This window comes from Plecotus auritus (assembly GCF_963455305.1).
Source record: "Plecotus auritus genome assembly, chromosome: 2".
Taxonomy (NCBI): domain Eukaryota; kingdom Metazoa; phylum Chordata; class Mammalia; order Chiroptera; family Vespertilionidae; genus Plecotus; species Plecotus auritus.
In genome coordinates, this window is record NC_137771.1 from 66,720,460 (window position 1) to 66,771,397 (window position 50,938).

The 50,938-nt window shown below is 39.2% G+C and overlaps 1 protein-coding gene across 1 annotated transcript; it reads left to right on the plus strand.

Moving 5' to 3' along the window:
- Positions 1–2,854: 2,854 nt before the first annotated feature.
- On the plus strand, positions 2,855–30,269 carry LOC308241083 (calcium-activated chloride channel regulator 1-like; the record flags this gene model as incomplete). Its single annotated transcript, XM_080654642.1, is given in 15 exon segments — positions 2,855–3,013; positions 3,838–3,882; positions 3,886–3,978; positions 4,181–4,328; positions 4,668–4,776; positions 10,228–10,408; positions 16,297–16,513; positions 16,516–16,523; positions 17,319–17,543; positions 20,247–20,424; positions 25,340–25,451; positions 25,453–25,577; positions 29,934–29,957; positions 29,960–30,034; positions 30,037–30,269. Coding segments are annotated over 15 exon segments (1,932 nt in total).
- Positions 30,270–50,938: the final 20,669 nt, after the last annotated feature.

Here is a 50,938-nt window from a genome sequence, read left to right on the forward strand (position 1 = left end):
GATGTTTCTATCTCTCCCTCTCCCTTCCTCTCTGAAATCAATCAATAAATATATTTTTAAAAATAAAATAAATATGTTTAAAAGAGAATGATTTATTGAAAGGTTTTCTGTCCTCAAAATTATCAAAAAATAAATAGCAATTAAATTCTGAAAGACCTGTATTGTACTTAACTCTAAGTTTTCATGGCTAAATAGCCAAAAGAAGATGTCATTATTCAACCTAAAATTGAAACAAGATTTTAAGAAATTATATTGATTCATAAAAAATGATAATAGAAATCCACATTCTCTTGGATCTTCTGCCGACAACTAGTCTAAAATAGAAACAAAATAAACTTCTTACACAATAATTTTCAAAGGTGACACTGATTCACTTTCTAAGAAGTAGTATGGCCTGGCCGGGTGGCTCAGTTGGTTGGAGTATCATTCTGCACACCAAAAGGTTGCGGGTTTGATTCCCAGTCAGGGCACATACCTAGGTTGCAGGTTTGATCACCAGTTAGATCATATGTGAGAGGCAATCAATTGATATTTCACTCTCACATAGATGTTTCTCAATGTCTATGTTTCTCTCTTTCTCTCTCTCTCCCATCTTCTCTCTCTAAAATCAATTTAAAAAAACACACACAACATGATATCCTTGGGTGAGGATTTTTTTTTTTTAAAGTAAAGGTAATATATGTCACATATACTTAAATACATAGATTCTGAAACTGGATGACATGAGTTCAAATCCTAAATTGCCCCTTCCTGAAAGTGTGATTGAGAGCAAATTAATTATCTTTTTTTCCTCAGCTTCCCGAAGAATGGTCTTTTTCTAAAACCTTTGCTAATTCCCTCCATCATATATAATCTATTCCTCAACTTTTGTCTCCTTAGCACTGTATTTGTAACTCTCTTATAGAACTTTTCTTACTTTACCTTGTATTTCACTCTTTTTTAGTCTAATGTAATTCATGCAATGAGTCTGCAGGTTCTTGGGAGGCAGTGTTTGTGTTTTACTCATTTCTACTCTTCAAAGAGCAGAGCACTAGACCTGGCACATAGAAGCACTTGTATATTATTTCATATGAATTAAAAGGGATAAGGAAAAACAAGGATAAACATCACCCGAGGGCCCACTATGTACCAGGCCCTATGTAAGTGCTTCCACACATTTATTTCATTTAACCTCCACAACATTCCACCCAGATAGGTATTACTGTTTATATTTTACAGTTGAGGGAATTCAGGTTGAAAGAATTTAAACTCAGAAAAAATAATCTCTTCCTTCAAGATGTTTACAATCTAGTAGGAAGTTGTAGTGTATTAGTGATAATAAATGTACTACAAGTAGTATGTAACAAGTGGTTCAAATGAATTCAAAAGAAGGAAAGATTAATTCTAACATGGAGATTTGGGAAGATTATTATGAGTGAGCCACAACTCAACTGGACTGGCAAGAGGAGGACACTGTCAAAGAGATTATAGTTTCACTTCCTTCTCTAGTCTTTTTCAGGCAGGCTCAGACTCCTCATTCCCCAGTCAAATGCTGAAAGACTATATTTAAAGTTTTACCAAAGAAACCAATGAAAATGTAGGATATAACAGGAAAATTTTTACAATAAGCTTTGTATTCATAATACATGATGTTTAATGATGATTGATAACATTTAGTGAGTGCTTACTAGGTGCCAGGAGTCTTGTAACAAGTGCTTTCCATAGATTATTTTATTTAAACATCCACAATTATTCCAATACTAGAGGCCCGTTGCATGATATTCGTGCAAGAATAAGCCCCTGGCTTCACTCCCAGCCATCCAGCACCCAGAAAGTCCCCGCTCCCCACCCCAGCCGCCCGGGAGCCGGCAAGTCCCCACTCCCCGGCCACCCGGAGCCTGCAAGTCCTCGCTCTGTCTGGAGCACCACTCCAGTAGCTCCCTCCGCGGCCCCGCTTCCCCTCATAGCAGGCTTCATACCTCTTTGCGCCTGCATATGCAAATTAACCTCCATCTTTGTTGGGTTAATTTGCATACTCACTCTGATTGGCTGTGGGCGTAGCGGAGTGATGGTTAATTTGCATGTTTCTCTTTTATTAGGTAAGATTACAAAGGAAAAACTAGACCTAAAAAGATCCACAAACTCTTAGTAAGAATCACATAACTCTTAAATGATCAAAGCAAGGGTCAGGTTTCCATTCATCTGACTCCAAAGCCAGTTACAACTCTATTTCAATCTAAGAACAATCCAAAAAAAATTTTAATTGCAGCATATTTTTCCAAGTTATGCAAGGACTTAAAACTTTCAATGCTATTTGAAAAATGACATACACAAGTAGTCATCACAGAAGGTAACAAAAACATTTTCCCTTGAACCACAGCTGTCCCTGAACACTGTGCTTATATTACTTCCATCTAAAGAAATAATTTAAACCATATAATTCACTGCCACACTAACTCCATTTCTTTTATTCATTTTCTTATTTTGTTTTGTTTTTTAAACGGGCCTTTTCCATCTGCTCTTTCCTGGTGCTTTCATTTTAATTCTTCATTCTTCCATAGAGTGCTTTCTGTAAAAAGATCAAGGAGGAAGAGAGGAGAACTGGCCACTGCAATGAGGATGATGATTACATAAAAAGTCTAAAAGAATTGCTCAATTCAATGAGTACTTAACAGCTTAGTAATCTTAGAAAGTATGACTAATGTGTTATGCATACTCCCCATTGAGTAAGATAAGGAAGTTCATCAAAATATTTTAGTAGTTTATCGTATTATATCTATGCAAATATTTTGATCTAGATTTAAATTCCCAAGTTAAGCAGATATATAAATACTCTCCTTACATTTTGAAAAGGTCTATTGTAACATGAGCAAAAATGGTGCTCAGTCTAACCGTTATTCTGTTCCTAGTTTTACATCTCTTGCCTGGAGTGAGAAGTTCAATGGCAAGTTTGAATAATAATGGATATGATGGCATCATCATTGCAATTAACCCCAGTGTACCAGAAGATGAAAAACTCATTCAAAACATAAAGGTAAGAAAATAAATTTTATTACCCACTTATTTTTATTTCAATAAGTATTTTCAACTCATGTTGGTTGTCTAGTCACATACATGCACTCACACAGAGTTATAACTTTCCAAAATTGCTTTGACAGTATATATCAATTATAGAGTATGTCAAAAATAATATATGCTTAATTTAAATATGATTTATCATATATTACCAATATTAGTCATTACCTAATAAATTATTTTAAAAGCCGAACTACTAGTAGTTTTTTCAACTCATTTGACTAAAAGAAAGACCTTAGAGCTAGTGAAAAATTCTTTTCAAATTTCATCTTTATTAAGCTACTTTTATAATATTTCAATAACTAACTCTTAAGCCCTAGGGGTTAAGTATCTTATACATTTTTCAATTGTTTATACTTTTTCAACTATGAAATACTCAAAACTCTTTTGTATTTAATTTTAAAGAAAATATTACTTTTTAAATTTTACTTACTTCCTCATTTTGTTAGTATAGTTTTTTAAAATTTTATATATAGCACTTTAATATATACGATCTTCTTTGGTCCTTCCAATATCCATATGAGATGGGCAAGAACAGAAATCCATATACACTTCAATATGGATCTGTATTAAGGTAAAAAATAGAGTTGGTTTTTAAGTGTATGAAAATGAGGAGTTCACAGACTAGAGAGATATGGTAAAAATTCACCCTATTTTTCAATTAGTCTTTGCCAAAATATTTTTGGAAAGGGAGCTTGGATTTGCTATTTCTTTTATGTATATACACTTTTATGCTCATTTCATTGTGAAACTGTTACCACAAGATATCTTAAATTTTGTCAGGAAATGGTAACTGAAGCTTCTACTTACCTATTTCATGCAACCAAATGAAGAATTTATTTCAGGAATGTAAGCATGTTAATTCCAGTGACCTGGAAGTCAAAATCAGAATACTTAATGTCAAAACAAGAATCACATGAACAGGTAAGGTATTTTATCTAGCTCCTAAACTGTTTCTTTCCTCTTCCTGTGCTTTTTAAAATTTAATACTAATAATACCTTAGCAATTACTAATCACTACTTTTAGTAATTAAATTAATACTATTACTTCTTTTAATTTGGATGAAGAATTCCTTGTTTATATTGCTATTGAGATCTGCTTTGGTTTGTTTGTTCTAATTTTAAGGCAGATGTTATAGTTGCTAATCCTTACCTAAAATACGGAGATGACCCCTATACACTTCAATACGGACAATGTGGAGAAAAAGGACAATACATACATTTTACTCCAAACTTTTTATTGACTAATAATTTGCATATCTATGGATCCCCAGATAAAGATATCCATTTTATACTTCTATTATTATTTCCACAAATATAACACTATGATTAAAGGTATTTTTAAGAGAGACAAATATGTATTAATACCTTTGTTTGGAAATATACTAGTTATTTACAACCTAATAATACTTATTTTTCAACATGTGTATAATAATATTAGTCATTTATTGATAATAACCCATTTTAACTTTTTTGGTTTAATGAAAGTTGTCCATTTCTAGAGTTCCTTGACCCAATTAGGTTGGGGATAAGGAGAAGGAAGACTTAAAACATAAGAAGTTGAATTAAAACATTGTAAAAATAAATTTGTAAGTGCAAATATTCTCTCATAGGCAGAGTATTTGTCCATGAGTGGGCCCATCTCCGATGGGGAGTATTTGATGAGTACAATATGGATCAGCCATTCTATATTTCCAGCAAGAAAACTATTGAAGCAACAAGGTATTTTTGATTGAGGAAATCTGTTTTTAAAATTTCACCTATAACTTTTTATTTTTATACTCAGCAAAGAAAGGTTATCTCCAGTGGCTGAATGTTCATACAGTCAATTGCAATATCCAACCTACCCCACTATGTATAGGTCCAACTACTGGGAATTCGACCCTGGAATCAAGATCGACCAGGAATTGGGAATAATTTTAATATTCATGGGTTTGTCCTAAAATATGTTATTGTCAGAGGAGAAAGAAAAAATCTGTAGCCTACACCTTAAGATATCTAAGAATTGGAGTTCAAGTTCCTACCCAATCTTTTATTCCATTTGATTCATAACTCTTCAAGATGAATCTATTCCATTAAAATCAAGTGAACTCCTAGAGCTTCATGTTAAAGATAGATTATTTTTCATTTAATCTTGAGCTTAAAGAAAAATAGGTACTTCTCAAGAGGATAAGTAAATTGGTTTTTAAGAAATATAATTCTGGGTAGATTTAGACAGGTCCTATTTATAAATAGATGAGATATTTAAATTAAAAATATCAAGCACATGGAGTATTTAAAGAATATCTAAGAACAATTAAATCAGTGTAATAGAGAATAAGTCTTTGGGATAAAAAACATATTGGAGGAAAGAACTGTGATAAAAAAAAAAAAAAATGTCTCTCCCCATCTTCTTTGTGTTGTTTGCTTTACCTCTACTGAGTTGCTTAGAGTCTCATATGGACTGGGCTCTCAATCCAGGACACTCGTTCCTCTGACTTCATCCCATACAGCTTCTCCTAGCACCACCTGCCTTATCCAAACAACATTGTTCAGCCTTCAAGACTCAGTTTAAATGTGTCATTCCTCTCCATTTGGGGTTAGATATCCTGGAGAGTATTCCCAAAGGAATATGTATGAGCTTCTCTCACACTGGGCAGGAATTTTATTTTCCCCAATTGACTTTAAGATCCTTGAGGGCTGATTATTTTTTTTGATCTCCTGGCTTTGACCTGGCATAAAGTAAGTAAAAGCAAAACAAATAATGTATCAAACAACAAATTTTTAATAAATCAATGAAAAATGAAAGAGTTCATCAGGCATAGAAAGAGACATGTTATTAAAAAGAAGTAGCTAAAATAACATTTACTGAGCTCCTACTGTGTGCCAGGCACTGTTTGAGGTAGTATAAGTTTCACTTTCAGCCTTACTTTAGAGCTAACCCTCCTGGAAAATATGACTCACCATCTCCTTTAATCCTTTCAATACAAATAAATGTACTAAAGTGCATTAATGATAAGAAGTGTTTTTTTATTTTTAAAATATGTTTTTATTGATTTCAGAGAGGAAGGGAGAGGGAGAGAAACATCAATGATGAGAGAGAATCATTGACTGGCTGCTTCATGCACATCCCCTACTGGGGATCAAGCCCGCAACCCGGGCATGTGCCCCAATAGGGAATCAAACCATGACCTCCTGGTTCATAGGTCGATGCTCAACCACTGAGCCATGCTGGCTGGGCAATGTTATGAAGTTTAATATCAACAAAGAATGGAAGTAAATTCTGAAGATAAATAGAAACTTTTTAGAATATTTTATACATACCACACCCCTTTCCCTGCCAGGTAGCTGACAATAATCATGAAGACCAAATGATTGAATGCACAAGCATTTCCATGCAAGGCTTTTTATTTCTTCCTTCAATCTAGCTCAGTATTTTTCAAATTGTAAACTGAAAAATGCTTAAACCACACGTGATTTTGGATGTATGGTATGCATGCATATAAATATATATATATATATATATATATATATATATATATATATATATATATTTCCTATCTAATAAAGGAGTAATATGCAAATTGACTGTCACTCCAATACATAAGATGGCTGCCCCCATGTGGCCAAAGATGGCTGCCCCCATGTACACACAAGATGGCCACCACAAGATGGCTGGCAGGGGAGAGCAGTTGTGGGCAGTTGGGGGAGACCAGGCCAGCAAGGGAGGACAGTTGGGGAAAACCAGGCCTGCAGGGGAGGTCAGTTGGGAGGGACCAGGCCTGCAGGGGAGAGCAGTTGTGGGGAGACCAGGCCTGCAGTGGAAGGCAGTGGGGGGGGGGGACCAGGCCTGCAGGGGAGGGCAGTTGGGGGGGACCATACTGGCAAGGGAGGGCAGTTAGGGGTGACCAAGCCAGCAGAGGAGGGCAGTTGGGGGAACCAGGTGTGCAGAGGAGGGCAGTTGTGGGCGGTCAGGCCAGCAGGGAGGGCAGTTAGGGGTGATTGGGCCAGCAGAGGAGGGCAGTTAGGGGAGACCAGGCCAGCAGGGGAGGGCAGTAGTGGGGGGACCAGGCCTTCAGGGGAGGACAGTTGCAGGGGACCCAGGCCTGTAGGGGATGGCAGTTGGGGACAACCAGACTGGCAAGGGAGGGCAGTTAGGGGTGACCAGGCCAGCAGGGGAGGGCAGTTAGGGGTGACCAGGCCAGCAGGGGAGGGCAATTAGGGGCAATCAGGCTCGCAAAGGAGCAGTTAGGTGTTGATCAGGCTGGCAGTGGAGTGGTTAGGGGGTGATTAGGCTGGCAGGCAGAAGCGGTTAAGGGCAATCAGGCAGAGGCAGGAGAGCGGTTGGGAACCAGCAGTCCTGGATAATGAGAGGGATGTCCAACCTCCCTCAAGGGGTCCCAGATTGGAGAGGCTGTGTGTGTATATATATATATACACACACACACACACACACATATATATATATTATATATATATATTATATATAATATATCATATATAATATACACACACACACACACATTAGAGGCCCGGTGCACAAAATTCGTGTGTGTGTGTGTGTGTGTGTCCCTCAGCGCAGTGTGTGTGTGTGTGTGTGTGTGTGTGTGTGTGTGTCCCTCAGCCCAGCCTACACCCTCTCCAATCTGGGACCCCTCGAGGGATGTCTGACTGCCCATTTATGCCCAATATTGGTGAGATCAGGCCTAAGTGGGCAGTCAGACATCCCTCTCACAATCCAGGACTGCTGGCTCCCAACTGCTCGTCTGCCTGCCTGCCTGATTGCCCCTAACTGCTTCTGCCTGCCAGCCTGATCACCCCCTAACCACTCCCCTACCAGCCTGATCGACGCCTAACTGCTCCCCTGCCAACCAAATTACCCCTAACTGCCCTCCCCTGCCGGCCTGGTTGCCCCTAACTGTCCTCCCCTGCGGGCCTGGTCACCCCCAAATGCCCTCCCCTGCCGGCCTGGTTGCCTCTAACTGTACTCCTCTGCAGGCCAGGTTGCCCCCAAATGCCCTCCCCTGCTGGCCCGATCACCCATAATTTCCCTCCCCTGCCAGCCTGGTCTCTCCTAACTGGCCTCCCTTTCCAGCCTGGTTGCCCCTAAATGCCCTCTACTGCCAGCCCGATCAGCTCTAACTGCCCTCCCCTGCAGTCCTGGTTGCCCCTAAATGCCCTACCCTGCCGGCCCGGTCCCCCCCACAACTGCCCTCCTCTGCCAGCCTGGTCCCCCAAAACTGCCCTCCCCTGTAGGCCCTGTCCCTCCCAACTGCCCTCTCCTGCAGGCCTGGTCCCCCCAACTGCCCTCCCCTGCAGGCCTGGGTCCCCCCCCCCAACCGCCCTCCCCTGCAGGCCTGGTCCCCCCCAAATGCCCTCCCCTGCAGGCCTGGTCCCCCCCAACTGCCCTCCCTTGCAGGCCTGGTCACTCCCAACCTCCCTCCCCTGCTGGCCTGATAGCCCACAACTGCCCTCCCAAGCCAGGTGGCCATCTTATTTCCACATTGGATGGCCATCTTTGACCACATGGGGGCGGCCATCTTGTGTGTTGGAGTGATGGTTAATTTGCATAGTACCTCTTTATTATATAGGATATATACTAGAGGCCCGGTGCATGAAATTCGTGCACTGGGGTGTGTGTCCCTCATCCCAGCCTGCACCCTCTCCAATCTGGGACCCCTGGAAGGATGTCCGACTGCCCATTTAGGCCTACCAGGATCGGGCCTAAACGGGCAGTCAGACATCCCTCTCACAATCCAGGACTGCTGGCTCCCAACTGCTCACTTGCCTGCCTGCCTGATTGCCCCTAACTGCTTCTGCCTGCCAGCCTGATCACCCCCTAACCACTCCCCTGACAGCCTGACTGATGCCTAACTGCTTCCCTGCCAGCCTGTTTGCCCTTAACTTCCCTCCCCTGCAGGCCTGGTCCCCCGCAACTGCCCTTTCCTGAAGGCCTGGTTGCCCCCAACTTCCCTCCTCTGCCGGCCTGGTCACCCCTAACTGCCTTCCCTGCAGGCATGATCGCCCCCAACTGCCCTCCCTTACAGGCCTGGTCCCTCCCAACTGCCCTCCCCTGCTGGCCTGATCACCCACAACTGCCCTCCCTTTCAGGCCTGGTCCCTCCCAACTGTCCTCCCCTGCTGGCCATCTTGTGGTGGCCATCTTGTGTCCACATGGGGGAAGCCATCTTTGACCACATGGGGTCAGCCATCTTGTGTGTTGGAGTGATGGTCAATTTGCATATTACTTTTATTAGATAGGATAGAGGCCAGGTGCACGGGTGGGGGCCAGCTGGTTTGCCCTGAAGGGTGTCCCAGATCAGGGTGGGGGTTCACTTGGGGCATGGGGCAGCCTGGGCGAGAATCCTGTGGTGGTTTGCAGACTGGCCATGCCCCCCCAGTGACCCAAGTAGAGGCCCTGGTATCTTGGATTTATTTATCTTCTATAATTGAAATTTTGTAGCCTTGAGCAGAGCCAAACCTCCTGCTTGCTCCATGGCCACAGCCATTTTTGTTGGGATTTATTTATCTTCTATAATTGAAACTTTGTAGCCTTGAGTGGAGGCCTAGGCTGGCCAGGGTGTGCGGAAAGCTTGGCTTCCTCCATTACCGGGGAAACCCAAGCCTCCTGCTCACTCCGTGGCTGCAGCCTTCTTGGTTGGGTTAATCTGCATACTTGCTACTGATTGGCTGGTGGGCGTGGCTTGTGGGTGTAGCGGAGTGATGCTTAATTTGCATATTACTCTTTTATTAGATAGGATGTGTGTGTGTGTGTGTGTGCGTGTGTGTGTGTGTGTGTTTGTATGTATGTACCATCCATACAAATCGAAGAAGGTTTTAAACATAATGTTGATTCTTCCCTCCCAACTAGGAAGCATCTCCTCTGTATCTCTTAACTAATCTAATCTTCACAACATCCCTCTGAGTTGGGAATTATCATCTTTAGCTTAACATAACAAGAAAAATAGATTTATTGATCACAGTAATAAACAATTAATGCTAATAAATATGAACTGACATCATTATTCTTGTTGAAATTTATGGTAAATATGGGTAGGACAGTGAGCCCACTTCTGTCAAAATATTTGGTACATGACCTATAGCAATTATTAAGGGAAAAATTTTAGGACATTAGTCTTTATTCATGATTTGTCTGGTCCTCATATGTAAATGTAATCTAATTCTTTCATCATAGATGTTCAACTCAGATTACTGGAATTAATGTGGTTTTCAATAAATGCCAAGGAGACAGTTGTATAACAAAGCCTTGTGAACGTGACTCACGGACAGGGCTGTATGAAGCAAAATGTACATTCATCCCAGAAAAATCCCAGACTGCAAGAGAATCCATAATGTTTATGCAACATCTTGATTCTGTAAGTACATTCTCTTTCAAGTATCACAAAAGAATTCTTTGAGAAAAACTAATTGGAGAAGCTGGATTTTCTACCATGAAATTATGTACACCAATAAAAATGAGGAAAATTACTCAGTTAACAGCCATTTTCTCCAGCCTGTGTCAGGTGTGTCTGGAAAATATCCCACCCTTTCTTGTTAACCTGTTTCTTTTCTTCAGACGTGGAACTACACCCTTCTCATTGGTGTCACATACTTTCTTATAACATCCCTTCCTTCATTTGATTCTGTAGGCTTGTGTCTAAAACTACAACCTTACTTTTAATTATCTCTTCTAAGTGTTAGTCATACTACTTTTCCAAAGTAATTTATTCTGTAGTTTAGAAAGTAGTAACACTCTAGACTTCCCATTATCTTCATATTAAAGCATACCAACCTATTGCAAATGATATTGTGAAAATATATATGGCTCTGTCTCTACAGAACAGACTTTAAAAAGTTCATAATTACATATCTGACCAATTGAAAATTAACAACAGTAATTCAAGTTCCAAAGCGAATGCTGAACTGAAATATCTGGTTTAAATATATAAAGCTCAGTGCAAAAGAAAAGGTGTCTCAGAATCAGATAAATTTGATATAAAAACAGGGTCTGTCATTTTCAAGCTGTATCACTATGAGCAAACTGCTAAATCTGAGATTTAGTAATCTCACCTTTTAAATGGTAATTACTAGTATAAGACTCGCTTCACAGTGTCATTGTTAGGTTTACAAGAGCTAATATAAGTAAAGTATTATCACAGTGCTTAACACAAGGTAAGTAAAAAAATAAATTTTTACTTTTTTAATTTATAAAATATTTGGATAATAGTCAATTGTCTCTTTCTGTGAATAAATACAACATAAATTAATGTAAACATTACAGTTACCAAATAAAAGTTTCTAAAAATGTAAAAAATATTTTTAAATATGAAATAGATGAAATTTATCAAAAACAAGTCAAAGTAAAGTATACTACCCCTATATAGTAAGACTAACTTATTTAAAAAGAAGCAAATTTTCATATACCAAATCAATAGCAACAAATACTTTCATAGGTGAAGGTTTTAAAGGTCTGTTGTTTCCAATGAAGTTTAAAATCATTGTGAAGTATAGGGTAATAATAATGAAGGACTTGAGTAAAATATAGACTTGACATTTTCTTCTAAAACCCTTAAGTAAACCCAGTTATATATTAAAGTAAAAATTGTTTTCAGCCTAATGAAACCCCTCCTGGAAATATTTGAAATATGAGTTAAGAAAATTCAATTTAACCTGCTGAATCTGGATCAGCAAAGGCTAGCCAAAGAATTCTGCATCCAAATAGACATTAGATCATCTATACTAATAAAAGGGTAATATGCTAATTAGACCAGACGTCATTCTGGACGTCCTTCCTGACAAAGCCAGGGCCGGGTTCCTGCGGCCAGCCTGGGGAGAGCCGGCCAGGGTCCCCGGTGCCTGCGGCCAGCCAGAGAGAGGGAAGCCCGGTTCCTGGGTGCCTGCCAGCAGCCGGAGGAGGGAAGCCCGGGTCCCAGGTGCCGGAGGAAAGCCAGTGCCGGCAGCCAGGGGAAGGAAGGCCTACTCTTGCATGAATTTTCATGCATCAGGCCTCTAATCTATACTAATAAAAGTGTAATATGCTAATTAGACCAGACAGCCAAACGACCTTCCAGATGTCATTTCGGATGTCCTTCCGGACAAAGCCGTGGTGGCGGAGGCCAAGGCAGAGGCGGTTATGGGCGATCAGGCAGGCAAGCAGAGGCAGTTAGGGGTGATCAGGCTGGCAGGGGAACAGTTAGGGAGCGATTAGGCTGGCAGAGGAGCAGTTAGGGGGCAATCAGGACAGCAGACAGAGGTGATTAGGGGCAATCAGGCTGGCAGGCAGAGGTGGTTAGGGGTGATCAGGCCAGCAGGGGAGCAGTTAGGGGTGATCAGGCAGGCAGGCAGAGGCAGTTAGGGGCAATCATGCAGACAGGGGAGCAGTTAGGGGCATCAGGCCAGCAGGCAGAGGTGGCTAGGGGTGATCAGGCAGGTAAGTAGAGGTGGTTAGGAGCGATCAGACAGGCAGGCAGAGGGGTTAGGGGCGATCAGGCAAGAGAGTGGTTAGGAGCCAGCAGTCCCGGATTGAGAGAGGGATGTCCAACTGCCGGGATCAGGCCTAAACCAGCAGACGGACATCCCCCGAGGGGTCCTGGATTGGAGAGGGTGCAGGCTGGGCTGAGGGACTCCCCCCTCCCGGGTCCCATGCATGAATTTCGTGCACCAGGCCTCTAGTGTTACATAAAAGGATAATTGGAATATATACTGTCTGTACCAAACTATAAATCCCAAAAGTATTTGACTATTAGGAGATAACTCATGCTGCCTACCTGGGAGATAAATAATAATGAAGAAGATCCTATAGCTAAAATAGAGAAGGCAACTAATTACATAAGATGTGACTCAGAAATAAGTACTGCACTTAAACCATACATCTTATCCAGAATAACACTAACTTCTAATTATCATAAATTTATTGCATATTATCTATACCTATAGAATAAGATCAGACTCAGGAGAGATATGATCTGAAATATTAACTGTTCAATTTCAACATTTTCTTCCCTTGAACTTCACTATTCTCACTTTATGTCCAGCACTTTGTTAGGAGCCAGAAATCCTATCTAATAAAGAGGGAATATGCTAATTAACCATCACTCCATCACAAAGATGGCTGCATCCACAGCTGAGGCCAACTTCCCATAAGGAGCCTTAACAAGCAATCAGCAGGGACCTGAGGCTACGCCAGGGGTGGGCAAACTTTTTGACTTGAGGGCCACAATGGGTTCTTAAACTAGACCGGAGGGCCGGAACAAAAGCATGGAGGGAGTGTTTGTGTGAACTAATATAAATTCAAAGTAAAGGAGCGGAGGGGAGAGCAAGAGAACCGGATAGAACAGCCGGATCCGGCCCGCGGGCCGTAGTTTGCCCAAGGCTGGGCTACGCCCTCTCCCAGCCCCGTGGGGCTTGACAGGGAACCTCAGGCTGTGTCCCCCACCTGGCAGGGCTTGACAGGGGACCTCAAGGTGCGCTTCCCGTCCTGGTGCTGGGCTAGGGGACCTCAGACTGCTCCCCCGGCCCCAGTGCCAGGCTGGGGGACCTCAGGCCATGCCCCCCACCAGGTGGGGCTTGACAGGGGACTTCAGGCCGTGCCCCCCACCCTGGCACCAGGCTGGGGGACCTCAGGCCGCACCCCCCGCCCCAGCCCCGAGCCAGGGGACCTGAGGCTGCGCCCCTCTGCCTGGCAGGGCTTGACAGGGGACCTCAAGGTGCACCCCCAGTGTTGGGTTGGGGGAACTCAGGCCATGCCCCCCACCCAGGGGGAACCTGAGGCTGCACCCCCCTGCCGATGGGGCTTGACAGGGGACCTGAGGCTGTTCCCCCCTCCCAGTGCCGGGCCAGGGGACCTGAGGCTGTGCCCCCCCTGCCTGGCGGGGCTTGACGGGGGACCTCAGGCCATGCCCCTCACCCAGCGGGGCTTGACAGGGGATCTCAGGCCATGTCCCACACCTGGCGGGGCTTGATGGGGGACCTCAAGGCACGCCCCCCCCACCTTGGTCTGGGCTGGGGGACCTCAGGCCACGCCCCCCATCCTGGTGTCGAGCCAGGGGACCTGAGGCTACGTTCCCTGCCCGGCGGGGCTTGACAAGGGTGGGACTAGCCAGGTCTGGATCTATCCCAATGAGGGGGGCGGGCCGGCCGGGTCTGGGTCTCACGCGATTTTGAGGCGCATGTGGGTGGGCTGAGACTTGACTCTGGGTCCCACGGTGTGCCTCAGACTCTGACAGGAGGAAGGTTTTCATATACATTTTACTAATTTTCTTTCATCTCTGACACTTCTATTATAGAGAAAGGGCAAATAGCAATATTAAATTATTTCCTCTAATTAATCCCCTTTTAATGTGCATGAATTTTGTGCACTGGGCCACTAGTATAGAAATAATTAAAGATAACTGTTTTTAAGGAATTCAGTTTAGTAAGAGAGGAAGAGATAAAATAAAAGTATGCATGAATGCAAAGTAGAAAGAGATATAAACCAAGTGCTATGAGAATAAAGCAAACATCTCCAGCTGCAGTTGAGAAAAAGATATGAGTTTTTAGCTGGGATTTTTTTTTAAAAAGGAGTATGAATTTGTCAAAGCAGAAAATAGGTTTTCAAAAGCAAAAAAAGAAAAATACAGGGATGCCATGCATTACTATACATGCATTACTGCCCAAATGGCTTACTTCATGGTCACTAAAGATTTTAATATTTATTAAAACAATTTTCAAGTACATTGTAGTAAAAGAATTTTAGAGAGGAGCACCTTTTTCTAATTTACATAAAATGCCCTTCCCTTTTTCCATCTGGGTTAGCAGAAACCCTTATGGAAGTTTCTCTCACATTCTAAGGACAAGAAAAAGTTCAGGGTGATACATGCAAAGGATACATGGTGAATAAGAAGCAGGAAATGAAATGAAATAAAAAACTAGGACCAAAACTAAGGGGTTCAGATTTTAATGTACTCAGCTTAATTCTTTCAGGAAGACAATCCTACCAATTGTGAATGAAATGGAGTGAGATAATAGTGGAAGTAGGGAGACCAATTCGAAAGCCATGTCAATAAGTAGATAAGAGACCTGGATGCCCTGAAAAAAAGGCAGTGACAGTGGCAGAGGAAAAAGAGACCACACTGGATAGGCATTTCATATCAGAAAGACTTGATTATGAATCACTGCTTTGTTTGAAAACTGTATTTTTCCTCCATCCAATATAACCCTTTCTGGAAAATGTAAATCAGAACATATCAGCAGGAAAACAAACTGCTAAAACTTAAAGAAAAGGTATCCAAATTTAATAATTTAATTCTAAGTGTGAGCTTACGTTTGAAGACTTAATAGTGGGAGGACATTTTAAAAAATGAATGACACTTTAAAAAGTATTACTTAAAAGCTGTGAATTCCTTTCTCAATGCTGTGCTAGTTTATGAGAGCATTTTTCCAAGTTACTAAGTTTTTTAAACTTGTAGGATTTTCATAGATTCTATAGTAATGAGACATTTGGCAGACTTACTAGATAAAACACCATTTGCAACTGAAAGAGAAACAGCTGTATTTCCTCATTTTTTTCCCTACGTTTTCATTACTTTTATAGGAGTACTAGAGGCCTGATGCATGAAATTCGTGCAAGAGTGGGCCTTCGCAGGCACGGGCAGCTGCCCGGATCCCTCCCTCGCAGCCACTGGTGGCTGCCTCGATCCCATGGCTGCAGCCCTGGCTTAGTTTAGAAGGATGTCTGGTCTAATTAGCATATTATGCTTTTATTATTATAGATTATTTTATTCATGTCAGCATTCACCAGAGACAATAACAAACCCTTTTGTTAGAGTGTCTGTTCTCAAGTTTCATGATCAACTATAAAGAGATAAAAAATACTTAGGCAATTAAAGAATGCCATTGTTATCCCACTTTTAGGGTGCAGCTAGAAATTACTGGAAACCCTGTTCCTTTTTCCATTAAATTTAATTCAAGGCTTGAGTCCCCACCAAGAGTCTAGAAGGGAAAGTAAGAAGTTAGCTTAAGCAGTTGTACCAGCCACCACCACACCACACTGCTATACTGTACCTACATCTTAAAGAATAACTAAAAAACTTTCCAGTGCATATTAATGGCTTTACCTTGCATCCTCTCAAGTCTGCAAAATTGATGTCAGAATGTTAGATCATAAAATTACTTTTAATTGTCATGAGATAAACTCTAGAGAATATGTATATGGCAGCCAACTGCATCGTGGGAAAGATAATGCCTTACCAGTTACTATAATATCTTCTAATTGATTTTTTTCCAGGTGACTGAATTTTGTACAGCAAAAACACACAATACAGAAGCTCCAAACCTACAAAACAAAACGTGCGATCACAAAAGCACATGGGCTATAATCAGCGAATCTGAAGATTTTCAGAATGCATTTCCTATGACAGGAACGAATCCATCACCTCATCCTGCATTTTCTTTACTCAAGTCCAAACACCAAGTAGTCTGTTTAGTACTCGATAAATCTGGAAGCTGGATTCAGTAAGACATTTATTTGTTAGCTACCTTAAATTAAGATTTAAACTAATAGAAATATAACTAAATCTTAGATTTAGCTAATTAAAATATGTTTATTATTCTAATAAATTTTAGCATAGTAATTTACATGGACAAGTGCTAAGAGATATATTAAAAGAAATTGTTATATTAAAGTTACTGAGTTATGGATAATGTTTATTTTTAATTTTTAGTTCTAACAAACTAGAAATAATGTAACTAAAAAGAAAAAAATCATCCATAATTACACCATTGAGCCTATGTCATTCCAATCTTTTTTCTGTTTGTGTATTTGTTTTACATCTTCAAAATGTGATTACATTTTATATGTTTTATAATATAAATTTTTTACTTACTATACCTTAAACACTCCCCCCAGGGAAAAATGATTCCATGACATAAATTTTAATGGCTGTATCATATGCACATATTGTTATTTAAATAACTTATTGTTGAACATTATGGAGATTTTCAAATTATTACTAAAATTCATGTGGCAATAAACATTTTTGCAGGCATTTTAAAAATATTTCCTTAGCAGAAATTCCTGAATACAAAACTATTAAATAAAAAGTATATATTTGAAGGCTTTTCTTAATAGAACATGCTTGATTCTTAAATTTTTTCTTTAATATGACTTCTTTCTAATAAAATGAAAGAATTAAATTCTAAAATGCAGTAATCAATTATTATCATGATCTTTGACCCCTAAACTTTCTTTCACCAATATGTCAAGATTTGAGGAGACTCGGGAATTGTTCAGACATCTTTTTCTTATAGGAAAACCGTCTCTTTCTAATGAATCAAGCAGCAGAACTATACTTGATTCAAATTATTGAAATGGGATCATTGGTTGGGATGGTCACATTTGACAGTTCTGCTACAATCCAAAATTATCTTACAAAAATGACTGATGAGAATGCTTACCAACACATCACTGCAAATCTGCCTCAAGTAGTTAATGGTGGAACTTCAATTTGCAATGGACTCAAAGAAGGATTCCAGGTAAATTTTAAAAAATGTTTTTCTAGCCCAAATGGTGTTGAGTGACAAACCATGAACCCAGCGGTCATGGTTGGATTCTGGGGAAGGGGGTGGGGGGTTGTAGTCTCTATCCCCAGTAGGGGGCATGAGGAAGGCAGGCAATTGATTATTCTCTGTCATCATTGATGTTTCTCTCTCTCTCTCTCTCTCTCTCTCTCTCCCTTCCTCTCTGAAATCAATTTAAAAAAACATATTTATAAAAAAAATGCTTTTCTAAACATCATTTGTCATTTACCATGGCTTTTATTTTTGTCCGACCATCTTTGTACAAGAGTCAAGAACTCATTTAAAGATTTTTTTAAAAGACTCTCCTAAGTCTTTTGTTTAAAGCTGGAGCCTCTCTGAGTTGCATTGGGAGTAGGTAAGTAAGGAAGGAAAATCTAGTGTGTACATGATCACCATGATTTTATTGAGGAGCTCTCCATTTCTTTCTCACTCCCATCTCCCACACTCAGAATTTCTATGAGTAGAAAATAATGCTGTTAAGGGAATTGTGAAAGAAAAAAAATAGTAATATTTCTGTATTATGGGATAAAGAAAACCCAGTTCTTCAAATTAAATGGATATCTGACAATCACAAATATAGAGGTAGTTACTAAGCAGTATAGTACCAAACTCAAGACACACAGGTGGAAGTTTAATGAAATAAAATTGTGAAATCAAAAATTGGAGTGACTTTTGAGCCTCTGGTACTCATTTGCATTTCTTCCAATCTAAAGTTAGTCTATATTTAAGCCTAATTATTGTCAGTCTTTAAGTCACAAAAATAATAAAATGCTTTCTTTCACTGATCTTTTCACTGCCTCAGCTAAAATTGTTACCTTTATCCAAACCACTAATTAATACCACTTCTTAGCTTTCTTCATGATGTCTATTTGTTGTAAAGCATATTAATTTAAGAAGGCACTCAGGCTCTGGATTCAGACAAACCTGAAATTCTGGCTCTACTATTTATTAGCTAAATAACCTTGAAGTTACCCAACTCAGAAACTCTGTTTTCTCAACCAAGGAAATGTGGAAAATAATAGTACCTATCTCATTTAATTGTGAGAATTATGTAAGATAGATAAGTGCTCAAGAAAGAATTGCTATTATTATAATAACCATAATTATTATTACAAATAAACTGCCTATTCATTTCTAAAATATGACAGTACTATATATGAAATGCATCATAATGTTTGCACATATTGGTTCACACATATTTTTCTTAATATATTTTGATATATATATTTTGACCACAGAGTCTATTGCTGAATAGATCTGTCAAATCACATTCAAAGCTATAAATACCTTTTAATCACTTACATAATGAAACCATATCAACATATAAGCATTTTACTTACATAATCATTACAGTAATAATTAAAATTTATAGTGCATATAATACATTATTAACTATTAGAGGCCTGGTGAACGAAATTAGTGCATTGGGTGGGGGGTCTCTCAGCCTGGCCTGTGCCCTCTCACAGTCCAGGAGCTCTTGCTTCTTACTGCCCGCACTTTGCTTGCTGCTCCTTAGCACTGCTACAGAGACGGGAGAGGCTCCCGCCATCACTGCCGCGCTCACCAGCTGTAAGCCCAGCTTCTGGCTGAGCAGCACTCTCCCATGGGAACGCACTGACCACCAGGGGGCAGCTCCTATATTGAGCATCTGCCCCCTGGTGGTCAGTGCACATCATAGTGACCGGTCATTCTAGTTGTTCCGCCAAAAAAGCTTAGGCTTTTATTATATAGATATTAAATGCTTTACATACATGATCTGATTTTACCTCATCATTACTTTTTTAGTCGGTTACCATTATTATGCCCATTTTGTATCTAAGGAAACTAAGGTTCAGGGTAATTAAATATCTTTTTCAAGATCATATAGTCAGTAATTGGCAAATCTAAGATTCAAAACCTAATCTTCCTTACTCCAAAGTCCAAAAAGTTAATCACTACACAGAACTATTAATAGAACTCTATTATGTATCAGAGAGAAAGAGGCAGAGAGTAAGATTAACACTAGCTATTCTATTTAGCAAACGGCCAAGCTGGAGTTTACTCTCAATGTGTCTGACTAAAGATCTTAGCCAATATGCTTGGTAGAAGTCAGTAAACGATCCAAAAAAAGCAATATTTGATATATTTATGAACTTCCTTCTCCATGGAAAGTCAATGTTTTTTCCAGGAAAAAAATGAGACTCTTCAATGATCAACTAACATGCTTAAAAGGCACACGTCATATCATTGAACCTTGCTCACCTGCCTTTAGTCATGAATTTGCAAGTGCTATCTAGTCTAGTCAGCAGCCTTCTAAAACTGCCTGGGTCATATACCTCTAACCCAAAAATCTCCTGGGATAATAACAGCTAACATTCACTGAGTACTTACTATGTGTTAAGCATTGTTCTAAGTGTTTTATTATTCCTCTTTTCTGTAATTTGACTATAATGGAAAGGAATAGAACTATTAATACCTTATCTCTGAAAGTAAACAAGATCATTGTACTCTTTTTCCATGCCAACTCAGCCTGTAGTGGCAATGCAAAACAATTTTCTTTGGCTGACTCTGACGCAAAGGCCTGAAGACTTTTCTAAAACTAAATAACAAGTTTATTCTTAGTTTGAATGTATCTAGATATTATATTCTGTAATTAATAGTTTGGTTTTTCACTATCAGGCAATTATCCAAAGTAACCAGAGCACTTCTGGTTCTGAAATCATATTACTAACAGATGGGGAAGATGATGAAATAAGCTCATGCTTCGAAGAGGTGAAGCAAAGTGGGGCAATCATCCACACCATTGCTCTGGGAACTTCTGCTGCCGAAGAACTGGAGACCTTGTCAAATATGACTGGTAAACCTTTAGAACACAGTTTGAATAGAAAATACAATACATTTTCAGTCTCTCCCATTCCAGGGGCTCTTTCTCCTTAAACTACAAAACTGCTCAAAAATTTCCTATTCTAAAAATTAATCTTTGTTGCTTTCTTGTCCTTGATCTTCAAATTAATAGCTTTCCTTTTCACCCCCTCACTTCTCTCCATTTCTACCTATACTGAATTCTTCTAATATTAGTCAACATTTGCTGTTATTACTCATTTCTTACAATTTTTTTACCCATCCAAATTGAAACTTTTTTCTAAATGGTTTCTAAGGACTTACTCAATTGCAATTCCAAAATTCTTCCTCAGTATCTGTCCTGCTCAATCCTTGTTATCAGAGAAATGTGTGAATGGTTTTTCTGTTGTTAGTACGAGCGGGGATCTTGGAGTACTGCTGGAATAAGCATTTCTGGAGGCCCCCACAGGAGGATGAAATATGATAGAAAGCTTTATTTTCATGGAATTATGTCTCTCAGTTTTCAAAGTCCCATTTCCCTAAGTCCAGTCCTGGAAGAGGTGCAGCTGGGGATTCAGCAGTGCTAGAAGCAAAGCCAATGTCCACAGTTTCTGTTCCATGGTGGAGGTAGGTCCAGTACAGCATTAGGCTGTGGGCCATGTGGGTGAATGCAGGGGAGCCAGGAGAACACATCCCATGCAACAAGAGTCCCAAGAGTACGAGTGAGCAAGAGAGCAAAACAAAAGAGCAAACTCTTTTGTTTAGATTAAGTATCTCAAATCTTCCTTCGCTTGCAATGGTCACCCCTACTTTGGCCAATGACCTGTTCCCAGGTGTGACTGACAGGAAAGTATCTTCCCTATGTCCCCCAGACTTCACTGGGCATGAGTCTATTCTTCACCCTATTCAGTCTCTTCTGCCAGTGAGATGGATGGCTTCCCCGAAAAGTGTTAAACTCCAGCTACCTGGCAAAGCTGCACAAATGAATGCCTATAATATTTGGCCTTCCCTTTCCTCCTTTCCAATTAATTAATAACTGGGTTAAGTTACAACAATACCATTCCTACAGATAGCCCTGTTTCATAGAGGAAGAAATGGAAACTAGAGAGTCCAAGGTTAAGTTAGAGTCCTGATTATTAATTCTTGCCCTCTGCAACCCATTCTTTTCCAACTCCTCACACCTAAGTAATCTCTCTCTTAACTCCTGTATTATTTATTTATTATTAGTTATTCTTTGATTCTAAACTGACATTCTCTAATTTTTTTGGTATATCTTAGACATAACTAGAAAATAAGCTGCTGGTTTAAAAAAAATGTCTTGTGGAGGGAAGAGGACATAGAGAAGATAAATGGTGTTGGAAAAAATAAATTAAAATAAAGTAAAAATAAATAAAATGCAAAGGGAAAAACTATCTTAAATTTCATTCTTACAATATTATTTCATGATTAGATCAGCTTTATTAATGTGGCAGGAACTGTGTCTAATGATTGATATAAAAACAATAATATTTGGCCCCAAAAAATGGCAGCAGAGTGGGAGGATGCTGCACGGACATGCTCCCAGGAACAAGCTAGAATTACAACTGAAATACAGAAACACTTCCTGAATAATCAACGGAAAACTCACAGGAGCGAACCCTGATACCCAAGGACTAAAGATGGAGACTGTATAGAAACTGGTAGGAGGGTGGAGGCACGAAGGGGCTGGCCGGGCACCCATAGATGGCAACTGAAGTCCCCGAGAGATATCTCAGCAGTGGGGGGAAGGTGGGTGCCACTGAGAATTCTGGAATCTAATCCCAAAGCTGGGCTCCCCAGCAGAGAGCACCACATATGAGGAGAGGACCCACATAACATCTAGCTGTGAAAAGCAGTGGGATGCTGTCTGCCAGGGAATGGCAGCTAAGAGTTCGGGTACCCTCTTGAAGAGCCAACACACAAAAATTTCCTGTGGAACCACCCACCTTGTGCTCTGGCAGAGGGAGGGTGAAGTGGACTGGAGCTGTGAGAGCAGAATCCAGGATTATGGATTTGGAGGACAGACTCAGAATGCAGACACCCCATGTTTCCTGGGCTGAGTCATTCCCTAACACAGGGGAGGTCATCTTTCCCACACAGTCATCTGCCTTGCCTGGGGGGAAGACAGTTGACACACTCTATTGAAAAACACCTTGCCCTGAGACCACTTAAGAGATTAAAAGTAAGAGTTAGCCTCCAGGCAGAAGCAACTGACCCACCCTATTGAAAAAACTCTCCTTACACTTGAGGACAATTGCCTGGGGGCAATTCAAGTTGGAATCTTATTAATCTGTAGACAGAGGAAGTCTCTGGAGGCTTTGAGTCTTTGCCTGATCCAAATAGTCAGAAACAGCCTTTAACAATGTCCTGCACTAGAGACTGAGAGGTGTAGAGGATCTACCTAATACAGAGTCACAAACCCAAATAGACAACCAAAATGAGGAAACAAAGAAACAACTCCCAAATGAAAGAACTAGAGAATTCTCCAGAAGAAGAGATAAATGAAGCAAAGATAAGAAATTTATCTGAGAAAAATCAATGGAAAGGAGAAACCAAGATGGCAGCATAGGTAAACACCTAAACTGCTGCCTCGCACCACAATTTCAAAATTACAATTAAAAGACAAAAGGGACATCATCCAGAACCACAGGAAGACTGACTGAGTGGAAATTCTACAACTAGAAGGAAAGAGAAAAGCGCACTGAGACTCAGAGGAGCTGCAGAAGGCAGAGGTACGGTGGCACACACGCGGAGAGGGCTGGCAACTGAGTACGCAGCTGGCTTTCTCAATCTGCAGGGAGACAAAAGCTCCCGACAGCTCTGAACTCCAGTTCTGGGCAAGACTTTGGGGACCCAGACTCATACAGGGAGAAACTGGACTATAAGGAAAGAGAAAAGCACACTGAGACTCAGAGGAACTACGGAAGGCAGAGGTACAGAGGCGCACACGCGGAGAGGGCGGGCAACTGAGTATGCAGCTGGCTTTCTCAAGCGGGAAGGAGACAAAAGCTCCCGATTGCTCTGAACTCCAGTCCCGGGTGAGACTCTGGGGACCCAGACTCATTGAGGGAGAAATTGGACTGTCTGGCAGTGGGCAGAACTCGAGGGCAGCTTTCTCTCAGAGGTGCTTGCAGTGATTACCACGGGACACTGAGACCCAGGGGCCTATTAGGGCAGGGCTGATGCGAAACCAATGCTATCTGCTCTGCCCTAAGACTCTGCCCCATCCAAGCTGAGCACAGAGGCTTTTGCAAGTCTTGTCTCATAAGGGTGTCTCCAGCACAGAAGTTCTCCCAGCGTAGACACAGCTGATCCTTACAGCCAATTGGCCTAGAGGTCAATTCCTCCCAATGATACCAACAACAATCAAGGCTTAACTACAACAAGACTATACACACAGCCCACAAAGCGGTGCACCAAGAATGTCCACCTCAGTTAACTGGGGAGGCTGAGCCACTGGGCCCTATAGGACACCTAGCACACAAAGCCATTCTATCAACTCAGGGAAGCAGCCAAAATGCAGAGACAAAAAAACAGGTCACAAATGAAAGAAATGGAGGAAAGCAAATGACTGGATATAGAGTTCAAAACCACAGTTATAAGGTTTTTCAAGAATTTTCTAGCAAAGGCCGATAAATTTAGCGAGACCCTCGAGGATATGAAAAAGGACCAATTAGAAATTAAGCATACACTGACTGACATAAAGAATAATATACAGAGATCCAACAGCAGACTAGAGGATCTCAAGAATCAAGTCAAAGATTTGAATTACAAAAAAGCAAAAAACATCCAACCGGAAAAGCAAAAAGCAAAAAGAGTCCAAAAATATGAAGATAGTGTAAGGAGCCTCTAGGACAACTTCAAGCGTACCAACATCCGAATTATGGGGGTGCCAGAAGAAGAGAGAGAGCAAGATACTGAAAACCTATTTGAAGAAATAATGACAGAAAACTTCCCCCAACTGGTGAAAGAAATAGACTTACAAGTCCAGGAAGCACAGAGAACCCCAAACAAAAGGAATCCAAAGAGGACCACACCAAGATACATCATAATTAAAATGCCAAGAGCAAAAAACAAAGAATATTAAAAGCAGCAAGAGAAAAACAGTTAGTTACCTACAAGGGAGCACCCATATGATTGTCAGCTGATTTCTCAACAGAAACTATGCAGGCCAGATGGGAGTGGCAAGAAATATTCAAAGTGATGAATAGCAAGAACCTACAACCAAGATTACTGTACCCAGCAAAGCTCTCATTCAGAATTGAAGGTCAGATAAAGAGCTTCACAGATAAGAAAAAGCTAAAGGAGTTCATCACCACCAAACCAGTATTATATGAAATGCTGAAAGGTATTCTTTAAGAAGAGGAAGAAGAAGAAAAAGGTAAAGATAAAAATTATGAACAACAAATACATATCTATCAACAAGTGAATCTAAAAATCAAGTGAATAAAAAAAAATCTGATGAAGAGAAGAAACTGGTGAATATAATAGAATCAGGGCCATAGAAAGGGAGTGGACTGACAATTCTCGGGGAAAGGGGTGTGGGGGGTGCGGGAAAAGACTGGACAAAAATCGTACACCGATGGATGAGGACAGTGGGAGGGGGTGGGTAAGGGCAGAGTGTGGGGTGGGAACCGGGTGGAGGGGAGTTATGGGAGAAAAAAGAGGAACAATTGTAATAATCTGAACAATAAAGATTATTAAATTTAAAAAAAAAGATAGTACTAACATTGCATAATGCCTCCTCACCAATTTTAACATGACACCAATAAAACAAGTTTTTTTCACCAAAAGGTATTCCATTTTCAGTGTCTGCTATCAATCAATATTAACCCTCTACAGCTGCAAGATGAGATGACAAGATAAAAATAGATATAGCAATATTGCAAGTCACAAAATTACTGTTTTGTTAGGTACAATTATACTGAACCCACCCAGACTTGATGACAAAGATGACACGGAGGAAGCTGAAGTAGAAGACTTCAGCAGACTAACCTCAGGAGGGTCGATTACTATCAGCAGTTCCTCCTGCTGGAGATCACACTCAGGTGTTCCCACCCAGTAAAATTACAGACCTCGAGGCTAAGTTTAAAGAAGACCATATTCATCTTTCATGGACTGCCCCTGGCAATGTCCTCAATAAAGAAAAAGGTAAGTTTGATATTATTTTAAAACATACTGAGAGAAATCCCATTGGCTTTCATTTGCTAAGAATTTTCTAATGTCTTATTTATAAATAACGTGTATAGTGTCTACTATGGGCCATTAATTACCTATTTTTTCAGATGCAAACACTGAAGCTCTAAGAGATAGTTAACTGCCCCAAATTGTCAGATTCTACTGGGCCAAACTGCCTTTTACAATATGAACCATCTTAGAAATTACTTTGAGAAGATTAATAGCTTTCTGTTGCATTCTTTTGTCCCTAACAAGGAAAACGTTTTCTACGTATTTCTGTACTTGTACAATTTTATTCATTCATTGACTTTCTTTGAATTTTCAAACATAGTAGGGTCCTATAAAATAATCCCTACTCAGCATTCAGTTGAGTATAGAAGACAATTTATGTAAGAAAATAGACAATTTTGTAGAATGTGATAAGTGATAATGCTATTATAAGCACAGGTGATATGGCAGCACATTGGAAGGCCACAACTATGGTTGTGGGTTAGAACCACAGAGTATATCTTAAAAGGCTTCCTAAGGAAGTCTATCCCTGACCTAAATCTTGAAGAATGAAAGAAGTTAGACAAGTTAATTTTAGGTATTCCATGAAGAGAGAGGATTATGGGAAGAGAAACTCAACTAGTTTGAGAGATTTGGCCATGGAGTTTGAATAAAGTTCAAGGCAAAAATATCTCATTCATTCAAAGTTTCTTAAAATAAATTGCTCTCGTTCCAGAAGGTTAAATCACTTTTATCTTTGCTTTAAATTTACCTGAGTTTTATTAGTATGTATTGAATCCCCACATTTCCCAGTATTGTGCTAGACTAGTGGATTCTTATGAGATAAAACCAATCTTGCAATTTTCCTTTAAAGGTGGAAAAATGAAAACAGTATTCATTATCAATAGACAGTATCTCTGGCATTTTCAGTGCTGAAAAGCCGCATGCTCAGTGCTCTTTCTCCTGGGTTACAATAAATACTGCATTGTATACTCTCAATAGAAAATATGCTTTTTAATCTTTCATTTTTAGATAGCATTTTTCAAAGTTATAATTTTTATCATGTTACAAAGGAAAAATCATTCTAAAGCCAAAGAAAACATAGAATACCCATGGAGAGCTCTTTTCTACTTCAATGTGGAAAACTCATCATGACAACTTCTGAAATACATTATTTTTCTATGCTATTACCCTCAAATATGTGGCAGAATTTAAAAACAAACAAACAAACAAAACAAAAAACCTTCCACTGGAAAAGCCTTAAATGAAATTACCTGACCAAATGTTTAGTTCTAAATTCTATTCAGTCAAGACCAACTCTTTCAGCTCAAGATTGGGTCCATAGTAAATGTCCCTCAGGCTGATTATAGAAACTAAAAATGGGAAGAATGGATTATATATGGACATTGAGACAGAACTTCACTGTATTTAAGCATAAATGCCTAAAATAGGTGGGATCTAATCTCCTTCTTTCCTCTGTGACAAATTAGAAGAGATTGTATTTGCTATGAAATGTTGCCCTCAGATATTACAAAAGTAGGTAGAAGAAATGAACATATAATCTCAAAACCAAGTACTTAAATTCCCTGTGTCCTAATTTACATTCCTGTTAAATATGCAAATTAGACTAGATTATGTGAGTTACTAAAACAAATAGAGGTAATTCTAATATTTTATGATTCTCTAGTTCCATCATTTGGTGCATCAACTTAATAACTGTATTGTTGACCAACAAGTGATTAAGTAGGACAAATACATGTCTAAAACGATACCACGTACCAAAAAAAAACAGTATAAAACATAGTTTTTGCCCTCAAGAATAATGTGACCTAATTGAAAAGATAAATTGAACCTCCATAAAATAATCTGGAAAACAACATTATGTGCAATAAGAGTTCATGGAAGAGCCCAGGCCAGTGTGTCCCAGTGGTTGGAGTGTTGTCCCATACACCAATAGGTTGCCAGTTGGATTCTGGAAAGGGCATACACCTAGGTTGCAGGTTCAATCCGGGTCAGAGCACTTTTGGGACGAAGCCAATTGATGCTTATCTCTCTATCTTTCTCCCTGCCCGCTTCTCTCTCTACAATCAATTTTAAAAACCTCAGGTGAGGAATAAAAAAAAAAGAGAGAGATAGTTCATGAGAGAGTCATCAGGGTGGATAAATACATTAACACAACTTAATGAAGAAGTTGGGCCTCTTATTGGACCTTAAAAATTAGTACCATTTGCATAGATAGGGAGAGAGGTACATTCCAGGGAGTTGTGACAGGGAGAGAAGGAACAAAATAATATGATCAAGGTCAAGAAACCAAATTCTCACAATGGAATATTGGAAATAAAATGAGAGGGAAAGAAGGACAGAGAGATAGACTGAGAGATTAGATAGACAGATGATGATCGATAGATAGATAGATGATAGATAGATGATAGATAGATAGATGATAGATAGATAGATAGATAGATAGATAGATAGATAGAAAGATAGAAAGATAGAAAGATAGAAAGATAAACAGACCCATCTAAATGGAGTACAGGGTGTGTGTAAAAAGTAGTAGGCAGAATGGATTGATAAGGCCTATATATTGAAAAACTAGAATGTTAAGGCAGAGGGCTTGAATTTTTTTAAAACCACATAATCAAAGTAATTCACCACACATTTATAACACAAACATTTCATTAAAAAATAAAGTCTTCGCCGAAACCGGTTTGGCTCAGTGGATAGAGCGTCGGCCTGCGGACTGAAGGGTCCCAGGTTCGATTCCGGTCAAGGGCATGTACCTTGGTTGCGGGCACATCCTCAGTGGGAGGTGTGCAAGAGGCAGCTGATCGATGTTTCTCTCTCATCGATGTTTCTAACTCTCTATCCCTCTCCCTTCCTCTCTGTGAAATATCAATAAAATATATTAAAAAAAAAAAAAAAAAAAAAAAATAAAGTCTTCACTTCAGAAAAAGACATTTGTTGTTTTATTGTTTATGGCATTTCAGAATGTGAGAATTTATTTTTACATTGATGGCTGATAGATTTCTAAAAGCATTTTGGAATGAAACATTTATGTCAGCATCTTTCTTTCCTTTCCTGATAAAATAACAGTTATAACAGCTAATATGTCAAATATTTATTAAGTCCTAGACATTATGCAAAACACTTTTCCTACATTTTCATATATAATTCTCAACACTAGAACAATAAATATTCAGTAAATATGTGTTGAATGAATTGAATGACTGAATATTATATAGATAAGAAAATTAAAGGTAAAAAATGTTAAATAAAATTGTTTTGTTATACTAGAAAGTAGTAGAATTAAGATGTTAATTGTAGAGGTGTTCTCTCTTTTCCACGTCAGCACGGAAAAGGAACGGGTCCGATTCTGAGCAGAGGAGCTGGGGGTTAAGAAATAAAAGAAAGAAAGAGACCAGATAGAAAGATAGAAACAAAGCTGGGAGCCAGGTGGGACACCATCCTCTCTGATGGAGAGGCAGGGACCCCGGAGCCCACGCAGCACATTTATTTTATACCCCCAAATACCAGGAAGTATCACCAAAACTTAGGATCAAAGGAGCTTATTTGCATTCTTGAGTAGGCCCTAGTATTCCTGGTGCTTGCCTGGATTTACATATTAAAGCCTGCTCCCTGGCACCTGGACAAAGGTAAAAAGTCAGTACTGATAACGCCCCCCACCTTCTTGGGGAGGGCGTAACCAAGACACGGCTCTGCCAGTCGCCTCAGGCTCAGCTGACAATAATATAAAGAAATGCCCATGTGCCTTACCAGGCAGCCCTCTACAGTTAATCAAAGTCTACCTACCACTTAAGCACATAAAAATTAATAAACATTCCAGGCTCTCTGCCTCCTTTTGCTCTTTGTCCTCAGCCCTGTCTTCCATTCTATTTATCTACTCTCTTATTTTCCCCTCCTTTTACTCCCTCTCTCAACTTATTGAGAAATAAAACAGATGTGCAGTACTGAATGTCTTTACTATATTTAAACATCATGTGTTCCTAGTTCTAAATTAAAGTGAATTCAGCTCTTTATAGTTCTATTTCTAAAAATAAATCTAGATTCTGAGTTTTTAGTTATATAATTTTGGTTATATGACTTTTATATAATTGTGAATTAAATTTCTTGTAATTAGATAACTGGATAGAAACTGTTCATGTATTTGTCCTTAAAATAAAGAAGATGGAATAACCAGATAACAGCCACAACTGAGATTTCCATAAACAAAACCTAGTGTGCATTTCTGATAGGGCCCTAAATGTAAGGCAGTGTGGTGGCAATATGGCATCCTAGTGATTTTAATATACATTAAAAATAGAAATGTCTGCTTTTTTCCAGCCAAACACTACATTATAAGAATAAGTATCTCCAGGAGCTCCAAGAAGATTTTGACACTGCTACTTTAGTGACTACTTCTAGTCTGATACCTAAGGAGGCTGGCTCATAGAAAATTTTGAATTTAGACCAGAACCTTTCAAAACAGAAAATGGCACCAGATTCTATATTGCAATTCAAACCATCAATGAAGCCAATCTTACCTCAAAAATTTCTAACATTGCACAAGCAACCAAGTTTATTCCTCCACAGGAACCCAGTGTCCCTGATCTGGGTACCAAGATTTCTACAATCAGCTTGGCAATTGGGGGATTAGCTGTAATTTTATCTATATTTTAAAATAGAAATTACATAAGAACTAAATTCAATGTTATACATATTTGGTACACATTTATTTAGAATTTGCTATACTTGTCTATTATAAACCTCTGTAAAATAAAAGTGAATGTACAAAAGTAAATTTCCCAATTACTTGAGTTCATTAATACTAATTAGTTGCTAAATGTATAACAAAATGAGTGTGCTATTTCTTATCATTGAAAAATAAGTTGATTAACTCAATATAAAAAAGAAAATGCATATTTATACTTATAGATGTTTTAAGAAACATTTTTTGGGTGTGCTACAAATTCATTTGGTATATTAACAAAATCAGAATTTATCTGAGCTATTTGAAAAATATTTATGTACCCACAATAGAAATAATTTTATGGTAGAATTATTTAGGTTTTATTCTTGATTCTGAATAATTACTTCACGTTTACATAAACTATAATCAAAAAGGACTTATAAAGATAACTTTTCGATGAGAAATGGTCTAGAGCAGTAAGGAGGTCAAATTTGCTTTGTGTCATTGATTAAAAGTGGTATCTCAAAGTTATGACTCTAACATGAAATGACTATTTGATAACAAGAATGTTTTTTTGTATAAATTTTGTAACATCACAAGAAGTCCTATTTATAATATTAGGTCCTAAGAGGATCACCAAGATGTTCCATCAGGGCAGAATTTTTTTTTTCTCAGTATCTAGAATAGTACTCAATGCATTGTAAATATTCAATAAATATTTGTTAAATAAAGTAATGAATATTTTATACCATCAACGAATTCCAAATTTGATACATTACATTAAAAATATCCACAAAGTTTGATGTGTACATTATGAGGACCTGATACAATGAAAACTAACCAGTTAGAAACAGTGATTTGAATCAACTCAGAAGATGTCTTTAGAATTTGTAAACCATCTGATAAAATTAAAATTAAACTATTAATATAGTAATATCGTGATTTTTTTTTTTCTGAGAGACAGAGACAGAGGAACAAACAGTGACAGTTAATTAGAGGAAAATCCTTTGTTTATAGGCAGGAAGATTTCAAAAACTCTTTGAATGTCTGAAAGGAGGAATATATATGATGTATCTTTAAAGTCAGAAAAAATCATAAAACATTAATAAATTAAATCCAGAAGAATATATTACAAAAAATAATATATTCTGACAAGTTGGATTTATCCCAGGAATTCAAAAATTATTTAATGTTAGAAAGTTGATGTAATTCACCACATTCATAGATTAAAAAGGATTATATTATCATCTCAATACATGTGTAAAACTATATTCAATTCAACCACCATTCTTCATTAAAAATGAAACCTTTGAAAACTTCATTAATTTGATATTATGAACATTAATGTACAAACTCTATCATTTAAAAATGAAAAAGGGGCATTAAATCTTCGAGTAGGAATGAGAAATCAGATACCAAAGAAGGAGAATTCTAAATTTCTAGGAAAACAAATCACTTAAGAGTCTATAAATCATTTTTTAAAATACCATTGATTATGAAAGTCTCACAAGTTCAGAAGATAATTTATTCTCATCTACATGGCCACTATACTAAGAAATGATTTCTAGAGCTTTAGCAGTCACTGAGGAAACTGAAATTCCTATGCAATAAGGGAAAAAAATAGAAGATAATACAAAAAACAATAATTAGGAAGAATGATACAAAACTGTAACTATTTGTAGGTGACATAGAAAGTGCAATAAAATTAACAAATAATGAAAACTAAAGAAAAGTTCTGGGAAAGTTACCAGACACAGATCAATTTATAAAAATCAATAGAGCTAATCTGAAATGTAAAGACCCTCAAAATCATCACTCACATCCTCACAACAAGGGAGCTGCCGTGACCGCCCGAGGAGCAGCCGCCACATTCAACAGCCAAAGGAGCAGCTGTGGCCAGCAACTGTGCAAAAAGCCACACGAGCAAGAGCTGCTGCAACCTCCCGAGGAACAGCTGCTGCTTGTGACCACCCAAGGAGCAGCCACGGCCACAGACCATGCAAAAAGCCACACGAGCAGCAGTAGCCAGGACTGCCTAAGGAGCAGCTGCCATCCGTGACCACCCAAGGAGCAGCTATGGCCAGTAACCACCCAAGGAGCAGCTGACATCACAACTACTGGATATATATACTGAGTGGCCAGATTATTATGCGTTCAGAGATCATAATAATCTGGCCACTCAGTTTATATTCTTCTCAAGTGAACATGGGACATTTTCAAAGCTATACCACATATTGGGCCACAGGCAAAGTCTCTCTGAATTCAAGAAGACTGAAATCATATCAAGCATCTTCTCTGACCACAATGGCATACTATGAGAAATCAACTACAATAAAAACAATAAAAAAAATTCAAACACTTGGAGGCTGAATAGCATGCTATTAAATAATGATTGGGTTAACAAAGAGATCAAATAAGAAATTAAAAACATCCTGGAAACAAATGACAACGAAAACACAACAATCCAAAACCTATGGTACACAGTGAAAGCAGTCCTGAGAGGAAAGTTTATAGCATTACAGGTCTAACTAAAAACAAAACAAAACAAACAAAAACACAACCTGGTAATACATTATCTAACTCTACAACTTAAAGAATTAGAAAGAGAGCAACAAGAAAAGCCCAGAGTGAGCAGAAGGAAGGAGATAATAAAGATCAGAGCAGAAATAAATGACATAGAGACTAAAAAAAAAAAAATACAAAAGATCAATGAAACCAAGAGCTAGTTCTTTGAAAGGGTAAATTGATGATCATCTGGCCAGGCTCACCAAGAAGCAAAGAGAGACTACCCAAATAAACAAAATCAGAAATGAAAGAGGCAAAATAACAACAGACCCCACAGAAATACAAAGGATTGTAAAAATATATATATACTATGAAAACTCTATTACAACAAACTAAACAACCTAGAGGAAATGGACATATTCCTAGAAAAATACGACCTCCCAAAACTCAATCAAGAAGAATCAAACGAAAAAAGCAAGATGACAGCATAAGATATACACTTGTATGTGCTGCCTCTCACAACCACACCAAAACTACAACTAAAAGACAAAACTACTATCACTCAGAACCATAGGAAAGCTGGCTGAGTGGAAGTTCTACAACTAGAAGGAAAGAAAAAAGTGCATTGAGACTGTGTAGGACGTGCAGAGCCCTGGAAAAGCAGAGGTACAGAGGCGTGTGTGGAGAGGGCTGGCAACTGAGGACGTGGCTGTCTTTTTCAAGTGGGAGGGAGACACAAGCTCCCGACTGCTCTGAACTCCAGTTTCCAGCGAGACTCTGGGGACCCAGACTCCTATGGGGAGAAACTGGACTGTCTGGCATCGGGTTGGAAAGTGAGGGTGGCTTTCTCGCAGAGGTGTGTGCAGGAATCATTGTTTACTGCGCTGGGGTGTGGGACCCGGGGACACAGAAACATAGAGACGCAAAGAAGGCTGACTGGCAGCCATCGCTGGTTGCCACACACTAGTGATTCCCTGAGACCCTGCCCTGCCCAATTCACAAACCCACCGGAGCTGTGCGCAGCAGCTTTTGTATATCAATGGCCTTCCCTTTCACAGCTTAACCTAACAAATTTGCAGCTGGGTCAGACAGCTCCAAAACTTCCAAACCTCAAACAAAGAGGAGAAATTTGCAGATCTCATTGTAGTTCCTGCTGGGTGGCCTCAGACAGTAACTGACTTGCACCTCCTAGAAGATCCAGGAGCAGTGTGCCTAGTGGTCAGTGTGAGACGACACCAGATTTCAACTCTTCACATCCATAATCAACACACTCAAGAGGCAGACTCAATGAGCACCAAAGCCCCACTGAAGCAAGTCCTGCCCCATAAGGGTGTCTCCAGCACAGAAGTTCTCCCATTGTAGACACAGCTGATCCTCACTGCCAATTGGCCTGGAGGTCAATTCCTCCCAGTGTACCAATGGCAATCAAGGCTTAACTACAACAAGACTGTGCACCCAGCCTACAAAGATGTGCACCAAGAGTCTCCACCTCAGGTGATTGGGGAGGCTGAGCCACTGGGCCCTATAGGTCACCTACCACACAAAGCCACTCCATCAACATACGGAAGCAGCCAAAATGCAGAGACAAAGAAACATGTCACGAATGAAAGAAATGGAGGAAAGCAAACTACTGGATAGAGAGTTCAAAACCACGGTTATAAGGCTACTCAAAAATCTTCTAGAAACCGCCAAGAAACTTAATGAGACCTCTGAGGAACTTAGTGAGACCTTCAAGGATCTTAATGAGAATGCCAAAAAAAAATGGAAAAGGACCAGTCAGAAATTAAGCAAACACTGTTTGAAATAAAGAATAATATACAGAAATCCAACACTAGACTAGAGGACCCCAAGAATCAAACCAAAGATTTGAAATATGAGGAAGCAAAAAACACCCAACCAGAAAAACAAAAAGAAAAAAGAATAAAAAAATATGAAGATAGTGTAAGGAGCCTCTGGGACAATTTCAAGCGTACCAACATCCAAATTAAGGGGATGCCAGAAGAAGAGAGAGAGCAAGATATTAAAAACCTATTTGAAGAAATAATGACAGAAAACTTCCCCCACCTGATGAAAGAAATAGACTTACAAGTCCAGGAAGCACAGAGAACCCCAAACAAAAGGAATCCAAAGAGGACCACACCAAGACACATCATAATTAAAATGCCAAGGGCAAAAGATAAAGAGAGAATCTTAAAAGCAGCAAGAGAAAAACAGTTTGTTACCTGCAAGGGAGTACCCATACAACTGTCAGCTGATTTCTCAACAGAAACTATGCAGGCCAGAAGGGAGTGGCAAGAAATATTCGAAGTGATGAATAGCAAGAACCTACAACCAAGATTACTGTACCCAGCAAAGCTATCATTCAGAACTGAAGGTCAGATAAAGAGCTTCACAGACAAGAAAAAGATAAAGGAGTTCATCACCGCCAAACCAGTATTATATGAAATGCTGAAAGGTATTCTTTAAGAAGAGGAAGAAGGCCAAAACCGGTTTGGCTCAGTGGATAGAGCATCGGCCTGCGGACTGAGGTGTCCCGGGTTCGATTCCGGTCAAGGGAATGTGAGTTGGTTGCGGGCACATCCCCAGTAGGAGGTGTGCAGGAGGCAGCTGATCGATGTTTCTCTCTCATCGATGTTTCTGACTATCTATCCCTCTTCCTTCCTCTCTGTAAAAAATCAATAAAATATATTTTAAAAAAAAAAGAAGAGGAAGAAGAAGAAAAAGGTAAAGATAAAAATTATGAACAACAAAGTGACAACAAATACATATCTATCAACAAGTGAATCTAAAAATCAAGAGAATAAAAAATCTGATGAACAGAATAAACTGGTGAATATAACAGAATCAGGGGCATAGAAAGGGAGTGGACTGACAATTCTTGGGGGGAAAGGAGTGTGGGGGGTGCAGGAAGAGACTGGACAAAAATTGAACACCTATGGATGAGGACAGTGGTGGGGGGGGTAAGGGCAGAGGGTGGGGTGGGAACCGGGTGGAGGGGAGCTATGGGGGGAAAAAGAGGAACAATTGTAATAATCTGAACAATAAAGATTTATTGAAATGAAAAAAAATAAGTGATGTATTACTAAGTGGTAAGTACTAATAAATATGGGAAAAAGGGTGAAACTTCTCTCTTTACTTCCTTTATTATCATAACCAAGTACCAAAGGTACTTGAAAAATGTTGACTAAGTATGAGTTATATAGTCTTAATTCTTAGCTCCTCAATGGAAATATTCTCTCAAATTTTGAAAGTTAAATATTAATCTTTGTATGTAAACAGTCTATAGAGAAATTTTAAGTCATTGAAGTATGAACTTGACATTGCTATTTTGCATATTCATCTACCATGATCAAAATATAAGGTTTTTTTACCCATAATATTCACAAAATTAATGGTTTTCTTAGACTGAGACATTTATAACAAAAGTAATAAAAACTACAATTTATTGAACTATAATTTATTACATGCCAGGCACTAAAGTAGGCACTTTCCATATATTTTCCCATTTAACCTTTACTTCAGCACTGTGAAGCAGGAATTTTATGACATCTCCACTTAACTAATAGAGAATTGAGGCTCAACGATATGTAATAACTTGCCCCTAATCGGACTAAAGCTAGTAAATGGTGATACTGAGATGCAAGCCCAGGTGTACCCAATTCCAAATCTATGCTCTTTCCACCACCATCCTAATCCTTTCTACTAAACAACATCATTTATTTAGCTGTCACATAAACAAAACCCTGAGTTCCAAGTGGCAGCAATTGACAAGTCTTCCATTGACAAGTCTCCAATACTTTTAATTTATTTTTCTAAATAGAGGCACAGTGCCTACACTGTGGTCAGCACACATCATAGCAAGCGATCAAACTCCTGGTTGGTCAAACTCCTGATGGGACACTTTGCATATTAGGCTTTTATATATATATATAGATTATTTTACTGAGATACTTTTAGTTACTGTACTAACTTATTAATTGATATTAAATCAGATCAAACATTTAAGCATTTACCAAGTTATCTAGCATGTACTTAGTGCTAATTAAATATTAGCAGCTTTATTATCATATTATTATATTTCATAAATATTTTATTACTGATAGTCCAATTCTTTGACCAAGAACCCAAAATCTCTATTACCTTCTGCAGCACAAAAGAATTATATCCTTGGTTCTCAATATACAATCATGGAGCACCCACAATCTTAATTTCAAAGGTATCTAAAAAAGTATCTTTCTCCATTAAATTAAAAATGAGGAAATTAGGCAGCGGTGGCAGGGCCTGTACTTCCGGTGTCTGGAGGGTGCCGAGCTGGGGAGCCGGGGTGGTGGGCTTGAAAATTCTGAGCTCTGTAGTTCTAGGAAGAGAAGCATTAGTTCAGAAGAAGCAAGTGGACTCTGTTAAGAATACATTTGATTCTCACAATGCGGTTAGGAAAACTGAAGGGAGGTATTTCTCGGAGCGCAAGCCAAGGAAAGACCTCTGAGAACCAGTGCAAAAGAGGCTGGCAGCGGCAGAAATGGGGAATGACTATTCGCTTTGACTCAAGCTTGAGTAGACGGAGAACAGGCTTGGCTGAAAAGCCCTATAAATGTAAAGAGTGTGAAAAAAGTTTCAGTCAGAGCTCAACCCTTTTTCAACACCAGAAGATCCATACTGGAAAGAAATTCCATAAATGTACTGATTGTGGGAAAAGTTTCTTTCAGAGTTCTAATCTCATACAGCATCGACGAGTCCATACTGGGGAAAAGTCCTATAAATGTGATGAGTGTGGAGAAAGGTTTAAACAGAGCTCAAATCTCATTCAGCACCAGAGAATTCATACTGCAGAAAAACCCTTTCAGTGCGATCAGTGCGGCCGATGTTTCAGCCAGAGCTCCCACCTTATTCAGCATCAGAGAACCCACACGGGGGAGAAGCCCTACCAGTGCAGCGAATGTGGCAAATGCTTCAGCCAGAGCTCTCACCTCGGGCAGCACATGAAGGTGCACAAAGAGAAGTTGCGCAAAACTCCAGGTAAAAACATTAGGGCAAAAACTCACTTAGTATCTTGGAAAACTGGTACAAAAAGGGAGTCCGTGGCTCACCTCCGCTAAGGGCAAAAGAAAAAAGAAAAAGGAAAAGCTCTCTTAGAACTAGAGATACTTTACAATAGAGTGTATAGACACTGTGTCCTTTCCTAGCATGGAGATATTGAAACACGGGGTTTTAATGCCATCAGGCGGGTGGAAAGAAATGACCGAGTCCCACTGTTCTCGTTTCTCTTTTATGTAACCTGGAGTACAGAGAACTGAAAACATTTTTTGCGAGAATATAAACTTCTTGACCTTATTTGAAAGTGTTTCCTGCATAATTTTGACAAGAACAATCATGTTTTAATGATGTATAAAAATGTAGGAATTTCAGTTTTAAGACTTTCTGTTGAAGGAATAATTAAAAAGGAAAAGAAGTTAATTCCATTGGTTTTGGAGTTCTGTAACATGAAGTTTTATGTTTGTAAAGTCTTGTAGTATATTAATCATCAGTTTGTAAGTATGACTCAAGATTCACTATATTAAAATACATTGATTGTTCACTGATTCTTAAGGCCCATCACTACCTATTAACTTTCTTTTGTTTCTTTCCTTCTTATGGACAGCTGCTAAATCAGTAGAATTTTCCTGTTTTTCACCAAATTCTTATTAAAAGATACTCTAAAAGTCAAAGTGAAAACTGAATTAAACCACAAGTTCTTTGTGATGGTGTTACACTGTGTCAACTGTTTTGCAGAAGTTAGAATGGATTTATCCATCTCTATGCCTTTGACTTCTTTTGAAGTTCTCTTGTGCTCTGACAAACTGAAATAGCATTTTAGACCTACATGAATAAATAATTAAACCATATGTAACCAAAACAATCTCAACTTGCTAATTAAAAATCTACAATGCACACACCTCCCTGCCTTCCCCCTGGAGAACTTTAAGTAATAGCAAATTACCTAAAGCAAAAATTACTTAATCCAAATGTAGCTCAATGTAGATTTTGAAATCTAAGTTAAACTTTTCTGAGTGAAATTATTTACCGTCTAGCAAACAGCTACCATCAGAACAGTGCTGTGTCCCACATTCTGTTCAGCAGCCTTCAGCTCAAATTTTAATTCTATTAAATGTTAACATTCTGATTTTTTTTTGTATCTTTTATAATCATGTCTGTTTCTGGCGTATTAATGACAATTATTCATAAAAATTAAAAAATGGAATATTTTGCATACTACCACCTTTTGTTTATTTTTCTCCCGGGAAATTATTTTTAGGATTTAAGCAACATCTAAGGTGCCTTTTCATGGCCTTGAGGATTCACAGCTTTGGAGGTATTTGGGGCATGGAAGGATACCTTGCCCATTTTCAGTCTCACAATGGGCATCATTGGCAGTTACTGTCCACCATCAACAAACTGAAGCCGGGTGAAATAGAAAAGCTTGGCAGACAGACGGCTTTGAGAGCACAGTAACATAGAAAATAGTTCCAGAGAGAAACCAAGATGGCGGCATAGGTAAACACCTAAACTGCTGCCTCGCACAACAATTTCAAAACTACAACTAAAAGACAGAACGGACACCATCCAGAACCACAGGAAAGCAGGCTGAGTGAAAATTCTACAACTAGAAGGAAGGAGAAAAGCTCACAGAGAATTGGAGGTACGGCAAAGGGGCTTTGTGCGCGCAGAGAGGAAGGGCGGCTGAGAGCTTGGCTGACTTCCTCTGGCGGAAGGGGGAAGGAAGCCTCGGACCGCGAGCTGGGAAAGGCAGAAGTCTGAAGGCGCACACGGGCCAGTGCGCACAAAGGCTGCGGAGGTAGCCATAGGCTTTCCCTAGTGAAAGGGAGTCAGAGGATCCTGACTGAGCCCCAGTTCTGACTGCAGTGAACCCCGGTTCCAGGCGAGCCCCTGGGGACCCACGCTCTTGTGGGGGGAGTCTGGACTCTCGGGCGGAGACTCGGGAGCCGGGGAAGGCGGAGGACTGAAAGTGCGCACACGCGCCGCGCCGGTGCGCACAAAGGCTGCGGGGGTTGCCACAGGCTTTCCCTAGTGGAGGGGAGTCAGAGGATTCTGACTGCACCGAGCCCCAGTTCTGACTGCAGTGAACCCCAGTTCCAGGCGAGCCCCTGGGGACCCACGCTCTTGTGGGGGGAGTCTGGACTCTCAGGTGGAGACTCGAGCTGGGGAAGGCGGAGGACTGAAAGCGCACATGCGCGCAGGGGCGGGGCTGACAGGAAGCCAAGACTGAGACTCCACCCCATCCAAGCTGAGCACAGAGGCTATTGCAATTTGGCAAGTCTAATCCTATAAGGCTGTCTCCAGCACCGGGCTTCTCCCAGCATAGACACAGCTGATCCTTACAGCCAACTGGCCCGGAGGTCAATTCTTCCCAGTGATACCAACAACAATAAAGACTTAATTACAACAAGGCTGTACACACAGTCCACAAAGGGGTGCACCAAGAGTGTCCACCTCAGGTTAACTGGGGAAGCAGACCCACTGGGCCATATTGGAAACCTAGCACAAATATCTACCTTACCAACTCAGGGATTCAGTGAAAATGCGGGGTCAAAGAATCAGATCACAAACGAAAGAAATGGAGGAAAACAAACGACTGGATATAGAATTCAAAACCACCGTTATAAGACTTTTTAAGAATATCCTAGAAAAGGCCGATAAATATAACGAGACCCTCGAAGATATGAAAAAGGACCAACTAGAAATTAAACATACACTGACTGAAATAAAAAATATTATACAGAGACCCAGAAACAGAATAGAGGAACACAAGAATCAAGTCAAAGAATTGAAATACAAAGAAGCAAAAAACACTCAACCGAAAAAGCAAAAAGCAAAAAAAAAAATCCAAAAAGTTGAAGATAATGTAAGAAGACTCTGGGACAACTTCAAGCGTACCAACATCAGAATTATGGGGGTGCCAGAAGAAGAGAGAGAGCAAGATACTGAAAACCTATTTGAAGAAATAATGACCGAAAACTTCCCCCACCTGGTGAAAGAAATAGACTTACAAGTCCAGGAAGCCCACAGAACCCCAAACAAAAGGAATCCAAAGAGGACCACACCAAGACACATCATAATTAAAATGCCAAGAGCAAAAGACAAAGAGAGAATATTAAAAGCAGCAAGAGAAAAACAGTTAATTACCTACAAGGGAGCACCCATACGACTGTCAGCTGACTTCTCAACAGAAACTATGCAGGCCAGACGGGAGTGGCAAGAAATTTTCAATGTGATGAATAGCAAGAACCTACAACCAAGATTACTCTACCCAGCAAAGCTATCATTCAGAATTGAAGGGCAGATAAAGAGCTTCACAGATAAGAAAAAGCTGAAGGAGTTCATCACCACCAAACCAGTACTATATGAAATGCTGAAAGGTATTCTTAAAGAAGAGGAAGAAGAAAAAAGTAAAGATAAAAATTATGAACAACAAATACATATCTATCAACAAGTGAACCTAAATATCAAGTGAATTAAAAACCTGAGGAACAGAATAATCTGGTGAATATAATAGAATCAGGGGCATAGTAAGGGAGTGGGCTGATAATTCTCAGGGGGAAAGGGGTATGGGGGGGTTCATGAAGAGAATGGACAAAAATCATACACCTATGGATGAGGACAGTGGGGGGGAGGTAAGGGCAGAAGGTGGGGTGGGAAAGGGGTGGAGGGGAGCTATGGGGTAAAAAAGGAGAAATAATTGTAATAATCTGAATAAAGATTTATTTAAAAAAAAAAAAAAAAAAAAAAAAAAAAAAGCACAGCTTTGGAAGAATCATTTGTTTTGCCTGTTTTTTATTTCCTCAAACTTGAACTTTGTCTTCCTCCTGGCCTTGTACTTAGTGTAGAGTCTTAGAAGATGGCCTTGCTGGCAATAGTTTCATCCAGCGGGATATCCACAGTGTTGTGTGACTCTGAGGTGATTGCAGTTATCTTTCACAAAAGACTTGATCTTTGCTTAGCAAGTGTCCTGTTAACCGGCCAAGTCACTTGGAAGCAGGACCATTTTGAGGATCTACCATTCGTGTGTAGCAGTTTTGTGTCTGGAGTAACTTCTGACTGGACCAACACCACTTTCTTAAATGTAATGAGTTTTGCAATTTTGACAGAAACCACAGGGTCCTGCAACAGAAAGACCTTTGTATGTTGTTAAATTTCATAGTTTACATTTTTATCCTGAATAAACTTCTCTGTTCTCTATAAAAATAAAGCAAATACTCCAGAGGGGAAAAAAATGAGGAAATTAACAGCTCAACTAATCACTGGAATTACAGAGTGCTTTAATTTTATAGCAATTAATTTTTTAGGTTAGCCTGACATCTAGTGGAATGACTATAGCCATCCAAAACATTTAAAATACATACTTTTTTAAAAACCTATAAGACATTGCATTCAATGCAAGGGCAGTATCTTATGTTAAAATGTTTAAAATAAAAAGTAAAATCAACGTTGGGTATTGCTTATGTCAGGCACTGTACTAAATGCTTCCATATACATTATCTCACTCATTTATTTGTTCAAAATGTTTTTAGTACCTGCTATGTGGTAGGCACTTAGACAGAATTTTTAAAAAGCAGATATGATCCCTGTTTTTTTGGAGTTCATAGACTAGTGGAGAATAAGTTATTAAACTAATCATTATATAAATTAATAAAATTATAAATTGTGTTTGAATCTATGAAGCACTTTAGAAGAGAATCCTAAATTTAGTAGGGAGTTTATTTTAGGAAGGGCCTCTCTGATGAAGTGATGTGTGAACCAATGTCTAAAGAATAAATAGGAATGGGCATTTAAGACAGAGGGAATAACATATATGAAGTTCCTGGGGTGGAAAAAGGCTCGTTGAGCAAATAATTAAAAGGACAGTAGGGCTATAGTTGCAAGGGAGACAGCAGTACCAGATGAGCTTAGAGAGGTATAAGCAGGGCCTTTATTTTGTTTAAGCAGGTCAATGGCCCTGGCCCAGTGGCTCAGTTAAGTTGGAGCATTGTCCCATGCACTGAAAGGTTGCCAGTTCCATTCCAGGTCAGGGCACACACTTAGGTTTCAGATTTGATTCCCCAGCTGGGGTGCTTATGGGAGGCAACCAAGCAATGTTTCTCTTTCTTTCTCTCTCTCTCCCCCTCCCTTTTCCTCTTCCCTTTCCTCTCCCTCTTTCCCTTGCTCTAAATCAGTAAAAAATACCCTCGGGTAAGGATTATTATTTTTTTTTTAAGTTAGGTCAATGTTAAGGACTCAGGACTTATCACTTTATCATAGGTATAAATGGAAGCCATTTGAAGTATTTAAACAAAGCGAGATATATGATGAAACATATGGTTTTAAAAGAACACTGGCTCCTATGGTGAATGAATAGAAAGGAAGTGGATGTGAATGTAAAAACAATTAGGACCAATTGGGAAAATATTTCAATAGTTAAAACACTAGATGGTTACAGCTCAGACCATAGTGGTTGCTGTCAAGGTATATACAGAGTGTGGCAAAAGTACATTTACAGCCGAAACCGGTTTGGCTCAGTGGATAGAGCATCGGCCTGCGGACTGAAGGGTCCCGGGTTCGATTCCGGTCAAGGGCATGTACCTTGGCTGCGGGCACATCCCCAGTGGGAGGTGTGCAGGAGGCAGCTGATTGATGTTTCTCTCTCATCGATGTTTCTAACTCTCTATCCCTCTCCCTTCCTCTCTGTAAAAAATCAATAAAATATATTTTTTAAAAAAAAGTACGTTTACAGTTTATTCTTCTATTATTATTACTTATTGTATTATTGTCCCATACAAATAACTGTAAGCCTACTTTTGCCCCACCCTGTATTTTTTTTTACTAATAATTGGCACTTTTGAGTGTGTGCTAGGCATTTACATGCATTATCTCATTTAATCCTCACAGCAACCATATGAAGTAAGCATTGTTAATATCTTGGTTCTACAGATTAAAAAACTGAGGCTCATATGATTCCCCTCACATGTGGAATTTAATGAACAAACTGAACTACCAAGCACAATAGAGACAGACTCATAGATAGCAGGCAGACAGCTTTGGTGGAGCGGGGGAGGGTAGGTGGAGGGATTAAGCAAAAAAGAAAAGAGAGAGAGAGAACTCATGGACGAGGACAGCAGTGTGGTGATTGCTGGGGGGAGAGGGGTATGGGTGGAAGAGGGCTTAGAGGGGATAGATGGCGATAGAAAAAAATAAAATGACAGGTGCAGATGTAGGCAGCTGGAAAGGATGTTTCCATTCTCCCTTCTCCAGGAAAACAGTTCTCTGAGTGTATTTAGTGGCCTTTCAGTATCTAAATCTGTGGAATTTTCTGGTGCAATATTTAATACTATAGATCATTCCTTTCTTTAAAACTCTCTAGTCCCTTTTAAAAGTAGGAAAAAAAAAGTCTAAAAAAATAATATAATGAATTCCCATACACACTAGCTTAAGTAATCCAAATAAAACTCCAAATCCATTTATTCCCTTATCCCATAGATAATCACTATTTTTAATTAGGTGTTTCTCTTTTTTTTATGCTTTCTTTTATCATTTTACCACTTATGTATATTGTACAGGTATCATATAAATACATGTATAATATGTATGAATACATGTTTAAACAATGTATACTACTGATGTGAATATTTTAGTCTTTCAATGACAATTTGTGATAGATAAATTTTTTTAGTCTGTTCAAAAGTACCAATTTGGGAACTCCTAAGGGATAGTTTAGTTGCATAGTAAATTCTAAATTTATTGATTTCTTTTCCCCCTCAGCTCTTTGAAGATACTGTCTAATTAACTTCTGGCTTCTACTATTGTTCTAGAGAACTCTGTTGCTGCTCTATTTAATAGTTATTTATTTGTAGGTAATCTGTCTTTTATATTTTACTAGAGGCTCAGTGCACAAAATTTGTGCACTCAGGGGAGTCCCTCAGCCCAACCTGCACCCTCTTGCAGTCTGGGAGCCCTTGGGGGACGTCCGATTGATGGCATAGGCCCATGGGGAGCAGGTCTAAGCCAGCAATCAGACATCCTTAGTGCTGCCGCAGAGGTGGGAGAGATTCCCGCCACTGCCGCTGCACTCACCAGCCATGAGCCCAGCTTTTGGCTGAGCGGCACTCCCCCTGTGGGAATGCACTGACCACCAGGGGGCAGCTCCTACATTGAGCATTTGCCTCCTGGTGGTCAGTGTGCATCACAGTGATCAGTCATTCCACCAGTCGGTCAATTTGCATATTCGCCTTTTATGCCTGTGGGATTGGGCCGAAACCGGCTCTCCAACATCCTCCAAGGGGTCCCAGATTGTGAGAGTGTGCAGGCCAGGCTGAGGGACCCCACCGGTGCATGATTGAGGCCAGGGAGGGAAACAGGAGGTTGGCCAGCTGGGGAGGGACGAGAGAAGGCTCCAGGGCATGTCCAGCCCATCTAGCTCAGTCCCAATCAGCCAGACCCCAGCAGCAAGTTAACCTTCTGGTCAGAGCATCTGCCCCCTGGTGGTCAGTGCACGTCATAGTGACTGGTCAACTGGTTGACTATCTGCCCCCTGGTGGTCAGTGCACATCATAGCGAGCAGTTGAATGGCCTTAGCATATCATTAGCATATTATGCTTTGATTGGTTGAATGGACAATTGGACACTTAGCATATTAGGCTTTTATTACATAGGATTCATTTTTAGATTTTACCTTTGTCTTTGCAGTAGTACAATTTCATGCCTAGCATGTACTTCTTTTTATTTATTTTGCTTGAGACTCCTGATTATTGACTTTGAGACATAATTTTATCAATTCTGGACAACCATTGTATCATCAAATGTGTCCTTTTCCTTTCTTATCTTGCTTTCTGAAAATCTTGTTGCATAATATTCTGAACTTTCTCTCTCTTCATTTTTCTTAATTCATGTTTTTCATTTCCTATTTCTCCATGCTGCCTTCTGTATAATTCTCTCAGAACTATCTAGCATTTACTAATATCTTTCCATCTATATCTAATAAACTATTAATCAGGCCATAAGATTTTATTTTAATGACTATATTTTAATTTTTTAATATGTGTTCTTATTTTCAGTGTCTTACTATTTTCTTTAGATTTTAATCTTCCTTTCCTTCTCACTCTGTATATCTCCTAATGGAAATCTTATCTACCATATATATGCAAATGCTCCAAAGTCTATCTTTAACCCAGTATTCTCTCCCAAGGTTTAATTACATATTCCAATTAACTTCTAGAAGTTACCAAATGTTTCATGTCTTATGCTATAAATTTTACCTGACTACTCCATGAGTAGTGGAGTAATAATGTGCCTTTTTTGTGACTTTCTACAGCCCTTATTTGTTCTACTCAATTAATACTTGGCAATACACAGCCTCACAGTTGGTTTTATTTGCATATGAATAAAACTAGATTATATGCCCTCAAAGAATAAGGATCATGTTTTGTGCTTCTTAGCAAGACTTCAAATATCCTTAACTCTACCGCAACCACTTGAAGGCCTTCAAAGCTAGACTTTCTTAGATTTGACTTCCCATACCTTACATGTACCTGTCCTTTAATAGAAGAAACAATCTTACATTGGTTGATGTCCTCCATCAAATTTACCATAGGGATTGTTCATAATATGTATTTGGTAAATAATACATAAGTGGGACCTTTTGAAATTTCCTTGGGAATTTAAGAGTTTAAATTTATACCACTCCCATACCTCAAACCATCAGTGAATAACTGATATGTACCTTTCAATGTAGAAAGCTTATTGCTAGTATAAGTTATATTAACCTAAATTACAACAATGTGGCCTAACCTATTATTTTACTCTTCCTTTTCGTCTTCATCCCAAGTCACAAAGTAATATGACTATCTAAAATATAAAACAAAATTATAATCAAGCTTTATTTTACAGTGGATTCAGTACTCCCTGTGAAAACATGGGCATAAAAGGCAAGATAATTTTAGAAACTTTGGAAGAGAATACTATTGCCAGTAACCTAGGACTTTTTCTCGGGATCAAAGGTTAAGGTGAACTAAATTATTCCAAGATTCTAAGCATACTAAGAAAGAAATTATGTCTTCCTGAGGTGAGGGAAAGTTTCAGCTTGTTGGGTAGTATCTATGGCAAGTAAGGTGAATTGTGTCAAAAGCTGGTGTGTTTAGTTTTTTTATTTAAAACTAGAGGCCCGATGCACGAAATTCGTGAAAGAGTAGGCCTTCCTTTCCCGGCTGCCATCACCAGCTTCCCTCTGGCACCCGAGACCTGGGCTTCCCTCCGGCCACCAGCAGGCAGGCACCCGGGACCCAGGCTTCCCTCCAGACTCAGGCTTCCCTCGCAGCCCTGGCTTCATCCAGAAGGTCGTCCAAAAAGACTTCTGGTCTAATTGGCATATTACACTTTTATTATTATAGAAGTAATGAAGATTTTATCATTATATTAATTCTTAAATATGAAATACTAGACAAAATTAGATTCCTTACTCTTGCATAATAAACATTTGAGAAGACAATGAAGTTGTTTTTTTCCTCTCTCTTTTATGCAATGTTTACATTCCTTTTGTAAAACAGGAAAGCAATTTTTTAAAAATATATTTTATTGATTTTTTACAGAGGAAGAGAGAGGGAGAGAGAGTTAGAAACATCGATGAGAGAGAAACATCAATCAGCTGCCTCCTGCACACCCCTACTGGGGATGTGCCCGCAACCAAGGTACATGCCCTTGACCAGAATTGAACCTGGGACCCTTGAGTCTGCAGGCCGACACTCTATCCACTGAGCCAAACTCGTTAGGGTGAAAAGCAATTTTTAAGTGTACATGTGTAAATTCCTCTTCATCCTCCTAGTCCCCTTCCTCTCTCTGTCTCCTATGTACTATTCTGAAGCAACATGGGTGTATGAATATATATATATATACACATACACACACATACATATATATATTCTTTTTAAATAAATAAATGGAATCATACTAAAGTTATGTGAGTTGCTTTTTTCTCTTAATATAATTTAGAATTTTTTCCCATTTTATTGCATATTTATCTCCATAATTCTTTTAATAATTGTATAGTGTTCTAGATTACGAATGCACAATAAGTCATAAAACCATTTCCTTACTAATTAACATTTATTTCCAGCTTTTTAGTATTAAAATTAGTGTTACAAAAAAATACCTTTGTATAATTATCTTTGTACACATAGAAAAGGTTGAAAAACATTTTAAATTTCTATACATATGCAAATTACTACTCCAAATGTATTTATCAATGTATATTTCCACTAACAGTGTATGTGAGCGCATGTTTTCCTTGGGATGAAGACTAAAGGGACGAGTAAAATAATAGGTCAATAATGTCAATAACACTGGGCATTAATGCTGACTCTGTTTAACTCCCTACTGAAAATATTTCCATTTTAAATATTAAAAATAATACTTTAGCACTTTCTGATATGTGTGCTCACTGCTAGTCCCACTCACAGTGTTCACAATACCCTGTGAATAAAGAAGACCAGCAAACCAATGAGAGTACACAGTAAGTGGTGTCAATGCTACCAACCACTTATACTTAAAGTGATGACGGAAGGAAAGGGCAAACCATAGTTCCTCTTCCTTTTGGTCTTTCTTACTCATCAGTAATCCAAGGGTAGAAAATATTGGTAAAATGTACATAAGTAAAAAAATGAAGTTTTAAAAATTGAGTTAGACTTGTATAGCATTTCCACTATTTTGGTAAGAACAAAATGCAGACATGTGCACATTGTAAAATATAAATTGTGTCATTTCAATGACTATACATACATGTTAAATGCTCTTATATTTGCATTTTAAAACTGGCATTATAAAATATGAAGATGTATGGTAAAATTCTGCCTAATAACTTAAATTTTTAATTTTTCTTTGAATGGCATTAAATATCAAATAAAAAATACTATAAAAGTTGAGAGAATATAAAAGTAAGGAAAAAGTTTTGGAGTTTTTTTTAGTACCTTTTCATGGCACTTTTCTCCTGCTTTGCAATAAGGAGCTCCATACTTTCATTTTGCACTGAGCCCTGAAAGTTATGTTGTCAGCCCTGTTGATCAGTCTAAAAACTGAAAGGAAGTTACAGTACAGTAGACTTTCAGTTCCTGCCTGGCAGATATTAAGAATTACTTACTCTACACCTACTGGAGGCCTGGTGCATGAAAATTCGTGCACTCAGGGGGGTCCCTCAGCCCAGCCTGCGCCCTCTCGCAGTCCGGGAGCCCTTGGGGAGCAGGCCTAAGCTGCAGTCTCGCCTCCCTCTGTGGGAGGCAAGGCGACCCCCATGATAGCGCCTCGGCCACCGCCGGTCACCACAGCCCCCCCGCCCCCCGCATCACTGTCCCCTCCCTCTGCCCACTGGCACCCACCTTGGCTGGCCTGGCACCTCCCGTTCACTGGCCCCGCCCCCCGCCGACCAGTTGTTCCACTGTTAGGTCGATTTGCATATTAGGCTTTTTTATTATATAGGATTCTCGCCTTCTTCTTTGCTAACAGTACCCTCATTTTGTTCAGGATGACAATGTGTCTTGTGGAAAAATGAGTGTTTTTTAACATGGCACAAGCATTTATCAAATTCTATTGCATTTACAAGGAAACAAATGACTAAGGCCTGGACAATGAGATGTAAACAATAATTGCTCTTTAAGGCTTATGAAAGAGTCATTTTGGAAGGAAGGAAGGAAGGAAGGAAGGAAGGAAGGAAGGAAGGAAGGAAGGAAGGGAGGGAGGGAGGGAGGGAGGGAGGGAGGGAGGGAGGGAGGGAGGGAGGGAGGGAGGGAAGTCTCAGGTGGCAAATATCTTTTGCCTTTACCTTTCAGTCTTTTTCTGCTGTGAAGATATATGGGATGCCTAGAAGTACAGGAGACATCTTGAGATATGAGAATGAAAGCTACATGCTAAGAAAAGGAAAAAAGAAACACAGAAATCTGATTGCCTCTGAACTTTTTAGTAGGTGAGAAAATAAATCCCAATTTGGGTAAGTCACTATAGTCAGGTTTCTGTTACATGAACTGAACACAATCAATCCCTAACTAATACAGGTAGACTAGATAACATGAAAACTCTTCCACTACAGACACCTAGTAATGCTAGGTGCAAAAATATATATCGTTAATTCATACTTGAGCTTTTTAAAAAAGGCAGAGAAATACTTAGGTGGCAGAAATTAAGAAGGAACTGAACCTCTGAGCCGAAAGCATATAATATGACTCTGTCTTGAGTGAGGAGGGCTTTCAATGAAGAAAGTGCTTCAATTTTTAAACTCATGTGGTAACCAGAGATAAGACTTTGGGCCCTTAGTGCAAGCAGAAATTAAAAATTATGAGTTCTTCCTCATTCATGCCCTTCCTCACATATATAAATTGAAAATCTGAGAAGATCTGTAACCTCAGTGAAAGGGTAAACTAGATAAAATTCACTCCCTAGCACAGCAAGATGACTAGGAAGCTTTTCTATCATGGCATGAGCTTGAAAAGAGGAAAGAAAAAAAAAAAGTCTTCAAAGAATTTGTATTCGTGATTTGTGCTCCTGCTGATTAGGGTTTCAACTTTACAATGTCTGAATGATCTTGGGACTTCTAAGCCCAGAAAGAAATTCATATAAAAACTGGTCACTCACCAGTGATAATTTTAGGATCTCTGACAAAAACATTTTTAAAAGTCATTAAAAGTGAGTTGATTTTTTTAAAAAGCTACAAGACCAAAATGGAAACAATCCAAAAATAATGGGAATCAAGAGACAAAACAAACAAAAGAATTAGACATTGGTCCTGATTGAAAAAGGATACATCTATATGATACCGCTTATATAGTTTAAAAATATAAAATAGTATCATTTATAGATATAGATATATAATCAGTAAAAGTATAAAAACGTAATTGAAATTATTCATATAAATTTAAGAATAGTAGTTAACTTTCAGAAAAAAGAGAGCGAGAGAGAGAGAGAGAAAGTTTCAAAAACAGAGTGAAGGGCTGCCCCAGCTATTGTGGCTCAGTTGGTGGGTGTCATCGCATGCACTGGAAGGTTGCTGGTTGGTTTCCAGGTCAGGGAACATATCTGAGTTGCAGGAATATATCCCAGGTAGGGGGTGTACAGGAGGCAGCCAATGGACTTTTCACTGGCATATTCA